This window comes from Mobula hypostoma, chromosome 18 (genome assembly GCF_963921235.1).
Source record: "Mobula hypostoma chromosome 18, sMobHyp1.1, whole genome shotgun sequence".
Classification (NCBI taxonomy): domain Eukaryota; kingdom Metazoa; phylum Chordata; class Chondrichthyes; order Myliobatiformes; family Myliobatidae; genus Mobula; species Mobula hypostoma.
The window spans coordinates 70,570,861-70,642,949 of record NC_086114.1 but is presented as its reverse complement, the minus strand read 5'-3'; the positions used below and the strand labels follow the sequence as shown (position 1 = coordinate 70,642,949).

Sequence of the window (72,089 nt, the reverse complement as noted above, 5' to 3'; positions counted from 1 at the left end):
TTTGTCTTACACTGCACAGGCATGAAACAACTTTCAGACATCTCAGAATCATGTGGGAAGTTAACCTAAGGTGTTTCCATTAGGTTTGCTGTAAGTACTTTGCTGTAAAATTGAAATGTATACTACTTGTATTGTCAAAGCATTGTATGCCCTGAGAAAACAACTTTTTTTCTTCCACTGTACAGGCATGAAACAACTTTCAGACATCTCAGAATCATGAGGGAAGTTAACCTAAGGTGTTTCCATTAGGTTTGCTGTAAGTACTATGCTGTAAAATTGAAATGTATACTACTTGTATTGTCAAAGCATTGTATGCCCTGAGAAAACAACTTTTTTGTCTTACACTGTACAGGCATGAAACAACTTTCAGACATCTCAGAATCATGTGGGAAGTTAACCTAAGGTGTTTCCATTAGGTTTGCGTTAAGTACTTTTGTGTAAAATTGAAATGTATACTATTTGTATTGTCAAAGTATTGGATGCCCTGAGAAAACAATTTTTTTGTCTTACACTGTACAGGCATGAAACAACTTACAGACTTCTCAGAATCATGTGGGAAGTTAACATAAGGTGTTTCCATTAGGTTTGCAGTAAGTACTTTGGTGTAAAATTGAAATGTATACTACTTGTATTGTCAAAGCATTGTATGCACTGAGAAAACAACTTTTTTGTCTTACACTGCACAGGCATGAAACAACTTTCAGACATCTCAGAATCATGTGGGAAGTTAACCTAAGGTGTTTCCATTAGGTTTGCAGTAAGTACTTTGCTGTAAAATTGAAATGTATACTACTTGTATTGTCAAAGCAGTGTGTGCACTGAGAAATCAACTTTTTTGTCTTACACTGCACAGGCATGAAACAACTTTCAGACATCTCAGAATCATAGGGGAAGTTAACCTAAGGTGTTTCCATTAGGTTTGCAGTCAGTACTTTGCTGTGAATTTGAAATGTATACTACTTGTATTGTCAAAGCATTGTATGCACTGAGAAATCAACTTTTTTGTCTTACACTGCACAGGCATGAAACAACTTTCAGACATCTCAGAATCATGTGGGAAGTTAACCTAAGGTGTTTCCATTAGGTTTGCTGTAAGTCCTTTGCTGTAAAATTGAAATGTATGCTACTTGTATTGTCAAAGCTTTCAATGCACTGAGAAAACAACTTTTTTGTCTTACACTGTACAGGCATGAAACAACTTTCAGACATCTCAGAATCATGTGGGAAGTTAACCAAAGGTGTTTCCATTAGCTTTGCAGTCAGTACTTTGCTGTGAAGTTGAAATGTATACTACTTGTATTGTCAAAGCAGTGTATGCACTGAGAAATCAACTTTTTTGCCTTACACTGCACAGGCATGAAACAACTTTCAGACATCTCAGAATCATGTGGGAAGTTAACCTAAGGTGTTTCCATTAGGTTTGCTGTAAGTACTTTGCTGTAAAATTGAAATGTATACTACTTGTATTGTCAAAGCATTGTATGCCCTGAGAAAACAACTTTTTTTCTTCCACTGTACAGGCATGAAACAACTTTCAGACATCTCAGAATCATGAGGGAAGTTAACCTAAGGTGTTTCCATTAGGTTTGCTGTAAGTACTATGCTGTAAAATTGAAATGTATACTACTTGTATTGTCAAAGCATTGTATGCCCTGAGAAAACAACTTTTTTGTCTTACACTGTACAGGCATGAAACAACTTTCAGACATCTCAGAATCATGTGGGAAGTTAACCTAAGGTGTTTCCATTAGGTTTGCAGTAAGTACTTTGCTGTAAAATTGAAATGTATACTACTTGTATTGTCAAAGCATTGTATGCACTGAGAAAACAACTTTTTTGTCTTACACTGCACAGGCATGAAACAGCTTTCAGACATCTCAGAATCATGTGGGAAGTTAACCTAAGGTGTGTCCATTAGGTTTGCTGCAAGTACTTTGGTGTAAAATTGAAATGTATAGTACTTGTATTGTCAAAGCATTGTATGCCCTGAGAAATCAACTTTTTTGTCTTACACTGTACAGGCATGAAACAACTTTCAGACATCTCAGAATCATGTGGGAAGTTAACCTAAGGTGTTTCCATTAGGTTTGCTGTAAGTACTTTGCTGTAAAATTGAAATGTATGCTACTTGTATTGTCAAAGCATTGTATGCCCTGAGAAAACAACTTTTTTGTCTTCCACTGTACAGGCATGAAACAACTTTCAGACATCTCAGAATCATGTGGGAAGTTAACCTAAGGTGTTTCCATTAGGTTTGCTGTAAGTACTTTGCTGTAAAATTGAAATGTATACTACTTGTATTGTCAAAGCATTGTATGCCCTGAGAAAACAACTTTTTTGTCTTACACTGTACAGGCATGAAACAACTTTCAGACATCTCAGAATCATGTGGGAAGTTAACCTAAGGTGTTTCCATTAGGTTTGCAGTAAGTACTTTGCTGTAAAATTGAAATGTATACTACTTGTATTGTCAAAGCATTGTATGCCCTGAGAAAACAACTTTTTTGTCTTACACTGTACAGGCATGAAACAACTTTCAGACATCTCAGAATCATGTGGGAAGTTAACCTAAGGTGTTTCCATTAGCTTTGCAGTAAGTACTTTGCTGTGAAATTGAAATGTATACTACTTGTATTGTCAAAGCATTGTATGCACTGAGAAATCAACTTTTTTGTCTTACACTGCACAGGCATGAAACAACTTTCAGACATCTCAGAATCATGTGGGAAGTTAACCTAAGGTGTTTCCATTAGGTTTGCAGTAAGTACTTTGCTGTAAAATTGAAATGTATACTACTTGTATTGTCAAAGCATTGTATGCACTGAGAAAACAACTTTTTTGTCTTACACTGCACAGGCATGAAACAACTTTCAGACATCTCAGAATCATGTGGGAAGTTAACCTAAGGTGTTTCCATTAGGTTTGCAGTAAGTCCTTTGCTGTAAAATTGAAATGTATACTACTTGTATTGTCAAAGCATTGTATGCACTGAGAAATCAACTTTTTTGTCTTACACTGCACAGGCATGAAACAGCTTTCAGACATCTCAGAATCATGTGGGAAGTTAACCTAAGGTGTTTCCATTAGGTTTGCAGTAAGTACTTTGCTGTAAAATTGAAATGTATACTACTTGTATTGTCAAAGCATTGTATGCACTGAGAAATCAACTTTTTTGTCTTACACTGCACAGGCATGAAACAACTTTCAGACATCTCAGAATCATGTGGGAAGTTAACCTAAGGTGTTTCCATTAGGTTTGCTGTAAGTACTTTGCTGTAAAATTGAAATGTATACTACTTGTATTGTCAAAGCATTGTATGCACTGAGAAAACAACTTTTTTGTCTTACACTGCACAGGCATGAAACAACTTTCAGACATCTCAGAATCATGTGGGAAGTTAACCTAAGGTGTTTCCATTAGGTTTGCTGTAAGTACTTTGCTGTGAAATTGAAATGTATACTACTTGTATTGTCAAAGCATTGTATGCCCTGAGAAAACAACTTTTTTGTCTTACACTGTACAGGCATGAAACAACTTTCAGACATCTCAGAATCATGTGGGAAGTTAACCTAAGGTGTTTCCATTAGGTTTGCTGTAAGTACTTTTGTGTAAAATTGAAATGTATACTACTTGTATTGTCAAAGCATTGGATGCCCTGAGAAATCAACTTTTTTGTCTTACACTGTACAGGCATGAAACAACTTTCAGACATCTCAGAATCATGTGGGAAGTTAACCTAAGGTGTTTCCATTAGGTTTGCAGTAAGTACTTTGCTGTAAAATTGAAATGTATACTACTTGTATTGTCAAAGCATTGCATGCACTGAGAAAACAACTTTTTTGTCTTACACTGCACAGGCATGAAACAACTTTCAGACATCTCAGAATCATGTGAGAAGTTAACCTAAGGTGTTTCCATCAGGTTTGCTGCAAGTACTATGCTGTAAAATTGAAATGTATACTACTTGTATTGTCAAAGCATTGTATGCCCTGAGAAGACAACTTTTTTGTCTTACACTGTACAGGCATGAAACAACTTTCAGACATCTCAGAATCATGTGGGAAGGTAACCTAAGGTGTTTCCATTAGCTTTGCAGTAGGTACTTTGCAGTGAAATTGAAATGTATACTACTTGTATTGTCAAAGCATTGTATGCACTGAGAAATCAACTTTTTTGTCTTACACTGCATTGGCATGAAACAACATTCAGACATCTCAGAATCATGTGGGAAGTTAACCTAATGTATTTCCATTAGCTTTGCAGTCAGTTCTTCCGTGCAAAATTGAAATGTATACCACTGTATTGTCAAAGCATAGTATGCACTGAGAAATCAACTTTTTTGTCTTACACTGCCGTGACATGAAACAACTTTCAGACATCTCAGAATCATGTGAGAAGTAAACCTAAGGTGTTTCTATTAGGTTTGCAGTAAGTCCTTTGCTGTAAAATTGAAATGTATACGACTTGTATTGTCAAAGCATTGGATGCACTGAGAAAACAACTTTTTTGTCTTACACTGCACAGGCATGAAACAACTTTCAGACATCTCAGAATCATGTGGGAAGTTAACCTAAGGTGTTTCCATTAGGTTTGCTGTAAGTACTTTGCTGTAAAATTGAAATGTATACTACTTGTATTGTCAAAGCATTGTATGCCCTGAGAAGACCACTTTTTTGTCTTACACTGTACAGGCATGAAACAACTTTCAGACATCTCAGAATCATGTGGGAAGTTAACCTAAGGTGTTTCCATTAGGTTTGCTGTAAGTACTTTGCTGTAAAATTGAAATGTATACTACTTGTATTGTCAAAGCATTGTATGCCCTGAGAAAACAACTTTTTTGTCTTACACTGTACAGGCATGAAACAACTTTCAGACATCTCAGAATCATGTGGGAAGTTAACCTAAGGTGTTTCCATTAGGTTTGCAGTAAGTACTTTGGTGTAAAATTGAAATGTATACTACTTGTATTGTCAAAGCATTGTATGCACTGAGAAAACAACTTTTTTGTCTTACACTGTACAGGCATGAAACAACTTTCAGACATCTCAGAATCATGTGGGAAGTTAACCTAAGGTGTTTCCATTAGCTTTGCAGTAAGTACTTTGCTGTAAAATTGAAATGTATACTACTTGTATTGTCAAAGCATTGTATGCACTGAGAAAACAACTTTTTTGTCTTACACTGTACAGGCATGAAACAACTTTCAGACATCTCAGAATCATGTGGGAAGTTAACCTAAGGTGTTTCCATTAGGTTTGCAGTAAGTACTTTGGTGTAAAATTGAAATGTATACTACTTGTATTGTCAAAGCATTGTATGCACTGAGAAAACAACTTTTTTGTCTTACACTGCACAGGCATGAAACAACTTTCTGACAACTCAGAATCATGTGGAGAGTAAACCTAAGGTGTTGCCATTAGCTTTGCAGTCAGCACTTTGCTGTGAAATTGAAATGTATACTACTTGTATTGTCAAAGCATTGTATGCACTGAGAAATCAACTTTTTTGTCTTACACTGCACAGGCATGAAACAACTTTCAGACATCTCAGAATCATGTGGGAAGTTAACCTAAGGTGTTTCCATTAGGTTTGCAGTAAGTACTTTGCTGTAAAATTGAAATGTATACTACTTGTATTGTCAAAGCATTGTATGCACTGAGAAAACAACTTTTTTGTCTTACACTGCACAGGCATGAAACAACTTTCAGACATCTCAGAATCATGTGGGAAGTTAACCTAAGGTGTTTCCATTAGGTTTGCAGTAAGTACTTTGGTGTAAAATTGAAATGTATACTACTTGTATTGTCAAAGCATTGTATGCACTGAGAAAAACAACTTTTTTGTCTTACACTGTACAGGCATGAAACAACTTTCAGACATCTCAGAATCATGTGGGAAGTTAACCTAAGGGGTTTCCTTTAGGTTTGCAGTCAGTACTTTGCTGTGAAATTGAAATGTATACTACTTGTATTGTCAAAGCATTGTATGCAGTGAGAAAACTACATTTTTGTCTTTCACTGCACAGGCATGAAACGACTTTCAGACATCTCAGAATCATGTGGGAAGTTAACCTAAGGTGTTTCCATTAGGTTTGCTGTAAGTACTTTGCTGTAAAATTGAAATGTATACTACTTGTATTGTCAAAGCATTGTATGCACTGAGAAAACAACTTTTTTGTCTTACACTGTACAGGCATGAAACAACTTTCAGACATCTCAGAATCATGTGGGAAGTTAACCTAAGGTGTTTCCATTAGGTTTGCTGTAAGTACTTTGCTGTAAAATTGAAATGTATACTACTTGTATTGTCAAAGCATTGTATGCCCTGAGAAAACAACTTTTTTGTCTTCCACTGTACAGGCATGAAACAACTTTCAGACATCTCAGAATCATGTGGGAAGTTAACCTAAGGTGTTTCCATTAGGTTTGCGTTAAGTACTTTTGTGTAAAATTGAAATGTATACTATTTGTATTGTCAAAGTATTGGATGCCCTGAGAAAACAATTTTTTTGTCTTACACTGTACAGGCATGAAACAACTTACAGACATCTCAGAATCATGTGGGAAGTTAACCTAAGGTGTTTCCATTAGGTTTGCAGTAAGTACTTTGGTGTAAAATTGAAATGTATACTACTTGTATTGTCAAAGCATTGTATGCACTGAGAAAACAACTGTTTTGTCTTACACTTCACAGGCATGAAACAACTTTCAGACATCTCAGAATCATGTGGGAAGTTAACCTAAGGTGTTTCCATTAGGTTTGCAGTCAGTACTTTGCTGTGAAATTGAAATGTATACTACTTGTATTGTCAAAGCAGAGTATGCACTGAGAAATCAACTTTTTTGCCTTACACTGCACAGGCATGAAACAACTTTCAGACATCTCAGAATCATGTGGGAAGTTAACCTAAGGTGTTTCCATTAGGTTTGCTGTAAGTACTTTGCTGTAAAATTGAAATGTATACTACTTGTATTGTCAAAGCATTGTATGCACTGAGAAAACAACTTTTTTGTCTTACACTGCACAGGCATGAAACAACTTTCAGACATCTCAGAATCATGTGGGAAGTTAACCTAAGGTGTTTCCATTAGGTTTGCAGTAAGTACTTTGGTGTAAAATTGAAATGTATACTACTTGTATTGTCAAAGCATTGTATGCACTGAGAAATCAACTTTTTTGTCTTACACTGTACAGGCATGAAACAACTTTCAGACATCTCAGAATCATGTGGGAAGTTAACCTAAGGTGTTTCCATTAGGTTTGCAGTCAGTACTTTGCTGTGAAATTGAAATGTATACTACTTGTATTGTCAAAGCATTGTATGCACTGAGAAATCAACTTTTTTGTCTTACACTGCACAGGCATGAAACAACTTTCAGACATCTCAGAATCATGTGGGAAGTTAACCTAAGGTGTTTCCATTAGGTTTGCTGTAAGTACTTTGCTGTAAAATTGAAATGTATACTACTTGTATTGTCAAAGCATTGTATGCACTGAGAAAACAACTTTTTTGTCTTACACTGCACAGGCATGAAACAACTTTCAGACATCTCAGAATCATGTGGGAAGTTAACCTAAGGTGTTTCCATTAGCTTTGCAGTCAGTACTTTGCTGTGAAATTGAAATGTATACTACTTGTATTGTCAAAGCAGTGTATGCACTGAGAAATCAACTTTTTTGCCTTACAATGCACAGGCATGAAACAACTTTCAGACATCTCAGAATCATGTGGGAAGTTAACCTAAGGTGTTTCCATTAGGTTTGCTGTAAGTACTTTGCTGTAAAATTGAAATGTATACTACTTGTATTGTCAAAGCATTGTATGCCCTGAGAAAACAACTTTTTTTCTTCCACTGTACAGGCATGAAACAACTTTCAGACATCTCAGAATCATGTGGGAAGTTAACCTAAGGTGTTTCCATTAGGTTCGCGTTAAGTACTTTTGTGTAAAATTGAAATGTATACTATTTGTATTGTCAAAGTATTGGATGCCCTGAGAAAACAATTTTTTTGTCTTACACTGTACAGGCATGAAACAACTTACAGACATCTCAGAATCATGTGGGAAGTTAACCTAAGGTGTTTCCATTAGGTTTGCAGTAAGTACTTTGGTGTAAAATTGAAATGTATACTACTTGTATTGTCAAAGCATTGTATGCACTGAGAAAACAACTTTTTTGTCTTACACTTCACAGGCATGAAACAACTTTCAGACATCTCAGAATCATGAGGGAAGTTAACCTAAGGTGTTTCCATTAGGTTTGCTGTAAGTACTATGCTGTAAAATTGAAATGTATACTACTTGTATTGTCAAAGCATTGTATGCCCTGAGAAAACAACTTTTTTGTCTTACACTGCACAGGCATGAAACGACTTTCAAACATCTCATAATCAAGTGGGAAGTTAAACTAAGGGGTTTCCATTCGGTTTGCTGTAAGTACTTTGGGGTAAAATTGAAATGTATACTATTTCTATTGGCAAAGCATTGTAAGCTCTGAGAAATCAACTTTTTTGTCTTACACTCCACAGGTATGAAACAACTTTCAGACATCTCAGAATCATGTGGGAAGTTACCCTAAGGTGTTTCCTTTAGGTTAGCCGTAAGTACTTTGGTGTAAAATTGAAATGTATACTACTTGTATTGTCAAAGCAGTGTATGCACTGAGAAATCAACTTTTTTGTCTTACACTGCACAGGCATGAAACAACTTTCAGACATCTCAGAATCATGTGGGAAGTTAACCTAAGGTGTTTCCATTAGGTTTGCTGTAAGTACTTTGCTGTAAAATTGAAATGTATACTCCTTGTATTGTCAAAGCATTGGATGCCCTGAGAAATCAACTTTTTTGTCTTACACTGTACAGGCATGAAACAACTTTCAGACATCTCAGAATCATGTGGGAAGTTAACCTAAGGTGTTTCTATTAGGTTTGCAGTAAGTCCTTTTGTGTAAAATTGAAATGTATACTACTTTTGTCAAAGCAGTGTCTGCACTGAGAAATCAACTTTTTTGTCTTACACTGCCGTGACATGAAACAACCTTCAGACATCTCAGAATCATGTGAGAAGTAAACCTAAGGTGTTTCTATTAGGTTTGCAGTAAGTCCTTTGCTGTAAAATTGAAATGTATACGACTTGTATTGTCAAAGCATTGGATGCACTGAGAAAACAACTTTTTTGTCTTACACTTCACAGGCATGAAACAACTTTCAGACATCTCAGAATCATGTGGGAAGTTAACCTAAGGTGTTTCCATTAGGTTTGCTGTAAGTACTTTGCTGTAAAATTGAAATGTATACTACTTGTATTGTCAAAGCATTGTATGCCCTGAGAAAGCAACTTTTTTGTCTTACACTGTACAGGCATGAAACAACTTTCAGGCATCTCAGAATCATGTGGGAAGTTAACCTAATGTGTTTCCATTAGGTTTGCAGTACGTACTATGCTGTAAAATTGAAATGTATACTACTTGTATTGTCAAAGCATTGTATGCCCTGAGAAAACAACTTTTTTGTCTTACACTGTACAGGCATGAAACAACTTTCAGACATCTCAGAATCATGTGGGAAGTTAACCTAAGGTGTTTCCATTAGGTTTGCGTTAAGTACTTTTGTGTAAAATTGAAATGTATACTATTTGTATTGTCAAAGCATTGGATGCCCTGAGAAATCAACTTTTTTGTCTTACACTGTACAGGCATGAAACAACTTTCAGACATCTCAGAATCATGTGGGAAGTTAACCTAAGGTGTTTCCATTAGGTTTGCAGTAAGTACTTTGGTGTAAAATTGAAATGTATACTACTTGTATTGTCAAAGCATTGTATGCACTGAGAAAACAACTTTTTTGTCTTACACTGTACAGGCATGAAACAACTTTCAGACATCTCAGAATCATGTGGGAAGTTAACCTAAGGTGTTTCCATTAGGTTTGCAGTAAGTACTTTGGTGTAAAATTGAAATGTATACTACTTGTATTGTCAAAGCATTGCATGCACTGAGAAAACAACTGTTTTGTCTTACACTTCACAGGCATGAAACAACTTTCAGACATCTCAGAATCATGTGGGAAGTTAACCTAAGGTGTTTCCATTAGGTTTGCAGTCAGTACTTTGCTGTGAATTTGAAATGTATACTACTTGTATTGTCAAAGCAGAGTATGCACTGAGAAATCAACTTTTTTGCCTTACAGTGCACAGGCATGAAACAACTTTCAGATATCTCAGAATCATGTGCGAAGTTAACCTAAGGTGTTTCCATTAGGTTTGCTGTAAGTACTTTGCTGTGAAATTGAAATGTATACTACTTGTATTGTCAAAGCATTGTATGCACTGAGAAAACTACTTTTTTGTCTTACACTGCACAGGCATGAAACAACTTTCAAACATCTCATAATCAAGTGGGAAGTTAAACTAAGGGGTTTCCATTCGGTTTGCCATAAGTACTTTGGTGTAAAATTGAAAAGTATACTACTTGTATTGTCAAAGCAGTGTGTGCACTGAGAAATCAACTTTTTTGTCTTACACTGTACAGGCATGAAACAACTTTCAGACATCTCAGAATCATGTGGGAAGTTAACCTAAGGTGTTTCCATTAGGTTTGCAGTCAGTACTTTGCTGTGAATTTGAAATGTATACTACTTGTATTGTCAAAGCAGAGTATGCACTGAGAAATCAACTTTTTTGCCTTACACTGCACAGGCATGAAACAACTTTCAGATATCTCAGAATCATGTGCGAAGTTAACCTAAGGTGTTTCCATTAGGTTTGCTGTAAGTACTTTGCTGTGAAATTGAAATGTATACTACTTGTATTGTCAAAGCATTGTATGCACTGAGAAAACTACTTTTTTGTCTTACACTTCACAGGCATGAAACAACTTTCAGACATCTCAGAATCATGTGGGAAGTTAACCTAAGGTGTTTCCATTAGGTTTGCAGTCAGTACTTTGCTGTGAAATTGAAATGTATACTACTTGTATTGTCAAAGCAGTGTATGCACTGAGAAATCAACTTTTTTGCCTTACAATGCACAGGCATGAAACAACTTTCAGAAATCTCAGAATCATCTGGGAAGTTAACCTAAGGTGTTTCCATTAGGTTTGCTGTAAGTACTTTGCTGTAAAATTGAAATGTATACTACTTGTATTGTCAAAGCATTGTATGCCCTGAGAAAACAACTTTTTTGTCTTCCACTGTACAGGCATGAAACAACTTTCAGACATCTCAGAATCATGTGGGAAGTTAACCTAAGGTGTTTCCATTAGGTTTGCGTTAAGTACTTTTGTGTAAAATTGAAATGTATACTATTTGTATTGTCAAAGTATTGGATGCCCTGAGAAAACAATTTTTTTGTCTTACACTGTACAGGCATGAAACAACTTACAGACTTCTCAGAATCATGTGGGAAGTTAACATAAGGTGTTTCCATTAGGTTTGCAGTAAGTACTTTGGTGTAAAATTGAAATGTATACTACTTGTATTGTCAAAGCATTGCATGCACTGAGAAAACAACTGTTTTGTCTTACACTTCACAGGCATGAAACAACTTTCAGACATCTCAGAATCATATGGGAAGTTAACCTAAGGTGTTTCCATTAGGTTTGCTGTAAGTACTATGCTGTAAAATTGAAATGTATACTACTTGTATTGTCAAAGCATTGTATGCACTGAGAAAACTACTTTTTTGTCTTACACTGCACAGGCATGAAACGACTTTCAAACATCTCATAATCAAGTGGGAAGTTAAACTAAGGGGTTTCCATTCGGTTTGCTGTAAGTACTTTGGGGTAAAATTGAAATGCATACTACTTGTATTGTCAAAGCAGTGTGTGTACTGAGAAATCAACTTTTTTGTCTTACACTCCACAGGTATGAAACAACTTTCAGACATCTCAGAATCATGTGGGAAGTTAACCTAAGGTGTTTCCTTTAGGTTAGCCGTAAGTACTTTGGTGTAAAATTGAAATGTATACTACTTGTATTGTGAAAGCAGTGTGTGCACTGAGAAATCAACTTTTTTGTCTTACACTGCACAGGCATGAAATAACTTTCAGACATCTCAGAATCATGTGGGAAGTTAACCTAAGGTGTCTCCTTTAGGTTTGCTGTAAGTACTTTGCTGTAAAATTGAAATGTATACTCCTTGTATTGTCAAAGCATTGGATGCCCTGAGAAATCAACTTTTTTGTCTTACACTGTACAGGCATGAACCAACTTTCAGACATCTCAGAATCATGTGGGAAGTTAACCTAAGGTGTTTCTATTAGGTTTGCAGTAAGTCCTTTTGTGTAAAATTGAAATGTATACTCCTTGTATTGTCAAAGCATTGGATGCCCTGAGAAATCAACTTTTTTGTCTTACACTGCCGTGATGTGAAACAACTTTCAGACATCTCAGAATCAAGTGAGAAGTAAACCTAAGGTGTTTCTATTAGGTTTGCAGTAAGTCCTTTGCTGTAAAATTGAAATGTATACGACTTGTATTGTCAAAGCATTGAATGCACTGAGAAGACAACTTTTCTGTCTTACACTTCACAGGCATGAAACAACTTTCAGACATCTCAGAATCATGTGGGAAGTTAACCTAAGGTGTTTCCATTAGTTTTGCTGTAAGTACTTTGCTGTAAAATTGAAATGTATACTACTTGTATTGTCAAAGCATTGTATGCCCTGAGAAAGCAACTTTTTTCTTCCACTGTACAGGCATTAAACAACTTTCAGGCATCTCAGAATCATGTGGGAAGTTAACCTAATGTGTTTCCATTAGGTTTGCAGTAAGTACTATGCTGTAAAATTGAAATGTATACTACTTGTATTGTCAAAGCATTGTATGCCCTGAGAAAACAATTTTTTGTCTTCCACTGTACAGGCATGAAACAACTTTCAGACATCTCAGAATCATGTGGGAAGTTAAGCTAAGGTGTTTCCATTAGGTTTGCATTAAGTACTTTTGTGTAAAATTGAAATGTATACTATTTGTATTGTCAAAGTATTGGATGCCCTGAGAAAACAATTTTTTTTTCTTACACTGTACAGGCATGAAACAACTTACAGACTTCTCAGAATCATGTCGGAAAATAACATAAGGTGTTTCCATTAGGTTTGCAGTAAGTACTTTGGTGTAAAATTGAAATGTATACTACTTGTATTGTCAAAGCATTGTATGCACTGAGAAAACAACTGTTTTGTCTTACACTTCACAGGCATGAAACAACTTTCAGACATCTCAGAATCATGTGGGAAGTTAACCTAAGGTGTTTCCATTAGGTTTGCTGCAAGTACTATGCTGTAAAATTGAAATGTATACTACTTGTATTGTCAAAGCATTGTATGCACTGAGAAAACAACTTTTTTTGCCTTACACTGCACAGGCATGAAACAACTTTCAGACATCTCAGAATCATGTGGGAAGTTAACCTAAGGTGTTTCCTTTAGGTTAGCCGTAAGTACTTTGGTGTAAAATTGAAATGTATACTACTTGTATTGTCAAAGCAGTGTGTGCACTGAGAAATCAACTTTTTTGTCTTACACTGCACAGGCATGAAATAACTTTCAGACATCTCAGAATCATGTGGGAAGTTAACCTAAGGTGTCTCCTTTAGGTTTGCTGTAAGTACTTTGCTGTAAAATTGAAATATATACTCCTTGTATTGTCAAAGCATTGGATGCCCTGAGAAATCAACTTTTTTGTCTTACACTGTACAGGCATGAAACAACTTTCAGACATCTCAGAATCATGTGGGAAGTTAACCTAAGGTGTTTCCATTAGGTTTGCGTTAAGTACTTTTGTGTAAAATTGAAATGTATACTATTTGTATTGTCAAAGTATTGGATGCCCTGAGAAAACAACTTTTTTGTCTTACACTGTACAGGCATGAAACAACTTTCAGACATCTCAGAATCATGTGGGAAGTTAACCTAAGGTGTTTCTATTAGGTTTGCAGTAAGTCCTTTTGTGTAAAATTGAAATGTATAGTATTTGTATTGTCAAAGTATTGGATGCGCTGAGAAAACAACTTTTTTGTCTTACACTGCCAAGGGATGAAACTACTTTCAGACATCTCAGAATCATGTGGGAAGTTAACCTAAGGTGTTTCCATTAGCTTTGCAGTAGGTACTTTGCAGTGAAATTGAAATGTATACTACTTGTATTGTCAAAGCATTGTATGCACTGAGAAATCAACTTTTTTGTCTTATACTGCATTGGCATGAAACAACATTCAGACATCCCAGAATCATGTGGGAAGTTAACCTAATGTATTTCGATTAGCTTTGCAGTCAGTTCTTCTGTGCAAAATTGAAATGTATACCACTGTATTGTCAAAGCATAGTATGCACTGAGAAATCAACTTTTTTGTCTTACACTGCCGTGACATGAAACAACTTTCAGACATCTCAGAATCAAGTGAGAAGTAAACCTAAGGTGTTTCTATTAGGTTTGCAGTAAGTCCTTTGCTGTAAAATTGAAATGTATATGACTTGTATTGTCAAAGCATTGAATGCACTGAGAAGACAACTTTTCTGTCTTACACTTCACATGCATGAAACAACTTTCAGACATCTCAGAATCATGTGGGAAGTTAACCTAAGGTGTTTCCATTAGTTTTGCTGTAAGTACTTTGCTGTAAAATTGAAATGTATACTACTTGTATTGTCATTCAGCTATTCAAGACAAAATATTTGATTTCTCTTTGCATACACTGCTTTGGCATTAAACGGACCTATTTCAATATTACTCTAAAGCACTGAATCCAAACTGATGGAAGCATCTTAACGTAACTCCCCACATGATCCTCAGATGTTTGACACCTGCTATATCACTTAGTTATTCAAGACAAAAAAGTTGATTTCTCAGTACATACACTGCTTTGGCATTATAAGTACATATTTCAATATTACTCTAAAGTACTGAATGAAAACCTGATGGAAACATCTTAACATAACTCCCCACATCATTCTGAGATGTTTGACACCATTTAAATCGCTCAAGCATACAAGATAAAAAAGTTGACTTCTCGGAGCATGCTGTACTTTGGCATTGAAAGAACTATACATTTCAATTTTACTCAAAATTACTGACTTGAAACGATGCAAACATCTTAACATAACACCCCACTTGATCCTGAGATGTTTGACACCTGATATATCATTTAGCTATTCAAGACAAAAAAGTTGATTTCTCAGGGCATACACTGCTTTGGCATTATAAGTATATATTTCAATATTATTCTAAAGTACTGAATGCAAACCTGATGGAAACATCTTAGTATAAATCCCCACATGATTCTGAGATGTTTGACACCTGTTATAGCAGTTAGATATTCAAGATAAAAAAGTTGATTTCTCTTGCCTACAGTGCATTGGCATTGAAAGAAGTATACATTTCAAATTTACTCAAAACTACTGACTGTAAAGCTAATGGAAACATCATATAACATAACTCCCCACATGATTCTGAGTCGTTTGACACCTGTTATATTACTTAGATTTTCAAGATAAAAAAGTTGATTTCTTAGTGCATAGAGTGCATTTGTATTGAAAGAAGTATACATTTCAATTTTACTTAATACTACTGACTGAAAACCTGCTGGAAACATCTTAACATAACTCCGCACATGATCCTGAAATGCTTGAAACCTCATATATCATTTAGCTATTCAAGACAAAAAATTTGATTTCTCAGTGCCGACAGTGCATTGGCATTGAAAGAAGTATACATTTCAATTTTACTCATAGGTACTGACTGCAAACCTCATGGAAACATCATAACATAGCTCCCCACATGATTCTGAGATGTTTGACACCAGTTATATCTCACAGGTATTCAAGATGAAAAATTCGATTTATCAGTGCATGCAGGGCATTGTCATTGAAAGAAGAATACATTTCAAGTTTACTCAATACTACTGACAGAAAACCTGATGGAAACATCTTAACATAACTCCGCACATGATCCTGAGATGCTTGACACCTGGTATATCATTCAGCTATTCAAGACAAAATATTTGATTTCTCTTTGCATACACAGCTTTGGCATTAAACGGATCTATTTCAATATTACTCTAAAGCACTGAATCCAAACTGATGGAAGCATCTTAACATAACTCCCCACATGATTCTGAGATGTTTGACACCTGTTATATCACTTAGATATTCAAGATAAAAAAGTAGATTTCTCCATGCTTACACTGACTTAGCATTGAAAGAAGAATACATTTCAATTTTACTCAATACCACTGACTGCAAACCTATTGGAACCATCTTAACAGAATACCCCACATGATCCTCAGACGTTTGATACCTGATATATCATTTAGCTATTCAAGACAAAAAAGTTGATTTCTCATTTCATACACTGCTTTGGCATTAAAATTATAGATTTGAATATTACTCTAAAGTACTGAATGCGAACCTGAGGGAAATATCATAAGATAACTCCCCACATGATTCTGAGATGTTTGACACCAGGTATATCACTCAGGCATTCAAGATAAAATAGTTAATTTCTCAGAGCATGCAGTGCTTTGGCATTGAAAGAAGTATACATTTCAATTTTACTCAAAACCACTGACTTGAAACTTGATGCAAACATCTTCACTTAACTCCCCACATGATTCTGAGTTGTTTGACACCTGTTATATCAGTTACATATTCAAGATAAAAACGTTGATTTCTCAGTGCATAGAGTGCATTGGCATTGAAAGAAGAATACATTTCAATTTTACTCAATACAACGGACTGCAAACCTAATGCAAACATCTTAACATAACTTCCCACATGATTCTGAGATGTTTGACACCTGTATATCACTCAGTCATTCAAGTTAAAATAGTTGATTTCTCAGAGCATGCAGTGCTTTAGCATTGAAAGAAGTATACATTTCAATTTTACTCATAGGTACTGACTGAAAACCTGATGGAAACATCAGAACATAGCTCCCCACATGATTCTGAGATGTTTGACACCAGTTGTATCACACAGGTATTCAAGATGAACAATTTGCTTTCTCAGTGCATGCAGTGCATTAGTATTGAAAGAAGAATACATTTCAATTTTACTCAATACCACTGACTGCAAACCTATTGGAACCATCTTAACAGAATACCCCACATGATCCTCAGACGTTTGATACCTGATATATCATTTAGCTATTTAAGACAAAAAAGTTGATTTCTCATTGCATACACTGCTTTTGCATTAAAAGTATATATTTGAATATTACTCTAAAGTTCTGAATACGAAACTGATGGAAATAGCATAACATAGCTCCCCACATGATCCTGAGATGTTTGACACCAGTTATATCATTCAGGCATTCAAGATAAAACAGTTGATTTCTCAGAGCATGCAGTGCTTTGGCATTGAAAGAAGTATACATTTCAATTTTACTCAAAACTGCTGACTGAACCCTAATGCAAACATCTTAACATAACTTCCCACATGATTCTGATATGTTTGACACCTGTTATATCACTTAGATATTCAAGATAAAAAAGTTGATTTCTCCGTGCTTACACTGACTTAGCATTGAAAGAAGAATACATTTCAATTTTACTCAATACTACTGACAGCAAACCTAATATAAACATCTTAACATATCTCCCCTGATGATCCTGAGATGTTTGTCACCTGATATATCGTTTAGCTATTCAAGACAAAAAAGTTGATTTCTCATTGCATACACTGCTTTGGCATTAAAAGTACATATTTCAATATTACTCTAAAGCACTGAATGCAAACCAGATGGAAACCTCATAACATAACTACCCACATGATTCTGAGATGTTTGACACCAGTTATATCACTCAGGCATTCAAGTTAAAATAGTTGATTTCTCAGAGCATGCAGAGCCTTAGCATTGAAAGAAGTATACATTTCAATTTTACTCAAAACTACTGACTTGAAACTTGATGAAAACATCTTAACATAACTCCCCTCATGATCCTGAGATGTTTGACACCTGTTATATCACTTAGGTATTCAAGATAAAAAAGCTGATTTCTTAGTGCATACAGTGCATTGGCATTGAAAGCAGTATACATTTCAATTTTACTCATAGGTACTGACTGAAAACCTGATGGAAACATCATAACATAGCTCCCCACATGATTCTCAGATGTTTGACACCAGTTGTATCACACAGGTATTCAAGATGAACAATTTGCTTTCTCAGTGCATGCAGTGCATTGGCATTGAAAGAAGAATACATTTCAATTTTACTCAATACCACTGACTGCAAACCTATTGGAACCATCTTAACAGAATACCCCACATGATCCTCAGACGTTTGATACCTGATATATCATTTAGCTATTCAAGACAAAAAAGTTGATTTCTCATTGCATACACAGCTTTTGCATTAAAAGTATATATTTGAGTATTACTCTAAACTACTGAATGCGAACCTGATGGAAACATCATAACATAGCTCCCCACATGATTCTGAGATGTTTGACACCAGTTATATCACTCAGGCGTTCAAGATAAAAAAGTTGATTTCTCGGAGCATGCAGTACTTTGGCATTGAAAGAACTATACATTTCAATTTTACTCAAACCTACTGACTTGAAACGATGCAAACATCTTAACTTAACTCCCACATGATTCTGAGTTGTTTGACACCTGTTATAGCAGTTAGATATTCAAGATAAAAAAGTTGATTTCTCTTGCCTACAGTGCATTGGCATTGAAAGAAGTATACATTTCAATTTTACTCATAGGTACTGACTGCAAACCTGATGGAAACATCATAACATAGCTCCCCACATGATTCTCAGATGTTTTACACCAGTTATATCACACAGGTATTCAAGATGAAAAATTTGATTTATCAGTGCATGCAGTGCTTTGGCATTGAAAGAAGAATACATTTCAATTTTACTCAATACTACGGACTGCAAACCTAATGGAAACATCTTAACATAACTAATCACATGATCCTGAGATGTTTGATACCTGATATATCATTTAGCTATTCAAGACAAAAAATTTGATTTTTCTTTGCATACACTGCTTTGGCATTAAACCGATCTATTTCAATATTACTTTAAAGCACTGAATCCAAACTGATGGAAGCATCTTAACATAACTCCCCACATGATCCTGAGATGTTTGACACCTGTTATATCAGTTACATATTCAAGATAAAAACGTTGATTTCTCAGTGCATTCAGTGCATTGGCATTGAAAGAAGAATACATTTCAATTTTACTCAATACTACTGACTGCAAGACTACTGGAAACATCTTAACATAACACCCCACATGATCCTGCGATGTTTGACACCTGACATATAATTTAGCTATTCAAGACAAAATTAAGTTGATTTCTCAGTGCATACACTGCTTTGTAATTATAAGTACATATTTCAAAATTACTCTGAAATACTGAATGCTAACCTGATGGAAACATCTTAGCATAAAACCCCACATGATTCTGAGATGCTTGACACCAGTTATATCAGTCAGGCGTTCATGATGAAAAATTTGATTTATCAGTGCATGCTGTGCATTGGCATTGAAAGAAGAATACATTTCAATTTTTCTGAATACTATGGACTGCAAACCTAATGGAAACATCTTAACATAACTCGTCACATGATCCTCAGATGTTTGACACCTGATATATCATTTAGCTATTCAAGACTAAAAAGTTGATTTCTCAGTGCATACAGTGCTTTGGCATTATAAGAACATATTTCAATATTACTCTAAAGTACTGAATGCGAACCTGATGGAAACATCATAACATAGCTCCCCACATGATTCTGAGATGTTTGAGACCAGTTATATCACTCAGGCGTTCAAGATAAAAAAGTTGATTTCTCAGAAATGCAGTGCTTTGGCATTGAAAGAAGTATACATTTCAATTTTTCTCAAAACTACTGACTTGAAATTTGATGCAAACATCTTAACATATCTCCCCTCATGATTCTGAGTTGTTTGACACCTGTTATATCAGTTACATATTCAAGACAAAAAAGTTGATTTCTCAGTGCATACACTGCTTTGGCATTATAAGTACATATTTCAATATTACTCTAAAGTACTGAATGCAAACCTGATGGAAACATCTTAGCATAACTCCCCACATGATTCTGAGATGTTTGACACCAGTTATATCAGTCAGGCGTTCAAGATAAAAAAGTTGATTTCTCAGAAATGCAGTGCTTTGGCATTGAAAGAAATATACATTTCAAATTTACTCAAAACTACTGACTGTAAAGCTGATGGAAACATCATATAACATAACTCCCCACATGATTCTGAGTTGTTTGACACCTGTTATATCACTTAGATTTTCAAGATAAAAAAGTTGATTTCTTAGTGCATACAGTGCATTTGTATTGAAAGAAGTATACATTTCAATTTTACTCAATACTACTGACTGAAAACCTGATGGAAACATCTTAACATAACTCTGCACATGATCCTGAAATGCTTGAAACCTCATATATCATTCAGCTATTCAAGACAAAAAATTTGATTTCTCAGTGCCTACAGTGCTTTGGCATTGAAAGAAGTAATCATTTCAATTTTACTCATAGGTACTGACTGCAAACCTCATGGAAACATCATAACATAGCTCCCCACATGATTCTGAGATGTTTGACACCAGTTATATCACACAGGTATTCAAGATGAAAAATTTGATTTATCAGTGCATGCAGTGCATTGGCATTGAAAGAAGAATACATTGCAATTTTACTCAATACTATGGACTGTAAACCTAATGGAAACATCTTAAGATAACTCCTCACATGAGCCTGAGATGTTTGACACCTGATATATCATTTAGCTATTCAAGACAGAAAATTTGATTTTTCTTTGCATATACTGCTTTGCCATTAAACGGAACTTTTTCAATATTACTCTAAAGCACTGAATCCAAACTGATGGAAGCATCTTAACATAATTCCCCACATGATCCAGAGATGTTTGACATCTGTTATATCAGCTAGATATTCAAGATAAAAACGTTCATTTCTCAGTGCATACAGTGCATCGGCATTGAAAGAAAAATACATTTCAATTTTATCAATACTACGGACTGCAAACCTAATGGAAACATCTTAACATAAACCCCACATGATCCTGAAATGTTTGATACCTGATATATAATTTAGCTATTTGAGACAAAAAAGTTGATTTCTCAGTGCCGACAGTGCATTGGCATTGAAAGAAGTATATTTCAATTTTACTCATAGGTACTGACTGCAAACTTGATGCAAACATCTTAACATAACTTCCCACATGATTCTGAGATGTTTGACACCTGCATATCTCTCAGCTATTCAAGACAAAAAATTTGATTTCTCAGTGCCTACAGTGCTTTGGCATTGAAAGAAGTGATCATTTCAATTTTACTCATAGGTACTGACTGCAAACCTGATGGAAACATCATAACATAGCTCCCCACATGATTCTCAGATGTTTGACACCAGTTATATCACACAGGTATTCAAGATGAAAAATTTGATTTATCAGTGCATGCAGTGCATTGGCATTGAAAGAAGAATACATTTCAATTTTACTCAATACTACGGACTGCAAACCTAATGGAAACATCTTAACATAACTCCTCACATGATCCTGAGATGTTTGACACCTGATATATCATTTAGCTATTCAAGACAAAAAATTTGATTTTTCTTTGCATACACTGCTTTGGCATTAAACCGATCTATTTCAATATTACTTTAAAGCACTGAATCCAAACTGATGGAAGCATCTCAACATAACTCCCCACATGATCCTGAGATGTTTGACACCTGTTATATCAGTTACATATTCAAGATAAAAACGTTGATTTCTCAGTGCATACAGTGCATTGGCATTGAAAGAAAAATACATTTCAATTTTATCAATACTACGGACTGCAAACCTAATGGAAACATCTTAACATAACCCCCCACATGATCCTGAGATGTTTGACACCTGATATATCATTTAGCTATTTAAGACAAAAAAGTTGATTTCTCAGTGCCTACAGTGCATTGGCATTGAAAGAAGTATATTTCAATTTTACTCATAGGTACTGACTGCAAACTTGATGCAAACATCTTAACATATCTTCCCACATGATTCTGAGATGTTTGACACCTGCATATCTCTCAGCTATTCAAGACAAAAAATTTGATTTCTCAGTGCCTACAGTGCTTTGGCATTGAAAGAAGTAATCATTTCAATTTTACTCATAGGTACTGACTGCAAACCTCATGGAAACATCATAACATAGCTCCCCACATGATTCTGAGATGTTTGACACCATTTATATCACACAGGTATTCAAGATGAAAAATTTGATTTATCAGTGCATGCAGTGCATTGGCATTGAAAGAAGAATACATTTCAATTTTACTCAATACTACTGACTGCAAACCTAATGGAAACATCTTAACATAACTCCTCACATGATCCTGAGATGTTTGACACCTGATATATCATTTAGCTATTCAAGACAAAAAATTTGATTTCTCTTTGCATACACTGCTTTGGCATTAAACGGATCTATTTCAATATTACTCTAAAGCACTGAATCCAAACTGATGGAAGCATCTTAACATAATTCCCCACATGATCCAGAGATGTTTGACATCTGTTATATCAGCTAGATATTCAAGATAAAAACGTTGATTTCTCAGTGCATACAGTGCATTGGCATTGAAAGAAGAATACATTTCAATTTTATCAATACTACGGACTGCAAACCTAATGGAAACATCTTAACATAACCCCCCACATGATCCTGAGATGTTTGACACCTGATATATCATTTAGCTATTTAAGACAAAAAAGTTGATTTCTCAGTGCCTACAGTGCATTGGCATTGAAAGAAGTATATTTCAATTTTACTCATAGGTACTGACTGCAAACTTGATGCAAACATCTTAACATAACTTCCCACATGATTCTGAGATGTTTGACACCTGTATATCTCTTAGCTATTCAAGATAAAAAAGGTTGATTTCTCAGTGCATGCAGTGCATTGGCATTGAAAGAAGAATACATTTCAATTTTACTCAATACTACTGACTGCAAAACTACTGGAAACATCTTAACATAACACCTCACATGATCCTGAGATGTTTGACACCTGATATATCATTTAGCTATTCAAGACAAAAAAGTTGATTTCTCAGTGCATACACTGCTTTGGCATTATAAGTACATATTTCAATATTACTCTAAAGTACTGAATGCAAACCTGATGGAAACATCTTAACATAACTCCCCACATTATTCTGAGATGTTTGACACCAGTTATATCAGTCAGGCGTTCAAGATAAAAAAGTTGATTTCTCAGAAATGCAGTGCCTTGGCATTGAAAGAAATGTACATTTCAAATTTACTCAAAACTACTGACAAAAAGCTGATGGAAACATCATATAACATAACTCCCCACATGATTCTGAGATGTTTGACACCTGTTATATCACTTAGCTATTCAAGATAAAAAAGTTGATTTCTCAGTGCATACACTGCATTTGTATTGAAAGAAGTATACATTTCAAGTTTACTCAATACTACTGACTGAAAACCAGATGGAAACATCTTAACATAATTCCCCACATGATTCTGAGATGTTTGACACCATTTATATCTCTCAAGCATACAAGATAAAAAAGTTGATTTCTCGGAGCATGCAGTACTTTGGCATTGAAAGAACTATACATTTCAATTTTACTCAAAACTACTGACTTGAAACGATGCAAACATCTTAACATAACTCCCCACATGATCCTGAGATGTTTGACACCTGTTATATCAGTTAGATATTCAAGATAAAAACGTTGATTTCTCAGTGCATACAGTGCATTGGCAATGAAAGAAAAATACATTTCAATTTTATCAACACTACGGACTGCAAACCTAATGGAAACATCTTAACATAACCCCCCACATGATCCTGAGATGTTTGACACCTGATATATCATTTAGCTATTTAAGACAAAAAAGTTGATTTCTCAGTGCCTACAGTGCATTGGCATTGAAAGAAGTATACATTTCAATTTTACTCATAGGTACTGACTGCAAACTTGATGCAAACATCTTAACATATCTTCCCACATGATTCTGAGATGTTTGACACCTGTATATCTCTTAGCTATTCAAGATAAAAAGGTTGATTTCTCAGTGCATACAGTGCATTGGCATTGAAAGAAGAATACATTTCAATTTTACTCAATACTACTGACTGCAAACCTAATGGAAACATCTTAACATAACTCCTCACATGATCCTGAGATGTTTGACACCTGATATATCATTTAGCTATTCAAGACAAAAAAGTTGATTTCTCAGTGCATACACTGCTTTGGCATTATAAGTACATATTTCAATATTACTCTAAAGTACTGAATGCAAACCTGATGGAAACATCTTAACATAACTCCCCACATGATTCTGAGATGTTTGACACCAGTTATATCAGTCAGGCGTTCAAGATAAAAAAAAGTTGATTTCTCAGAATTGCAGTGCTTTGGCATTGAAAGAAATATACATTTCAAATTTACTCAAAACTACTGACTGTAAAGCTGATGGAAACATCATATAACATAACTCCCCACATGATTCTGAGTTGTTTGACACCTGTTATATCACTTAGATTTTCAAGATAAAAAAAGTTGATTTCTTAGTGCATACAGTGCATTTGTATTGAAAGAAGTATACATTTCAAGTTTACTCAATACTACTGACTGAAAACCTGATGGAAACATCTTAACATAACTCCGCACATGATCCTGAGATGCTTGATACCTGATATATCATTCAGCTATTCAAGACAAAAAATTTGATTTCTCTTTGCATACACTGCTTTGGCATTAAACGGATCTATTTCAATATTACTCTAAAGCACTGAATCCAAACTGATGGAAGCATCTTAACATAACTCCCCACATGATTCTGTGATATTTGACACCTGTTATATCACTCAGCTATTCAAGATAAAAAAAAGTTGATTTCTCAGTGTATACAGTGCAATTGCGTTGAAAGAAGTATGCTTTTCAATTTTACATACAGGCACTGACTGCAAACCTGATGGAAACATCTTAACATAACTCCCCACATGATTCTGAGATGTTTGACACCAGTTATATCACACAGGTATTCAAGATGAAAAATTTGATTTATCAGTGCATGCTGTGCATTGGCATTGAAAGAAGAATACATTTCAATTTTACTCAATACTACGGACTGCAAACCTAATGGAAACATCTTAACATAACTCCTCAAATGATTCTGAGATGTTTGACACCTGATATATCAGTTAGCTATTCAAGACAAAAAAATTGATTTCTCTTTGCATACACTGCTTTGGCATTAAACGGATCTATATCAATAATACTCTAAAGCACTGAATGCAAACCTGATGGAAACATCTTAACATAACTCCCCACATGATTCTGAGATGTTTGACACCATTTATATCTCTCAAGCATACAAGATAAAAACGTTGATTTCTCGGAGCATGCAGTACTTTGGCATTGAAAGAACTATACATTTCAATTTTACTCAAAACTACTGACTTGAAACGATGCAAACATCTTAACTTAACTCCCGACAGGATTCTGAGTTATTTGACACCTGTCATATCACTTAGATATTCAAGATAAAAAAGTTGATTTCTCCGTGCTTACATTGACTTAGCATTGAAAGAAGAAGAATACATTTCAATTTTACTCAATACTACTGACAGCAAACCTAATATGAACATCTTAACATATTTCCCTGATGATCCTGAGATGTTTGTCACCTGATATATCGTTTAGCTATTCAAGACAAAAAAGTGGATTTCTCATTGCATACACTGCTTTGGCATTATAAGTACATATTTCAATATTACTCTAAAGTACTGAATGCAAACCTGATGGAAACATCTTAACATAACTCCCCACATGATTCTGAGATGTTTGACACCAGTTATATCACACAGGTATTCAAGATAAAAAAGTTGATTTCTCAGTGCATGCAGTGCATTGGCATTGAAAGAAGAATACATTTCAATTTTACTCAAAACTACTGACTGCAAACCTAATGGAAACATCTTAACATAACTCCCCACATGATCCTGAGATGTTTGACACCTGATATATCATTTAGCTATTCAAGACAAAAACGTTGATTTCTCATTGCATACACTGCTTTGGCATTAAACGGATCTATTTCAATATTACTCTAAAGCACTGAATGCAAACCTGATGGAAACATCTTAACATAACTCCCCACATGATCCTGAGATGTTTGACACCTGTTATATCACTTAGCTATTCAAGATAAAAAAGTTGATTTCTCAGTGCATACAGTGCATTGGCATTGAAAGAAGTATACTTTTCAATTTTACTCATAGGTACTGACTGCAAACCTGATGGAAACATCATAACATAACTTCCCACATGATTCTGAGATGTTTGACACCTGTATATCGCTTAGCTATTCAAGATAAAAAAGGTTGATTTCTCAGTGTTTGCAGTGCCTTGGCATTGAAAGAAGTATACATTTCAATTTTACTCAATACTGCTGACTGCAAACCTAATGGAAACATCTTAACATAACTCCCCACATGATCCTGAGATGTTTGACACCTGATATATCATTTAGCTATTCAAGACAAAAAAGTTGATTTCTCAGTGCATACAGTGCATTGGCATTGAAAGAAGTATACATTTCAATTTTACTCATAGGTACTGACTGCAAACCTGATGGAAACATCATAACATAGCTCCCCACATGATTCTGAGATGTTTGACACCAGTTATATCACACAGGTATTCAAGATGAAAAAATTGATTTCTCAGTGCATGCAGTGCATTGGCATTGAAAGAAGAATACATTTCAATTTTACTCAATACTACTGACTGCAAACCTACTGGAAACATCTTAACATAACACCCCACATGATCCTGAGATGTTTGACACCTGATATATCATTTAGCTATTCAAGACAAAAAAATTGATTTCTCTTTGCATACACTGCTTTGGCATTAAACGGATCTATTTCAATATTACTCTAAAGCACTGAATCCAAACTGATGGAAGCATCTTAACGTAACTCCCGACATGATTCTGAGTTGTTTGACACCTGTTATATCAGTTAGATATTCAAGATAAAAACGTTGATTTCTCAGTGCATACAGTGCATTGGCATTGAAAGAAGAATACATTTCAATTTTATCAATACTACGGACTGCAAACCTAACGGAAACATCTTAACATAACCCCCCACATGATCCTGAGATGTTTGACACCTGATATATCATTTAGCTATTTAAGACAAAAGAGTTGATTTCTCAGTGCCTGCAATGCATTGGCATTGAAAGAAATATACATTTCAATTTTACTCATACGTACTGACTGCAAACCTGATGGAAACATCATAACATAGCTCCCCACATGATTCTGAGATGTTTGACACCAGTTATATCACTCAGGCATTCAAGATAAAAAAGTTGATTTCTCAGTGCATGCAGTGCTTTGGCATTGAAAGAAGTATACATTTCAATTTTACTCAAAACTACTGACTTGAAACTTGATGCAAACATCTTAACTTAACTCCCCACATGATTCTGAGTTGTTTGACACCTGTTATATCAGTTACATATTCAAGATAAAAACGTTGATTTCTCAGTGCATAGAGTGCATTGGCATTGAAAGAAGAATACATTTCAATTTTACTCAATACTACTGACTGCAAAACTACTGGAAACAGCAAAACATAGCTCCCCACATGATACTGAGATGTTTGAGACCAGTTATATCACTCAGGCGTTCAAGATAAAAAAGTTGATTTCTCAGAAATGCAGTGCTTTGGCATTGAAAGAAGTATACATTTCAATTTTACTCAAAACTACTGACTTGAAATTTGATGCAAACATCTTAACATATCTCCCCACATGATTCTGAGTTGTTTGACACCTGTTATATCAGTTACATATTCAAGATAAAAAAGTTGATTTCTCTTGCATACAGTGCATTGGCATTGAAAGAAGTATACATTTCAAATTTACTCAATACTACTGACTGAAAACCTGATGGAAACATCTTAACATAACTCAGCACATGATCCTGAGATGCTTGACACCTGATATATCATTCAGGTATTCAAGACAAAAAAATTGATTTCTCTTTGCATACACTGCTTTGGCATTAAAAGTATATATTTCAATATTACTCTAAAGAACTGAATCCAAACCTGATGGAAACATCTTAACATAACTCCCCACATGATTCTGAGATGTTTGACACCTGTTATATCACTTAGCTATTCAAGATAAAAAAGTTGATTTCTCAGTGCATACAGTGCATTGGCATTGAAAGAAGTATACATTTCAATTTTACTCATAGGTACTGACTGCAAACCTGATGGAAACATCATAACATAACTCCCCACATGATTCTGAGATGTTTGACACCTGTTATATCACTTAGCTATTCAAGATAAAAAAGTTGATTTCTCAGTGTTTGCAGTGCCTTGGCATTGAAAGAAGTATACATTTCAATTTTACTCAATACTACTGACTGAAAACCTGATGAAAACATCTTAACATAACTCCACACATGATCCTGAAATGCTGGAAACCTGATATATCATTTAGCTATTCAAGACAAAAAATTTGATTTCTCAGCGCCTACAGTGCTTTGGCATTGAAAGAAGTAATCATTTCAATTTTACTCATAGGTACTGACTGCAAACCTGATGGAAACATCATAACATAGCTCCCCACATGATTCTGAGATGTTTGACACCAGTTATATCACACAGGTATTCAAGATGAAAAATTTGATTTCTCAGTGCATGCAGTGCATTGGCATTGAAAGAAGAATACATTTCAATTTTACTCAATACTACTGACTGCAAACCTAATGGAAACATCTTAACATAACTCCCCACATGATCCTGAGATGTTTGACACCTGATATATCATTTAGCTATTCAAGACAAAAAAAATGATTTCTCTTTGCATACACTGCTTTGGCATTAAACGGATCTATTTCAATATTACTCTAAAGCACTGAATCCAAACTGATGGAAGCATCTTAACATAACTCCCCACATGATTCTGAGATGTTTGACACCTGTTATATCACTTAGATATTCAAGATAAAAAAGTTGATTTCTCAGTGCATACAGTGCATTAGCATTGAAAGAAGAATACATTTCAATTTTACTCAATACTACTGACTGCAAACCTAATGGAAACATCTTAACATAACCCTCACATGATCCTGAGATGTTTAACACCTGATTTATCATTTAGCTATTTAAAACAAAAGAGTTGATTTCTCAGTGCCTACAATGCATTGCTATTGAAAGAAATATACATTTCAATTTTACTCATACGTACTGACTCAGACCTGATGGAAACATCATAACATAGCTCCCCACATGATTCTGAGATGTTTGACACCAGTTATATCACTCAGGCATTCAAGATAAAATAGTTGATTTCTCAGAGCATGCAGTGCTTTGGCATTGAAAGAAGTATACATTTCAATTTTACTCAAAACTACTGACTTGAAACTTGATGCAAACATCTTAACATAACTCCCCACATGATTCTGAGTTGTTTGACACCTGTTATATCAGTTACATATTCAAGATAAAAACGTTGATTTCTCAGTGCATAGAGTGCATTGGCATTGAAAGAAGAATACATTTCAATTTTACTCAAAACTACTGACTGCAAACCTAATGCAAACATCTTAACATAACTCCCCACATGATTCTGAGATGTTTGACACCTGTTATATCACTTAGCTATTCAAGATAAAAAAGTTGATTTCTCAGTGCATGCAGTGCATTGGCATTGAAAGAAGAATACATTTCAATTTTACTCAATACTACTGACTGCAAACCTACTGGAAACATCTTAACATAACACCCCACATGATCCTGAGATGTTTGACACCTGATATATCATTTAGCTATTCAAGACAAAAAAGTTGATTTCTCATTGCATACACTGCTTTGGCATTAAAAGTATATATTTCAATATTACTCTAAAGTACTGAATGCAAACCTGATGGAAACATCTTAACATAACTCCCCACATGATTCTGAGATGTTTGACACCAGTTATATCACTCAGGAGTTCAAGATAAAAAAGTTGATTTCTCAGTGCCTACAGTGCTTTGGCATTGAAAGAAGTATACATTTCAATTTTACTCAAAACTACTGACTTGAAACTTGATGCAAACATCTTAACTTAACTCCCCACATGATTCTGAGTTGTTTGACACCTGTTATATCAGTTAGATATTCAAGATAAAAACGTTGATTTCTCAGTGCATACAGTGCATTGGCATTGAAAGAAGAATACATTTCAATTTTACTCAATACTACTGACTGCAAACCTAATGGAAACATCTTAACATAACTCCCCACATGATTCTGAGATGTTTGACACCTGTTATATCACTTAGCTATTCAAGATAAAAAAGTTGATTTCTCAGTGCATACAGTGCATTGGCATTGAAAGAAGTATACATTTCAATTTTACTAAATACTACTGACTGAAAACCTGATGTAAACATCTTAACATAATTCTGCACATGATCCTTAGATGCTTGACACCTGAATTATCATTCAGGTATTCAAGACAAAAAAATTGATTTCTCTTTGCATACACTGCTTTGGCATTAAACGGATCTATTTCAATATTACTCTAAAGCACTGAATCCAAACTGATGGAAGCATCTTAACATAACTCCCCACATGATTCTGAGATATTTGACACCTGTTATATCACTTAGCTATTCAAGATAAAAAAGTTGATTTCTCAGTGCATACAGTGCATTGGCATTGAAAGAAGTATACTTTTCAATTTTACACATAGGCACTGACTGCAAACCTGATGGAAACATCATAACATAACTTCCCACATGATTCTGAGATGTTTGACACCTGTATATCGCTTAGCTATTCAAGATAAAAAAGGTTGATTTCTCAGTGTTTGCAGTGCCTTGGCATTGAAAGAAGTATACATTTCAATTTTACTCAATACTACTGACTGAAAACCTGATGAAAACATCTTAACATAACTCCCCACATGATCCTGAGATGTTTGACACCTGATATATCATTTAGCTATTCAAGACAAAAAAGTTGATTTCTCAGTGCCTACAGTGCATTGGCATTGAAAGAAGTATACATTTCAATTTTACTCATAGGTACTGACTGCAAACCTGATGGAAACATCATAACATAACTCCCCACATGATTCTGAGATGTTTGACACCAGTTATATCACACAGGTATTCAAGATAAAAAAGTTGATTTCTCAGTGCATGCAGTGCATTGGCATTGAAAGAAGAATACATTTCAATTTTACTCAATACTACTGACTGCAAACCTAATGGAAACATCTTAACATGACTCCCCACATGATCCTGAGATGTTTGACACCTGTTATATCATTTAGCTATTCAAGACAAAAAAGTTGATTTCTCATTGCATACACTGCTTTGGCATTAAAAGTATATATTTCAATATTACTCTAAAGTACTGAATGCAAACCTGATGGAAACATCATAACATAACTCCCCACATGATTCTGAGATGTTTGACACCAGTTATATCACTCAGGCATTCAAGATAAAAAAGTTGATTTCTCAGAAATGCAGTGCTTTGGCATTGAAAGAAGAATACATTTCAATTTTACTCAAAACTACTGACTTGAAATTTGATGCAAACATCTTAACATAACTCCCCACATGATTCTGAGATGTTTGACACCTGTTATATCACTTAGCTATTCAAGACAAAAAAGTTGATTTCTCAGTGCATACACTGCTTTGGCATTAAACGGATCTATTTCAATATTACTCTAAAGCACTGAATCCAAACTGATGGAAGCATCTTAACATAACTCCCCACATGATCCTGAGATGTTTGACACCTGCTATATCACTTAGCTATTCAAGACAAAAAAGTTGATTTCTCAGTGCATACACTGCTTTGGCATTATAAGTACATATTTCAATATTACTCTAAAGTACTGAATGCAAACCTGATGGAAACATCTTAACATAACTCCCCACATGATTCTGAGATGTTTGACACCAGTTATATCAGTCAGGCGTTCAAGATAAAAAAAGTTGATTTCTCAGAAATGCAGTGCTTTGGCATTAAAAGAAATATACATTTCAAATTTACTCAAAACTACTGACTGTAAAGCTAATGGAAACATCATATAACATAACTCCCCACATGATTCTGAGTCATTTGACACCTGTTATATTACTTAGATTTTCAAGATAAAAACGTTGATTTCTCATTGCATACAGTGCATTACATTGAAAGAAGAATACATTTCAATTTTACTCAATACTACTGACTGCAAACCTAATGGAAACATCTTAACATGACTCAACACATGATCCTGAGATGTTTGAAACCTGTTATATCATTTAGCTATTCAAGACAAAAAAGTTGATTTCTCAGTGCATACAGTGCATTGGCATTGAAAGAAGTATACATTTCAATTTTACTCATAGGTACTGACTGCAAACCTGATGGAAACATCATAACATAACTCCCCACATGATTCTGAGATGTTTGACACCAGTTATATCACACAGGTATTCAAGATAAAAAAGTTGATTTCTCAGTGCATGCAGTGCATTGGCATTGAAAGAAGAATACATTTCAATTTTACTCAATACTACTGACTGCAAACCTAATGGAAACATCTTAACATGACTCCTCACATGATCCTGAGATGTTTGACACCTGTTATATCATTTAGCTATTCAAGACAAAAAAGTTGATTTCTCAGTGCATACAGTGCATTGACATTGAAAGAAGTATACATTTCAATTTTACTCATAGGTACTGACTGCAAACCTAATGCAAACATCTTAACATAACTCCCCACATGATTCTGAGATGTTTGACACCTGCTATATCACTTAGCTATTCAAGATAAAAAAGTTGATTTCTCAGTGCATGCAGTGCATTGGCATTGAAAGAAGAATACATTTCAATTTTACTCAATACTACTGACTGCAAAACCTACTGGAAACATCTTAACATAACACCCCACATGATCCTGAGATGTTTGACACCTGATATATCATTTAGCTATTCAAGACAAAAAAGTTGATTTCTCAGTGCATACACTGCTTTGGCATTATAAGTACATATTTCAATATTACTCTAAAGTACTGAATGCAAACCTGATGGAAACATCTTAACATAACTCCCCACATGATTCTGAGATGTTTGACACCAGTTATATCACTCAGGCATTCAAGATAAAAAAGTTGATTTCTCAGAAATGCAGTGCTTTGGCATTGAAAGAAGTATACATTTCAAGTTTACTCAATACTACTGACTGAAAACCTGCTGCAAACATCTTAACATAACTCCCCACATGATTCTGAGATGTTTGACACCTGCTATATCACTTAGCTATTCAAGATAAAAAAGTTGATTTCTCAGTGCATACAGTGCATTGGCATTGAAAGAAGTATACATTTCAATTTTACTCATAGGTACTGACTGCAAACCTGATGGAAACATCATAACATAACTCCCCACATGATCCTGAGATGTTTGACACCTGTTATATCACTCAGGTATTCAAGACAAAAAATTTGATTTCTCTTTGCATATACTGCTTTGGCATTAAACGGATACATTTCAATTTTACTCAATACTACTAACTGCAAACCTAATGGAAACATCTTAACATAACTCCCCACATGATTCTGAGATGTTTGACTCCAGTTATATCACTCAGGCATTCAAGATAAAAAAGTTGATTTCTCAGTGCATACACTGCTTTGGCATTGAAAGAAGTATATATTTCAATATTACTCTAAAGTACTGAATGCAAACCTGATGGAAACATCTTAACATAACTCCCCACATGATTCTGAGATGTTTGACACCAGTTATATCACTCAGGCATTCAAGATAAAAAAGTTGATTTCTCAGTGCATGCAGTGCATTGGCATTGAAAGAAGAATACATTTCAATTTTACTCAAAACTACTGACTGCAAACCTAATGGAAACATCTTAACATAACTCCCCACATGATTCTGAGATGTTTGACACCTGTTATATCACTTAGATATTCAAGACAAAAAAGTTGATTTCTCATTGCAAACACTGCTTTGGCATTACAAGTATATATTTCAATATTACTCTAAAGTACTGAATGAAAACCTGATGGAAACATCATAACATAAATTCTCACATGATTCTGAGATGTTTGTCACCAGTTATATCACACAGGAATTCAAGATAAAAAAGTTGATTTCTCAGTGCAAGCAGTGCATTGGCATTGAAAGAAGAATACATTTCAATTTTACTCAAAACTACTGACTGCAAACCTAATGGAAACATCTTAACATAACTCCCCACATGATTCTGAGATGTTTGACACCAGTTATATCACTCAGGCATTCAAGATAAAAAAGTTGATTTCTCAGAGCATGCAGTGCTTTGGCATTGAAAGAAGTATACATTTCAATTTTACTCAAAACTACTGACTTGAAACTTGATGCAAACATCTTAACATAACTCCCCACATGATTCTGAGATGTTTGACACCTGTTATATCACTTAGCTATTCAAGATAAAAAAGTTGATTTCTCAGTGCATACAGTGCATTTGCATTGAAAGAAGTATACATTTCAATTTTACTCAATACTACTGACTGCAAACCTGATGGAAACATCATAACATAACTCCCCACATGATCCTGAGATGTTTGACACCTGTTATATCATTTAGCTATTCAAGACAAAAAAGTTGATTTCTCATTGCATACACTGCTTTGGCATTAAAAGTATATATTTCAATATTACTCTAAAGTACTGAATGCAAACCTGATGGAAACATCTTAACATAACTCCCCACATGATTCTGAGATGTTTGACACCTGTTATATCACTTAGCTATTCAAGATAAAAAAGTTGATTTCTCAGTGCATGCAGTGCATTGGCATTGAAAGAAGTATACATTTCAATTTTACTCAAAACTACTGACTGCAAACCTAATGGAAACATCTTAACATAACTCCCCACATGATCCTGAGATGTTTGACACCTGTTATATCACTTAGCTATTCAAGACAAAAAAGTTGATTTCTCAGTGCATACAGTGCATTGGCATTGAAAGAAGTATACTTTTCAATTTTACTCATAGGTACTGACTGCAAACCTGATGGAAACATCATAACATAACTCCCCACATGACTCTGAGATGTTTGACAACAGTTATATCACTCAGGTATTCAAGATAAAAAAGTTGATTTCTCAGAGCATGCAGTGCTTTGGCATTGAAAGAAGTATACATTTCAATATTACTCAAAACTACTGACTGCAAACCTGATGGAAACATCTTAACATAACTCCCCACATGATTCTGAGATGTTTGACACCAGTTATATCACACAGGTATTCAAGATAAAAAAGTTGATTTCTCAGTGCATGCAGTGCTTTGGCATTGAAAGAAGAATACATTTCAATTTTACTCAAAACTACTGACTGCAAACCTAATGGAAACATCTTAACATAACTCCCCACATGATTCTGAGATGTTTGACACCTGTTATATCATTTAGCTATTCAAGACAAAAAAGTTGATTTCTCATTGCATGCAGTGTTTTGTTATTGAAAGAAGTATATATTTCAATTTTAATCAAAACTACTGACTTGAAACTTGATGCAAACATCTCAACGTAACTCCCCACATGATTCTGAGATGTTTGACACCTGCTATATCACTTAGCTATTCAAGACAAAAAAGTTGATTTCTCAGTGCATACACTGCTTTGGCATTATAAGTACATATTTCAATATTACTCTAAAGTACTGAATGCAAACCTGATGGAAACATCTTAACATAACTCCCCACATGATTCTGAGATGTTTGACACCATTTATATCACTCAAGCATACAAGATAAAAAAGTTGATTTCTCGGAGCATGCAGTACTTTGGCATTGAAAGAACTATACATTTCAATTTTACTCAAAACTACTGACTTGAAACTTGATGCAAACATCTTAACATAACTCCCCACATGATTCTGAGATGTTTGACACCAGTTATATCACTCAGGCATTCAAGATAAAAAAGTTGATTTCTCAGTGCATGCAGTGCTTTGGCATTGAAAGAAGAATACATTTCAATTTTACTCAAAACTACTGACTTGAAACCTAATGGAAACATCTTAACATAACTCCCCACATGATTCTGAGATGTTTGACACCTGTTATATCACTTAGATATTCAAGACAAAAAAAGTTGATTTCTCAGTGCATACAGTGCTTTGGCATTGAAAGAAGAATACATTTCAATTTTACTCAAAACTACTGACTGCAAACCTAATGGAAACATCTTAACATAACTCCCCACATGATTCTGAGATGTTTGACACCAGTTATATCACTCAGCTATTCAAGATAAAAAAGTTGATTTCTCAGTGCATGCAGTGTTTTGGCATTGAAACAAGAATAAATTTCAATTTTACTCAAAAGTACTGACTGCAAACCTAATGCAAACATCTTAACATAACTCCCCACATGATTCTGAGATGTTTGACACCTGCTATATCACTTAGCTATTCAAGATAAAAAAGTTGATTTCTCAGTGCATGCAGTGCATTGGCATTGAAATTTTACTCAATACTACTGACTGCAAAACAACTGGAAACATCTTAACATAACACCCCACATGATCTTGAGATGTTTGACACGTGATATATCATTTAGCTATTCAAGACAAAAAAGTTGATTTCTCTTTGCATACACTGCTTTGGCATTAAACATATATATTTCAATATTACTCTAAAGCACTGAATCCAAACCTGATGCAAACATCTTAACATAACTCCCCACATGATTCTGAGATGTTTGACACCTGCTATATCACTTAGCTATTCAAGATAAAAAAGTTGATTTCTCAGTGCATACAGTGCACTGGCATTGAAAGAAGTATACATTTCAATTTTACTCATAGGTACTGACTGCAAACCTAATGGAAACATCATAACATAACTCCCCACATGATCCTGAGATGTTTGACACCTGTTATATCACTTAGATATTCAAGACAAAAAAGTTGATTTCTCATTGCATACACTGCTTTGGCATTAAAAGTATATATTTCAATATTACTCTAAAGTACTGAATGCAAACCTGATGGAAACATCTTAACATAACTCCCCACATGATTCTGAGATGTTTGACACCATTTATATCTCTCAAGCATACAAGATAAAAAAGTTGATTTCTCGGAGCATGCAGTACTTTGGCATTGAAAGAACTACACATTTCAATTTTACTCTAAACTACTGACTTGAAACGATGCAAACAACTTAACTTAACTCCCCACATGATTTTGAGTTGTTTGACACCTGTTATATCAGTTAGATATTCAAGATAAAAACGTTGATTTCTCAGTGCATGCAGTGCTTTGGCATTGAAAGAAGAATACATTTCAATTTTACTCAAAACTACTGACTGCAAACCTAATGCAAACATCTTAACATAACTCCCCACATGATTCTGAGATGTTTGACACCTGCTATATCACTCAGATAATCAAGACAAAAAAGTTGATTTCTCATTGCATGCAGTGCTTTGTTATTGAAAGAAGTATATATTTCAATATTACTCTAAAGCACTGAATGCAAACCTGATGGAAACATCTTAACATAACTCCCCACATGACCCTGAGATGTTTGACACCTGTTATATCACTTAGCTATTCAAGACAAAAAAGTTGATTTCTCAGTGCATGCACTGCTTTGGCATTGAAACAAGAATATATTTCAATATTACTCTAAAGTACTGAATGCAAACCTGATGGAAACATCTTAACATAACTCCCCACATGATTCTGAGATGTTTGACACCAGTTATATCACTCAGGCATTCAAGATAAAAAAGTTGATTTCTCAGTGCATGCAGTGCTTTGGCATTGAAAGAAGAATACATTTCAATTTTACTCAAAACTACTGACTGCAAACTTAATGCAAACATCTTAACATAACTCCCCACATGATTCTGAGATGTTTGACACCTGCTATATCACTTAGCTATTCAAGATAAAAAAGTTGATTTCTCAGTGCATACAGTGCACTGGCATTGAAAGAAGTATACATTTCAATTTTACTCATAGGTACTGACTGCAAACCTGATGCAAAGATCATAACATAACTCCCCACATGATTCTGAGATGTTTGACACCTGTTATATCACTTAGCTATTCAAGATAAAAAAGTTGATTTCTCAGTGCATGCAGTGCATTGGCATTGAAAGAAGAATACATTTCAATTTTACTCAATACTACTGACTGCAAACCTATGGAAACATCTTAACATAACTCCCACATGATCCTGAGATGTTTGACACCTGTTATATCACTCAGATATTCAAGACAAAAAAGTTGATTTCTCATTGCATACACTGCTTTGGCATTAAAAGTATATATTTCAATATTACTCTAAAGTACTGAATGCAAACCTGATGGAAATATCTTACATAACTCCGCACATGATTCTGAGATGTTTGACACCAGTTATATCACTCAGGCATTCAAGATAAAAAAGTTGATTTCTCAGAGCATGCAGTGCTTTGGCATTGAAAGAAGTATACATTTCAATTTTACTCAAAACTACTGACTGCAAACCTAATGGAAACATCTTAACATAACTCCCCACATGATTCTGAGATGTTTGACACCAGTTATATCACTTAGCTATTCAAGACAAAAAAGTTGATTTCTCAGTGCATGCAGTGCATTGGCATTGAAAGAAGAATACATTTCAATTTTACTCAAAACTACTGACTGCAAACCTAATGCAAACATCTTAACATAACTCCCCACATGATTCTGAGATGTTTGGCACCTGTTATATCACTTAGATATCACTTATGTATTCAAGACAAAAAAGTTGATTTCTCATTGCAAACACTGCTTTGGCATTAAACAATATATATTTCAATATTACTCTAAACTACTGAATGCAAACCTGATGGAAACATCTTAACATAACTCCCCCACATGATTCTGAGATGCTTGACACCAGTTATATCACTCAGGCATTCAAGATAAAAAAGTTGATTTCTCAGTGCATGCAGTGCTTTGGCATTGAAACAAGAATACATTTCAATTTTACTCAAAACTACTGACTGCAAACCTAATGCAAACATCTTAACATAACTCCCCACATGATCCTGAGATGTTTGACACCAGTTATATCACTTAGCTATTCAAGATAAAAAAGTTGATTTCTCAGTGCATGCAGTGCATTGGCATTGAAACAAGAATACTTTTCAATTTTACTCAAAACTACTGACTTGAAACTTGATGCAAACATCTTAACATAATTTTCCACATGATACTGAGATGTTTGACACCTGTTATAACACTTAGCTATTCAAGATAAAAAAAAGTTGATTTCTCCGAGAATGCACTGCTTTGGCATTGAAAGAAGTATACATATCAATTTATTCAAAACTACTGACTTGATACTTGATGCAAACATCTTAACATAACTCCCCACATGATTCTGAGATGTTTGACACCTGTTATATCACTTAGCTATTCAAGATAAAAAAGTTGATTTCTCAGTGCATACAGTGCATTGGCATTGAAAGAAGTATACATTTCAATTTTACTCATAGGTACTGACTGCAAACCTGATGGAAACATCATAACATAACTCCCCACGTGATTCTGAGATGTTTGGCACCTGTTATATCACTTAGATATCACTTATGTATTCAAGACAAAAAAGTTGATTTCTCATTGCAAACACTGCTTTGGCATTACAAGTATATATTTCAATATTACTCTAAAGTACTGAATGAAAACCTGATGGAAACATCATAACATAAATTCTCACATGATTCTGAGATGTTTGTCACCAGTTATATCACACAGGAATTCAAGATAAAAAAGTTGATTTCTCAGTGCAAGCAGTGCTTTGGCATTGAAACAAGAATACATTTCTATTTTACTCAAAACTACTGACTGTAAACCTAATGCAAACATCTTAACATAACTCCCCCACATGATTCTGTGATGTTTGACACCAGTTATATTACTCAGGCATTCAAGATAAAAAGTTGATTTCTCTGAGCATGCTGTGTTTTGGCATTGAAAGAAGTATATATTTCAATTTTACTCAAAACTACTGACTTGAAACTTGATGCAAACATCTTAACTTAACTCCACATATGATTCTGAGATGTTTGACACCTGTTATATCACCTATCTATTCAAGATAAAAAAGTTGATTTCTCAGTGCCTACAGTGCACAGGCATTGAAAGAGGTATAAATTTGAATTTTACTCATAGGTACTGACTGCAAACCTGACAGAAACATCTTAACATAACTGCCACATGATTCTGAGATGTTTGACACCTGTTATATCACTCAGATATTCAAGACAAAATAGTTGATTTCTCATTGCATACACTGCTTTGGCATTAAAAGTATATATTTCAATATTACTCTGAAGTACTGAATGCAAACCTGATGCAAATATCTTAACATAACTCCCCACATGATTCTGAGATGTTTGACACCAGATATATCACTCAGGCATTCAAGATAAAAAAGTTAATTTCTCATTGCATACACTGCTTTGGCATTAAAAGTATATATTTCAATATTACTCTGAAGTACTGAATGCAAACCTGATGGAAACATCTTAACATAACTCCCCACATGATTCTGAGATGTTTGACACCAGTTATATCACTCAGGCATTCAAGATAAAAAAGTTGATTTCTCAGTGCATGCAGTGCATTGGCATTGAAAGAAGAATACATTTCAATTTTACTCAAAACTACTGACTGCAAACCTAATGCAAACATCTTAACATAACTCCCCACGTGATTCTGAGATGTTTGGCACCTGTTATATCACTTAGATATCACTTATGTATTCAAGACAAAAAAGTTGATTTCTCATTGCAAACACTGCTTTGGCATTACAAGTATATATTTCAATTTTACTCAAAACTACTGACTGCAAACCTAATGGAAACATCTTAACATAACTCCCCACATGATTCTGAGATGTTTGACACCTGTTATATCACTCAGGCATTCAAGATAAAAAAGTTGATTTCTCAGTGCATACAGTGCATTGGCATTGAAAGAAGAATACATTTGAATTTTACTCAAAACTACTGACTGCAAACCTAATGCAAACATCTTAACATAACTCCCCACATGATTCTGAGATGTTTGACACCTGCTATATCACTCAGATAATCAAGACAAAAAAGTTGATTTCTCATTGCATGCAGTGCTTTGTTATTGAAAGAAGTATATATTTCAATATTACTCTAAAGTACTGAATGCAAACCTGATGGAAACATCTTAACATAACTCCCCACATGATTCTGAGATGTTTGACACCTGTTATATCACTTAGATATTCAAGATAAAAAAGTTGATTTCTCATTGCATACAGAGCATTGGCATTGAAAGAAGAATACTTTTCAATCTTACTCATAGGTACTGAATGCAAACCTGATGGAAACATCATAACATAACTTCCCACATGATCCTGAGATGTTTGACACCTGTTATATCACTTAGCTCTTCAAGATAAAAAAGTTGATTTCTCATTGCATACACTGCTTTGGCATTAAAAGTATATATTTCAATATTACTCTAAAGTACTGAATGCAAACCTGATGGAAACATCTTAACATAACTCCCCACATGATTCTGAGATGTTTGACACCAGTTATATCACTCAGGCATTCAAGATAAAAAAAGTTGATTTCTCAGAGCATGCAGTGTTTTGGCATTGAAAGAAGTATATATTTCAATTTTACTCAAAACTACTGACTTGAAACTTGATGCAAACATCTTAACATAACTCCCCACATGATTCTGAGATGTTTGACACCAGATATATCACACAGGTATTCAAGATAAAAAAAGTTGATTTCTCTGAGCATGCAGTGTTTTGGCATTGAAAGAAGTATATATTTCAATTTTACTCAAAACTACTGACTTGAAACTTGATGCAAACATCTTAACATAACTCCACATATGATTCTGAGATGTTTGACACCTGTTATATCACTTAGCTATTCAAGATAAAAAAAAGTTGATTTCTCAGTGCCTACAGTGCACAGGCATTGAAAGAAGTATAAATTTGAATTTTACTCATAGGTACTGACTGCAAACCTGACAGAAACATCTTAACATAACTGCCACATGATTCTGAGATGTTTGACACCTGTTATATCACTCAGATATTCAAGACAAAAAAGTTGATTTCTCATTGCATACACTGCTTTGGCATTAAAAGTATATATTTCAATATTACTCTGAAGTACTGAATGCAAACCTGATGCAAATATCTTAACATAACCCCCCACATGTTTCTGAGATGTTTGACACCAGATATATCACTCAGGCATTCATGATAAAAAAAGTGAGAAAAGAAAGTTTTTTATCTTGCAGAGCTCAGTGATACAACGGCTCTCAAGCAACTCAGAATCATATGCGGAGTTATGTTAAGATGTTTTCATCAGGTATTTAGTCAGTACTTTTGAGTAAAACTGAAAAGTATACTTCTTTTAATGTCAATATACTGTATGTCCTGAGAAAACAAATTTTTTATCTTGATGAGTTCAGTGACAAAACAGGTCTCAAACAACTCAGAATCATATGGGGAGTTAAGTTCAGAGGTATTCATCAGGTTTGCAGTCAGTACTTTTGAGTAAAATTGAAATGTATACTTCTTTTAATGTCAGTGCACTGAAGAGACTGACAAAACAACCTTTTCATCTTGAGGAATCAGTGATAAAACAGGTCTCAAACAAGTCAGAATCACATGGATAGTTAAGTTAAGATGTAGAAATCAGGTTTGCAGTTAGTACTATTGAGTAAAATTGAAATGTATACTTTTAATGTCAAAGCATTGCATGCAGTGAGAAAACAACTTTTTTTATCTTGAAGAGCTCAGTGATAAGACAGGCTTCAAACAACTCAGAATCATATGGGGAGTTTATTTCAGATGTTTCCATCAGGTTTGCAGTCAGTACTATTGAGTAAAATTGAAATGTATACTTTTAATATCAAAGCACTGTATGCAGTCAGAAAACAACTGTTTTTATCTTGAAGAGCTCAGTTTTAAAACAGGTCTCAAACAACTGAGATCATAGCTGGAGTTATGTTGAAATGTTTCCATTGGTTTGCAGTCAGTACTTTTGAGTAAAATTGAAATGTAGACTTCTTTTAATGTCAATGTACTGAATGCACTGAGAAAACTACTTTTTTTATATTGAAGAGCTCAGTAATAAAACAGGGTTCAACCAACTCAGAATCATATGGGGAGTTAAGTTCAGATGTTTCCATCATGTTTGCAGTCAGTAGTTTTGAGTAAAATTGAAAGGTATACTTCTTTTCATGTCAGTGCACTGAATACACTGAGAACACAACTGTTTTATCTTGAAGAACTCAGTGATAAAACAGGTCTCAAACAAGTCTGAATCATATGGTGGGTTAAGTTAAGATGTATCAATCAGGTTTGCATTCAGTACTATTGAGTAAAATTGAAATGTATACTTTTAATGTCAAGGGACTGAATGCACTGAGAAAACAACTTTTTTTTTATCCTGAAGAGCTCAGTGATAAGACAGGTCTCAAGAAACCGAAAGGGGTCCAATATCCTAGCGAGCAGGTTTAATAAAGCTGTTAGAGAGGGTTTAAACTATTTTGGCAGGGAGATGGAAACCAAAGTGATGGGGCTGAGGAAGGGGGAAACATAAATAAATCAAAGACAGCGTGCAACAGAGATGATAAAAAGGACAGGCAGGAGATGAAGAATAATCACAGCCACTGGGATGATTTACAGTGCATTAGAGGCGTGGTGCAGGTAAAACAGAAAGCAACAAATACTGGACTGAGAGTGTTATATTTGGATACATGCAGCATAAGAAATAAAAAGGACGATCTTGAAATTCAGCTACAGATTGGCAAGTATGACGTTGTGGCCATTTCTGAAACTTGGCTAAAGGATGGTGGCCATTGTGAGCTGAACGTCCAAGGGTATATGGTGCATCGGAAAGATAAGTTAATAGGCAGACAGGGTGGTGTGACCCTCTGTTTAAGAAATAATATTAAATCATTAGAAAGGGATGACATAGGATCGGAAGGTATAGAGACTCTATGGGTTGATTTAAGAAATGGCAAGAGTAAAAGGACCCTAATGGCAGTTGTATACAGGCCTCCAGATAACAGCCGGGATGTGGATTACAAATTACAGCAGGAGATAGAAAAGGCATGTCAGAAGGGCAATGTCACAATAATCATTGGGGATTTTAATATGAAAGTGGATTGAGAAAACCAGGCCAGTACTAGCCCTCAAGAGAGAGAAATTGTATACTGTCTAAGGGATGGATTTTTAGAACATCCTGTTGTTGAGCCCACTGGGGGATCGTCTGTGTGCTGGATTGGGTGTTGTGCGATGATCCGGAGGTGATGAGAGAGCTTAAGGTTAAGGAACCCTTAGGGACCAATGATCACAATATGATCAAGTTCACTTTGAAAGATGAGAAGGAGAAACTAAATTCCAATGTGTTGGTATTTCAGTGGAATGAAGGAAATTACAATGGCATGAGAGGGGAACTGGTCACGGTTGACTGGAAAGAGACACTAGCAGGAAGGACAGCAGAGCAGCAATGGCTGGAATTTCTGCGATAAATGAGGGAAGTGCAAAGCAGATATATTCCAAAGAAGAAGAAATTTTTGAATGGAAGAAGGATACTACCATGGCTGACAAGTAAAGTCAGAGCCAAAGTAAAAGCAAAAGAGAGGGCATACAAGGAAGCCAAAGCTAGTGGGAAGATAAAGGATTGGAAACGTTTAAAAACTTGCAGAAGGAAACTAAGAAGGTCATGAAGATGAATTATGAAAGGAAGCTGACGACTAATATCAAAGAAGATACTAAAAGCTTTTTTAAGTATATAAAGGGTAGTAGAGGGTAGATATAGGGCCAATAGAAAATGATGCTGGAGATATTGCAATGAGAAATGCAGAGATGACAGAGGTACTGAATACGTATTTTGCGTCAGTCTCCACAGTGGAAGACATCTGCAGTATACCGGACATTCAAGAGTGTCAGGAAAGTGAAGTATGTCCAGTGAAAATTACAACTAAGAAGGTGCTCAGAAAGCTTAATGATCTGAAGATGGATAAATCTCCAGGACCTGATGGAATGCACCCTCGGGTTCTGAAGGAAGTAGTTGGAGAGATTGCAAAGGCATTTACAATGGTCTTTCAAGAATCAATAGATTCTGGCATTGTACCAGATGACTGGAAAACTAAAAATGTTACTTCATTATTTAAGAAGGGTGGGAGGCAGCAGAAACAAAACTATAGGCCTGACATCAGTGGTTGGGAAGTTCTTAGAATCTATTGTTAGGGATGAGATTACGGAGTACCTGCAGGCACATGACAAGATAGACCAAAGCCAGCATGGTTTCCTGAAAGGAAAATCCTGCCTGACCAACCTACTGCAATTTTTTGAGGAAATTACAAGCAGGGTAGACAAAGGTGTACTTGGCTTTTCAGGAGGCCTTTGACAAGGTGCCACACATGAGGCTGCTTAGGAAGGTAAGAGCCCATGGAATTACAGGGAAGTTACTAGTATGGGTGGAGCTTTGGCTGATTGGCAGAAAACAGACAGGAGGAAAAAGGGATCCTATTCTGGTTAGCAGTGGAGTTCCACAGGGGTCGATGTTGGGACTGCTGCTTTTTACAATGTATGTCAATGATCTGGGCTATGGGACTAATGGATTTGTGGGTAAATTTGCTGATGATACAAAGATAGGTGGAGGAGCAGGTACTGTTGAGAAAACAGAGAGCCTGCAGAGAGATAGTTTAGGGGAATGGGCAAGGAAGTGGCAAATTAAATACAATGTTGGAAAGTGTATGGTCATGCACCTTGGTGGAATTAAAAAATGGGAAGACTATTATTTAGATGGGGAGAGAATTCAAATTTCAGAGATGCAAAGGGATTGGGAGTCCTTGTGCAGGATACCCTAAAGGTTAACCTCCGGTTTAGTCGGTGGTGAAGAAGGTGAATGCAATATTGGCGTTCATTTCTAGAGGCATAGAATATAAGTGCAGGGATGTGATGTTGAGGCTCTATAAAGCACATGAGACCACACGGAGTATTGCATGCAGTTTTGGGCTCCTTATTTTAGAAAGGATATACTGAAATTGGAGCGGGTTCAGAGAAGATTCACAAGAATGATTCCAGGAATGAAAGGGTACCGTATGAGGAACATCTGGCAGCTCTTGAGCTGTATTCCTTGAGTTCAGGAGAATAAAGGGGGGATCTCATGGAACATTCTGAATGTTACAAGGCCTGCACAGGTAGATTAGGTATGGCAAAGTTATTCCCATGGTAAGGGAGTCTCGGACAAGAGGGCACGACTTCAGGATTGAAAGACATCCATTTAGAACAGAGACGCAGAGAAATTACTTTAGTCAGAGGGTGGTAAATCTGTGGAATTTATTGCCACGAATGGCTGTGGAGGCCAAGTCATTGGGTGCATTTAAGACAGAGATAGATAGCTTCTTGATTAGCCAGGGCATCAAAGGGTAGGGGGAGAAGGCAGGGGAGTGGGGATGACTGGAAGAATTGGATCAGCCCATGATTGAGTGGTGGAGCAGACACGATGGGCTGAATGGCCTGCTTCTGCTCCCATATCTTATGGTCTTACAGTCTCCAGTCCTGTTTTCACTACAATTTAGAAGAATGAGTGGGGACTTCTACTCCCTGAGTATAGGCAGAGACTGAAGACTGCAGCACCAGCAATGAGGACCAACAAGGTTCGGACAAGGGAAGCACAGGAGCGCCTACAGGGTTGCTTTGAATCAGTGGAATGGACTGTATTCAGAGATTCATCTTCGAACCTGGATGATTATGCTGCAGTTGTTACCGACTTCATGAAAACCTGCGTGGATGAGTGTGTGCCTTCAAACACTTACTGTACATTCCCAAACCAAAACCCATGAATGAACAAGGAGATAGTCATCTGCTGAAGGCTAGATCTGTGGCATTTAAGTCTGCGGACCCAGGCCTGTACCAGAAAACCAGGTATGATTTGTGGAGGGCTATTTCAAGAGCGAAGAGACAATTTCAAACGAAGTTGGAGGCAAGATTGGATGCACGGCAATTCTGGCAGGGTCTGCAAGACATTACTTCCTACAAAGCGAAACCCAATAGCATGAATGGCAGCGATACTTCACTACCAGATGAACTCAACACCTTCTATGCACACTTTGAAAGGGAGAACACAACTACAGCTGTGAAGATCCCTGCTGCACCTGATGACCCTGTGATCTCCGTCTCAGAGGCCAATGTTAGGCTGTCTTTAAAGAGAGTGAACCCTCGCAAGGCGGAAGGTCTCGATAGAGTACCTGGTGAGGCTCTGAAAACTTACACCAACCAACTAGCGGGAGTATTCAAGGACATTTTCAACCTCTCACTGCTACAGGCGGAAGCTCCCACTTGCTTCAATTATACCAGTGCCTAAGAAGAATAATGTGGGCTGCCTTAATGACTATCACCCAGTAGCACTCACATCAACAGTGATGAAATGCTTTGAGAGGTTGGTCATGACTAGACTGAACTCCTGCCTCAGCAAGGACCTGGACACATTGCAACTTGCCTATCACCACAATAGGTCAATGGCAAATGCAATCTCATTGGCTCTTCATACGGCTTTGGACCACCTGGACAACACAAACACCTACGTCAGGATGCTGTTCATCGACTATAGCTCAGCATTTAATACCATCGTTCCCACAATCCTGATTGAGATGTTGCAGAACCTGGACCTCTGTACCTCCCTCTGCAATTGGATCCTCGACTTCCTAACCAGAAGACCACAGTCTGTGCAGATTGGTGATAACATATCCTCCTCACTGACGATCAACACTGGTGCACCTCAGAGGTGCTTAGCCCACTGCCCTACTCTCTATATACACATGACTGTGTGGCTCAAATACCAGCTATAAATTTGCTGATGATACAACCATTGATGGTAGAATCTCAGGTGGTGACGAGAGGGCATAAAGGAGTGAGATATGCCAACTAGTGGAGTGGTGCCGCAGCAACAACTTGGCACTCAATGTCAGTGGGACAAAAGAGCTGATTGTGGACTTCAGGAAGGGTAAGATGAAGGAACACACACCAATCCTCATAGCGGGATCCAAAGTGGAGAGAGTGAGCAGCGTCAAGTTCCTGGGTGTCAAGATTTCTGAGGATCTAACCTGGTCCCAACATATCGATGTAGTTATAAAGAAGACAAGGGAGTGGCTATACTTCATTAGGAGTTTGAAAAGATTTGGTATATCAACTGTTACGAGAATACACATAAAATTAAGATGTTTGCTGGCCTGGGCTAGCATCAGTGGCATCAGCAGTTGGTCTGCCACCTGCCCTCAGGGGAAGGAGAGATAAGGAACAATGGAGCAGCGTCTGGAGATGTGTAATGAAGGGATGTGGGAGAGAGAGCTGTCTGGAGCGGCTCCCCCCCTTTGAACCCTGAACTGTTTGAAGTGATGGACAGGCGATACCCCAGCAGGGGGATAAAAAGGGACAGGTTCGCTAAGACGGTCACACACGCCACCCGAGGTAACGAGACCCTGGAAGCGGTGCGCCTCTCACGAGTGGGTGAGAAGTGCCAGACAACGACAAGGGTGGAAAGGTACGATCAGCGGGAACCCGGTGTGTGTCCGCCCTTGCCTGGGTGCCGGGTTCACTGCAGAGGATCGACCGCATCTGGAGGAGGGGTCACAGTCGGTGACCTCAGGTGACATCACCAAGGACCCGCCCAAAAGTTGCTTGTGAGCCATCCCGCTGGTCTGTGAGCCATCTCGCCGGTCTGTGAGTGAAGCCGTGTTCTGAATGATCAGTTGTTCCTATTCTATGTCTCTCTTCCCCTACCTTGTCCATCGCCATGGCAACGATTACTGCGAACTGAACTACTAACTGGACTGAACTTTGAGTCATTTTGAAATTGGTCATTTACCCCTAGACAACGATAGAGCTTGATTGATGCTGTTATCTTACTTCTGTGCACATGTGTGTTTATCATCACTGAACTGTTGCATTTATTATCCTTTCGATTACTGTGTGGCTTGTTTCTTTAATAAAACTTTCTTAGTTCTAGTACTCCAGACTCCAACCGAGTGATCCATTTCTGCTGGTTTGGCAACCCAGTTACGGGGTACGTAACACAACAAATACACTCAAAAGTTTCTATAGTTGTACCATGGAGAGCATTCTGACAGGCTGCATCACTGTCTGGTATGGAAGGGCTACTGCACAAGACCGAAAAAAGCTGAAGAAGGTTGTAAATCTAGTCAGTTCCATCTTGGGTACTAGCCTACAAAGTACCCAGGACATCTTCAGGGAGCGATGTCTCAGAAAGGCCGCGTCCATTATTAAGGACCTCCAGCACCCAGGGCATGCCCTTTTCTCACTGCTACCATCAGGTAGAAGGTACAGAAGCCTGAAGGCACACACTCAGTAATTCAGGAACAGCTTCGTCCCCTCTGCCATCTGATTCCTAAATGGACATTGATTCTTTGGACACTATCTCACTATTTTTTTTAATATCCAGTACGTATTTCAGTTTTTGCATGTTTTTAAATCTATTCGATATATGTATACTATAACTGATTTAGTTGTTTATTTATTATTTATTTTATTTATTGTTTTTTCTCTCTCTGCTAGATTATGTGTTGTATTGAACAGCTGCTGCTAAGTTCACAAATTTCATGTCACATGCCAGTGATAATAAACCTGATTCTGATTCTGATTCTGGGTCTCACTGAAATCTTTTGAATGTTGAAAGCCTGTAGAGAGTGGATGTGGTGAGGATGTTTCCTATGGTGGGAAAGTCTATGGCTAGAGGGCACAACTTCAGGATGTCCATTTAGAACAGAGATGAGGAGGAATTTCTTCAGGCGAAGGACGGTGAATCTGTGGAACTTGTTGCTACAGGTAGCTGTGAAGGCCAGGTCACTGGGTGTATTTATGGCAAAGGTTGATAGGTTATTGATTAGTCAGGGTGCTAAAGGCTGCAGAGAGATGTTGGAAAAATGTGCTGACAGGGAAATGGATCATCCGTGATGAAATGGCAAAGCAGACATGATGGGCTGAATGGCATAAGTCTACATCTATGTCTTATGGTCTTATGTTCACACCAGGGAGAAACCATTCACTCCATGTGAGGGAAAGGATATACCTGAGTATATCATACAGCCTGAAGAAACATCAGTGAGTTCATACAGCACAGCGACCATTCACCAGCTCCGTCTCTGGGATGGGATGTAGGAAGGGCTGAACTACTGAAACAACAGCTAGAGAAGCAGCCGTTTACCTGCCCTGAGTGTGGGAAGGGATTTGTTCAATTAACCTCCCTTATAAGACTCCAGCAAGAAGTAGAGGCCACACTTCCGTCCTGAGTGAGCAAAGAGATTTATTCAATCATCCCATTGCTGAAACACCAGCAAATTCATATCAGGGAGATAGTTCAAATAAGCTCTACTCTCAATTTTTAACTATCACGGTGACTGAATCCAGTTGCATGTTCACAAGGGATGTTGATGTCAGATTCTGCAGCTGCTCATCACATCCAAGACTGGACCTTTGATACTCAGCCATGTAAGGATTTGTTCTGCTAATGTTAGTCTTAAACTCAGCTGGTGTTTGATATTGTAGATCTGTTGTGACAAATAAATCTGTTCTATTTCAAATGCTGTGTCTTAGGTGCTTTCTGACTCTGCCACACACACACACGTAGAGTAGATAGGCCACTCATCCTAACTAGTCTCTGCCTGTCTTTCTGTACCACATCAGTGTTTTTAAATCGATCCCTGCTGTTCACCTCTCACTCTCCATTTGATGGCAGGTTGCAACTGGTCACCAGTCTGTGGATGAAGAAGTTCGCCTTGAATTTCCTCTATGACATTTTGCAGGCTGCAGAAGACAAGCTCACTGGGGATTTGTCCCAAATCCTACTCATTCTGCAGGGATCTGGAGCAAGGAAGAACGTCATGGGTGTTTAAACTCTTCCTTCCCTGCCCTTTTCAACATTTGGGGTCATTTTCACTGATTTCAAGGGCTGTGCATCACACAGCTGAGTTGTTGCCATACAACACTCTTCTCTAAATTACGAAAGCAGAATGGGCATCCATTCGTGGAGTAGGGTCGGAAACCAAAGAGGGGCCAGCACTGGGAAGGGATTTGGGGCTCCAGAAAGTGGCATGGGGATGAGTTGATGAGAAGGAAGAGAAGGAAGGACCAGAAGGATGTGGCTATGAATGAAAGATCAGCCACATTTGGAAAGCACTTGGCTGAAAAATGAGTGTTTAATTTCTGCAGGCCATGCAGCATCTGGTGACTGGTGAGAGGGTTTTGTTCAGTCTGAAAATGCAATCGTTCATTTATCGGCAGAGATTCTCATGACCTGCTAAGAATTTTTCAGCAATTTACTTGTGTGTTGCTCTATATTTCAAGCATCTGCAGAATCTCTTCTGTTTTTGATTTATATCAGCGTTTGCAAATGTGTTTTGCTTTCACCTTTGACACACAGAATGCCTTTTGATACTGAGGACATTGTTAGTGGAAGCTTACTGTGTTACCGTAGTTGTGGAGTTCTCCACATGAAAAATATTGTCTGGTTTTGAGGAATGTGGTAAATGAGAACCAGTGCTTGTAGACACTATAAATCTTATGTATCTATATTTATTGTGTTATTTTATTATTGCGTTATTTATCTTGTTGTGCTGTGTCAGATCTGGAATAACAATGATTTCATTCTCCTCAAAACGAGAGATGCTGGAAATCCAAGCAACACACACAAAATGCTGGAGGAACCCAGTAGGCCAGGCAGCATGTATGGGAAAGAATACAGTCAACATTTCGGGCTGAAGCCCTCCATCAGGGCTGGATAAAAAGATGAAGAGTCAGAGTGAGAAAGTGGGGGAGAGGAAGAAGAACCACAAGGTGATAGGTGAAACCAGGAGGAGGAGAGGGGCAAAGTAAAGAACTGGGAAGTTGATTAGCAAAAGGGATACAGGGCTGGAGAAGGGGAATCTGATAGGAGTGGACAGAAGGCCATGGAAAAAAGAAAAGGGGGAGGAGCACCAGGGGTGATAGGCAGATAAGGAGGTAAGGTAACAGAGGAAAATGGGAATGGAAAATGGTGAAATGGGGGTGGAACTTTACTGGAAGTTTGAGAAATTGGTGATTATGCCATCAGGTTGGAAGCTACTCAGATGGAATATAAGGTGTTACTCCTCCAACCTGAGAGCTCAGTGAATCAGTCTCCCAATCTGTGTCGGGTCTCACCAATATACAGGAGGCCACACCGGGAGTACTGGATACAGTAGTTGACTCCACAGGTGAAGTGTCCCCTCACCTGGAAGGACTTTTTGGGGCCCTGAACGGTAGTGAAGGAGGAGGTGTAGGGGCAGGTGTAGCACTTATTCCACTTGCAAGGATAAGTGCCAGGAGGGAGATTAATGGAGAGGGACGAATGGACAAGGGAGTCGTGTAGGGAGCAATCCCTGCAGATAGCAGCAAGTGGGGATGAGGGAAAGATGCTTTATGGTAGGATCCCACTGGAGATGGCGAAAGATATGAATCAACTTCACCCTTCTCCCATCCCAGTTTCACCTATCACCTTGAAACTCTACTCTTCATCTTTTTTTTCCCAGTCTTGATGAAGGATCTCGTCCCAAAATGTTGCATGTACCCTGTTCATAGATGCTGACTGCTTGCTGAGTTCCTCCAGCACTTTGAGTGTGTTTCATTCTCCTTTACACTTGTGTGCTATTAAACTATCTTGAATGTGCTGTGTGCGACTAGATGGCTTTTGCACCTCGGCAACAGAAGGATGACGTTTCGTGCAGCTATATACATGTGCTTGGTTGAATGACTATAAACTTGAATATCAATGGCACTGTACTTACCCAGAAATCATCGCGCTTCAGAATTTGCTGTCGAACCCCACCGATCAAGTGCGCAGACGCCAAGGATCGCAGATAGCGCATGCGCAGAGTGGACAAAGGGCTCCGGCGGATCCGCAGCAGGTAGGAGCGGGGAGTTGGGTGGTGCTTTCATCAGTATTGGGATCCGCACCGTAACTCAGGACAATTGGCGAGAGCTCCGGACACATTGTGGTCCGGCACCCGAGACTTTCCCAGTCGCTTCCCTCTCTCTCAGCTCCAAGATCCGTACTCGGGCCCCAGGGAGATTTCCGTTGAGGAGCGAGGGTGCTGGCGGCATTTCGATAGCGCATGCGCATCGCTGGCTGTGACACCAGAGCCATAGAACACAACGGCACAGAAACAGGCCGCTAGGCCCATCTAGTCCGTGCCGAAACACTAATCTGTTTAGTCCCATCGATTTGCACTCGGACCAGAGCCCTTCATAGTATTTCCATTGGTGTACTGTCAAAATTTCTCTTAAATGCTGAAATCGACCCTGCGTACGCTGGCAGCTCGTTTCACGCTCTCACCGTCCTCTGAGTGAAGAAGTTCCCCCTCATGTTCCCTTAAACATTTCACCTTAACCACTCTAGTTCGAGTCTCACCCAACCTCAGTGGAAAAATCCTGCTTGCATTTACCCCTCACAAATTGGTGTACCTCGATCAAATCTCCCCTCACTCTTCTAGGGAATAAAATCCAAACCTATTTAACCTTTTCCTGTAACTCATGTCCCCAAGTCCTAGCAACATGCTGTAAATTTTCTCTGCACTCTCAATCTTATTTACATCTTTAAGTAGGTGACCAAAAAAAATCTGGACATTATAGTCCATATTAGGTCTCACTGATAGGTCATGCCATTTCAACATAACACCTGAATTCATGTACTCACTGTATTGATTTATGAAGGCCAATGTGCCAGAAACATTCTTTACAACCTTGTCTGCCTGTTACACTACATTTAAGCTATTGTGGATCTGTATTCCTGGATCCCTCTGTTCCACCACATTCCTTAGTGCCCTACCACTCACAGCGTAGGACCTACACTGGTCGGTACTCCCAAAGTGCAACACCTCTTGTGTGCATCAATTTTTTTCCAGCTGGTCCAGATCCTGCTGAAAGTTTTAATAGTCTTCCACTATATCCACTACACGCCCAATCTTGGTGTCATCTTTAAATTTGCTGATCCAGTTAACCACATTATCATTCAGATCATGATATAGATGACAAACAACAATGGAATACAGCACTGATCCCTGTGGCACAAGCCTCCAGTCAGCAAGGCAACCTTCTACAATCATTCTCTGCCTTCTTTTGCGAAACCAATGTCTCATGCAATTTACTACCTTATCTTGAATGCATGTGACTGAACCTTCCTGATCAACCAAACGTGGAGCCTTGTCAAAGGCCTTGCCAAAATCTATGTAGACAACATCCACTGCCTTGCCTTTATAACGTTTCCTCGAAAAACTCTATAAGATTGGTTAGACATGACGTACCACGCGCAAAGCTTACAAATCAGGCCCTGTCTATCCAAATGTTTATATATCTGGTCACTTAGAATACCTTCCAATAATTCATTGCTGATGTTAGGCTCACAGGCCTATAATTTCCCGGTTTATTCATAGAGCCTTTCTTGAACAACATAAGCTATCTAATCTTCCGATTCTCAGCCATAGCTAAGGATGTTTTAAATATCTCTGCCAGGGCCCCTGCAGTTTCTGCACTTGCCTTCCCACAGAGTCCAAAGGTACACCATGTCAGGCCCTATTTTGCCTTATTTGCCTCAAGATAGAAAACACTTTCTCCTCTATAATAAGTACAGAGTCCGTGACCTCGCTGCTGTGTTTCCTCACAAATGCAAAAAATGTATTTAAGATTCCCCTCCCCCATCTCTTTCAGCTCCACGCAGAGATTACCATAGATCTTAAAGAGGACCAATTTTGTCCCTTGCTATTCTTTTGCTTTTAATAGGCTGTACAAGCCCTTTGGATTCTCCTTCACCTTGCTTGTTAGAGCCTGAAACGTCGACTGCACCTCTTCCTACAGATGCTGCCTGGCCTGCTGCGTTCACCAGCAACTTTGATGTGTGTTGCTTGAATTTCCAGCATCTGCAGAATTCCTGTTGTTCTTTTAACCCTCCTGATTTCCTTTAGTGTTCTCTTGCATTTCTTATACTCTTCAAGTACTTCGTTTGTTCCTGCCTGCCTATACCTCCTTTTTCTAAACCAGGCCTCAACCTCTCAAAAAACAAAGTTCCCAAAACCTGTTATCCTTGCCTTTTATTCCAACAGCAACATACAAACTCTGTATTCTGAAAATTTCACCTTTGAAGACCTCACGCTTACCAAGTACACCTTTGCCAGGAAACAACTTGTCCCCATCCAGATCCAGATCCTTTCTGATACCATCAAAATTGGCCTTTCTCCGAGTTAGACTCTTAATCTGGGGACAAAACCTGTCATTTTCTTAATTACTTTGAAACTAATGGCATTATGATCACTCAATATATAGTGTTCCGCTACACAAACTTCTTGTCACTATGTTCGGATATGGCCCAAGTGTGGAGAGACAGACACACTAAAGCACGTCAATAGTTCACAAGGCTTTAATACAAACAGGGTTTTAAAGGAAAAGAAAACAATAAATGCTATAACAAACAGGGCCGTTAACTAAAACTCTCAAATGGAAAACTAGAAGGCAACACTGTGGCTGAAAGGGAAAGTATAAATATAAAACGAATACCGCCAGTCTTCAGCGTCAGTCACTTTCTCAGTCAAGGCCGAATGCAAGCAGGCAGCGTAACGTTGCTGTGCTTTGCTCAAGTCTCAACAACACTAAAAACGAAAAGAAGGGAATTAAATACCATGATGAAATAATAATTAGCTGACATGCATATTCATGAGCGCAATTGCAGAATCTACTGTGCAGCCGAGTCTGTGGTTAAGACAATAGACAATAGGTGCAGAAGTAGGCCATTCAGCCCTTCGAGCCAGCACCACCATTCACTGTGATCATGGCTGATCATCCACAATCAGTATCCAGTTCCTGCCTTATCGCTATAACCTTTGATTCCGCTATCTTTAAGAGCTCTATCCATCTCTTTTTTGAAAGCATCCAGAGACTTGGCCTCCACAGCCTTCTGGGGCAAAGCATTCCATAATATCCACCACTCTCTGGGTGAAAAAGTTTTCCCTCAACTCCACTCTAAATGGCCTACCCCTAATTCTTAAACTGTGGCCTCTGGTTCTGGACTCACCCATTAGCGGGAACATGCTTCCTGCTTCCAGCGTGTCCAATCCCTTAATAATCTTATATGTTTCAATAAGATCCCCTCTCAGCCTTCTAAATTCCAGAGTATACAAGCCCAGTCGCTCCAATCTTTCGACATATGACAGTCCCACCATCCCGGGAATTAACCTTGTGAATCTGTGCTGCACTCCCTTAATAGCAAGAATGTCCTTCCTCAAATTTGGAGACCAAAACTGCACACAGTACTCCAGGTGTGGTCTCACCAGGGCCCTGTACAGCTGCAGAAGGACCTCTTTGCTCTTATACTCAATTCCCCTTGTTATGAAGGCCAGCATGCCATTAGCTTTCTTCACTGCCTGCTGTACTTGCATGCTTGCTTTCAGTGACTGATGTACAAGAACACCTAGATCTCGTTGTGCTTCCTCCTCTCCGAATTAGACTCCATTTAGATAATAATCTGCCTTCCCGTTCTTACCACCAAAGTGGATAGCCTCACATTTATCCACATTAAACTGCATCTGCCCACTCACCCAGCCTGTCCAAGTCACCCTGCATTCTCATAACATCCTCCTCACATTTCACACTGCCACCCAGCTTTGTGTCATCGGCAAATTTGCTAATGTTACTTTTAATTCCCTCATCTAAATCATTAATATATATTGTAAACAGCTGCGGTCCCAGCACTGAACCCTGCAGTACCCCACTGGTCACTGCCTGCCATTCCAAAAGGGACCCGTTAATCGCTACTCTTTGTTTTCTGTCAGCCAGCTAATTTTCAATCCATGTCAGTACTCTGCCCCCAATACCATGTGCCCTAATTTTGCCCACTAATCTCCTATGTGGGACTTTATCAAAGGCTTTCTTAAAGTCCAGGTACACTACATCCACTGGCTCTCCCTTGTCCATTTTCATAGTTACATCCTCAAAAAATTCCAGAAGATTAGCCAAGCACGATTTCCTCTTCGTAAATCCATGCTGACTCGGACCAATCCTGTTACTACTATCCAGATGTGTCGTAATTTCATCTTTTATAATTGACTGCAGCATCTTTCCCACCACCGACGTCAGGCTAACCGGTCTATAATTCCCTGTTTTCTCTCTTCCTCCCTTCTTGAAGAGAGGGACAACATTAGCCACCGTCCGATCCACAGGAACTGATCCTGAATCTATAGAACATTGGAAAATGATTACCAATGCGTCCACGATTTCTAAAGCCACCTCCTTTTAGTACCCTGGGATGCAGACCATCAGGTCCTGGGGACTTATCAGCCTTCAGACCCAACAGCCTATCCAACACCATTTCCTGCCTAATATAAATTTCCTTCAATTCATCCATTACCCTAGGTCCTTTGGCCACTATTACATCTGGGAGATTGTTTGTGTCTTCCCTAGTGAAGACAGATCCAAAGTACCTGTTCAACTTGTCTGCCATTTCCTCGTTCCCCATAATAAATTCACCCGCTTCTGTCTTCCAGGGCCCAATTTTGGTCTTAACTATTTTTTTCCTTTTCACATACCTAAAGAAGCTTTTATTATCCACCTTTATATTCTTGGCTAGTTTACCTTCGTACCTCATTTTTTCTCTGCGTATTGCCTTTTTAGTTACCTTCTGTCGCTCTTTAAAAGTTTCCCAATCCTCCAGCTTCCCACTCGTCTTTGCTATGTTATACTTCTTCTCTTTTATTTTTATACTGTCCATTACTTCCCTTGTCAGCCATGGCCTCCCCTTACTCCCCTTAGGATCTTTCTTCCTCTTTGGAACGAACTGATCCTGCACCTTCCGCATTATTCCCAGAAACGCTTGCCATTGCTGTTCCACTGTCATCCCTGCTAGGGTATTGTTCCATTGAACTTTGGCCAGCTTCTCCCTCATAGCACCAGTTGTTCAACTGTAATACTGACACTTCCGAGATTCCCTTCTCCCTCTCAAATTGTAGATTAAAACTTATCATATTATGGTCACTACCTCCTAATGGCTCCTTTACCTCGAGGTCCCTGATCAAATCCGGTTCATTGCACAACACTAAATCTAGAATTGCGTTCTCTCTGGTAGGCTCCAGTACAAGCTAAGAATCCATCTCAGAGGGACTCCACAAACTCCCTTTCTTGGGGTCCAGTACCAACCTGATTCCTCCAGTCTACCTGCACGTTGAAGTCCCCCATAACAACTGTAGCATTACCTTTGCGACATGCCAATTTTAACTCTTGATTCAACTCACACCCTACATCCAGACTACTGTTTGGGGGCCTGTAGATAACTCCCATTAGGGTCTTTCTACCCTTAGAATTTCTCAGTTCTATCCATACTGACTCTATGTCTCCTGATTCTATGTCCCCCCTCGCAAGGGACTGAATATCATTCCTCACCAACACAGCCACCCCACCCCCTCTGCCCATCAGTCTATCCTTTCGATAGGACGTATACCCTTGAATATTCATTTCCCAGGCCCTGTCCACTTGAAGCCATGTCTCTGTTATTCCCACAACATCATACTTACCAATTTCCAACTGTGCCTCAAGCCCATCCACTTTATTTCTCATACTCCGTGCATTCATATACAATACTTTTAATTCATTACTCTCCTCACCTCCCATATCAATTCCTATATCACTTGGCCATACTGTACGATCCCTTCTTGAGCTTTCTGCTCTGTTGATTCTGCTGTCTTTCTTAACTTTTCTTATTCTCACTTTCCCTTTATCTCCATCCTTATGTTTCCAGTTCGTCCCCTCTCCCCCCACTACTTAGTTTAAACACACCCGTGTTGCAGAGGCAAACCTGCCTGCCAGAATGCTGGTGCCCCGCTTATTAAGGTGCAACCCGTCCCTTTTGTACAATTCATCCTTACCCCGAAACATACCCCAGTGGTCCAAGAATGTAAATCCTTGCTTCCTGCACCAGTTCCTCAGCTACACATTCAGATATATTATCTCCCTGTTCTTGACCACTCCAGCACAGGGAACTGGAAGCAAACCAGAGATAACCACCCTGGAAGTCCTACTTTTCAGCCTTCTTCCGAGTTCTCTGAAGTCACGCTGTAGTATGTCTTTCCTCTTCTTCCCCACATCATTTGTGCCGACATGCACCACCACTTCCGGATGTTCACCTTCACTCTTAAGGATTCCCTGCAATCGGTCCGTGACATCCTGGATCCCCTTGTGACAGGGTTCCCCTTCCTAGGTGCAGGTCCTGAGGCGCCACAGTCCTGTGCCCACTAGAAGTCCCGGATGAGTGACTTGTCCAAGATGCCTTTCGACGGGATCCCAAGAACATTCATCAGGACCATACCCTTACTAATCCACAAGTACTGGACCTTACCACGTATCTGGCAAGATGCCAAGAGGTGCTGAACCGTACAGACTAGGGAACCATCTACTGAGCGGGAGGAGGGGGAGGTGGGCTGATTGGGGCCAGGGGAGAGGTAGTAACTGGCTTATGCTGGGAAACATAGAATACTGGGTGGATCTTCAGTGATGCTGGTAGACACAATCTATACAACACCTTGTTGATAACCTTTTCCACTACAAATGATCCCACATACCGCAGAGCCAATTTGCATCTCTCGACTTTTAGGGGATGATTCCCTGATGCAAACCAGATCTCTCCTGGCTTGAAAGGTCTCACCTCGCTGGAGCCAATCAACCTGCTGGGCATGTTGTTGCTGGGCGTACAGCAGAGAAACCCTGGCTCGCTCCAGGTGCACTTGTAGTCAACAGCAAGAACTCCTGGTCAGGAAAGGGCTGGGACTGGAATTGCTTCTGGCATTCATAGGGGGACATACCCATGGAGGACAGCTGGAGGGCATTGTGGGCAATCTCTGCCCAAACCAATTGGGAGCTCCAGGACGTGGGATTGGAAGAGGCAAGGCAGTGCAGAGTTGTTTCCAACTCTTCATTCACTTTCTCAGTCTGGTCATTGGATGGGGCTCCTACAAGAGCGCAGAATGCCTTCCAAAAGCAGGAAGTGAACTGTGGTCCACGATCAGACACCATGTCTTAAGGGAAGCCATGGAGCCTGAACACATGTTGAACCTTGAGTGTAGCAATCTCACAAGCCAATGGGAGCTTAAGGGGGGCAATTAAGTGGGCAGCCTTGGCAAATCGCTCCACAACAACCAAAGTGGTAATGTTTCCATTAGACAAGGGCAGCCCAGTGATGAAATCAACTGAAAGGTGGAACCAGGAGTGATGGGGCACAGGCAGTGGACATAGCTGACCCACAGGATGCTAGTGTGATGTCTTGTTCTGAGTGCAGCTGGGACAGGTAGAAACGAAGTTGTGGACAACCTGGGAAGTAGAAGGCTACCAAAATCTCTTTATAAAACTCCTGGGTCCATTGGATTCCCAGATGTCCAGCCAGAAGGGAGGAGTGACCCAATTCCAACACTTTGGAGCACCCCCAACTGGGCCTGGTTCCAACTATTGGGCAGCCCTCACCTCCTCCTCTACTCCCCGGATCGCTGGAGCAGCAATACACGAGCGAGGAAGAATGGGCTTGGGATAGGCATTGTCCTCAGATCCATCGAACTGCCGGGAGAGAGCGTCGACCTTGGTATTAAACTGAGTGAAGAAGAGGCCACTGGACTTTACAAGAGTTCAGCCTCTTTGCATCCTGAATATAAGAGAGATTCTTGTGCACTGTCCAAACCGAGAAAGGATGCTCTGTCCCCTTCAGCCAGTGTTGCCATTCTTCCAGGGCATCCTTGACAGTCAGAAGTTCCCGGTTCCCAACATCGTAGTTCCTGTCAGCCAGAGACAGGCAATGGGAAAGAAAGGCACAAGGGTGCAGCTGACTATCTGCAAGTGAGTGCTGAAAGAGGACAGCTCCAATGCCAATATCAGGTGCATCCACCTCGACAATGAATGGCTGTGATAGTTCTGGGTGTTGCAGCACTGAGACAGTGGTGAAATGTCACTTCAATTCGGAAAATGCTTGGTTGACATCATCTGCCCAATGGAATCCTGCCAAGATCTTCCTGGTGAGTGCATTTATGGGTGCCACGATAAAGCTGAAATACCAGATGAATCAGCGATAAAAGTTCACAAACCCCACGAAGCCCTGTAACTGATTGTAGATTGTTTGGGTCACTCTGTAACTGTCAGAACTTTACTAGGGTCCATTTGAACACTGGATGGGGTAAGTATATAGCCCAAAAATAACACCTGATTTTTATGGAACTTGCATTTCTCAGGCTTGGCGTATAGGTTATTTTCAAGGAGCCATCTGAGAGCCCTCCAGACATGCTGGACATGTTCCTGGTGAGAGTTGGAATGGATCAGGAAGTCATCTAAATACACAAAAACCAACAGGTTCAACATGTCCCTGGGCACGTTGTTAACTGAGGCCTGGAAAACAGCGGGGGTGTTGGCTAGACATCACAAGGTACTCATAGTGGCCATTAAAGATGATGAAAGCTGCCTTCCACTCAACTCCTCTCATACGAGCCAAATTATAAACATTGTGCAGATCAATCTTGGAAAATATAGTTGCTGTCTGGAGTTGTTCGAATGCAGACGCCAGCAGGGGAAGAGGGTAGTGGTTCTTCACGGTGATGTTGTTCAGGGACCGATAATCGATGCAGAGACAGAGCTTGCCATCTTTCTTGCTCACAAAAAAGAAGGCTGCTCCCGCTGGTGGGGTTGGCAGATAGATAAGCCCCATGGCCAATGCCTCCTTAATATATTCCTCCATGGCCACCATTTCAGGGCAAGAGAGAAAAGAGCCAGCCCCGGAGAGGACTAGTGCCAGGTAGGAGGTCTTTGGCACAGTTTTATGACTGGGTGGGAGCAGGGAGGTGGCATTCCTTTTACTGAGGACCTCTAGAAGATCCGCATATTCAGCCAGTATCCCAGACATGTCCATATCCTTAGTTGACACACGAGGGGATTCATGGAACAGAGCTTGAGCTGGACCCAGACAGGTAGATAGGAAAGCTGGTCCCCACTCTTGGAGTCGTTTAAGAGTCCAATCAATCTGTGGGCTAAGTTGGGATAACCAGGGGAGACCAAGCACCTGCGGCAGTTCAGGCAAATCAACCAGATAGAAGGACAATTCTTTACTATGGTTACCTTCAAGCACGTTTGGCGGGTTCATTGGAAAGGTGGATCTGGCTGGTGCCCAGAGGTCGACTGTCAGGGCCTTGACGTTGATCTTTTCTTTTAATTCCTGTGTCAGAACCCCCCATCTTTAAGTTAAAGCAATATTCATGAGATTCCCAGCTGCACCAGGGTCAATAAATCTTTTAAGTTCATGGTTTTGAGACCCCCATGACAAGGAAGCTTCCCAATCCTATGATACAAAGATTGGAGGTGTAGTAGACAGTGAGGAAGGTTTTCAGAGCCTGCAGAGGGATTTGGACCAGCTGGAGAAATGGGCTGAAAAATGGCAGATGGAGTTTAATACAGACAAGTGTGAGGTATTGCACTTTGGAAGGATAAACCAAGGTAGAACATACAGGGTAAATGTTAAGGCACTGCGGAGTGCAGTAGAACAGAGGGATCTGGGAATTCAGATACAAAATTCCCTAAAAGTGGCGTCACAGGTAGATAGGGTCGTAAAGAGAGCTTTTGGTACATTGGCCTTTATTAATCAAAGTATTGAGTATAAGAGCTGAAATGTTATGATGAGGTTGTATAAGGCATTGGTGAGGCCAAATTTGGAGTATTGTGTTCAGTTTTGGTCACCAGATTACAGGAAGGATATTAATAAGGTTGAAAGAGTGCAGAGAAGGTTTACAAGGATGTTGCCGGGACTTGAGAAACTCAGTTACAGAGAAAGATTGAATAGGTTAGGACTTTATTCCCTGGAGCGTAGAAGAACGAGGGGAGATTTGATAGAGGTATATAAAATTATGATGGGTATAGATAGAGTGAATGCAAGCAGGCTTTTTCCACTGAGGCAAGGGGAGAAAAAAACCAGAGGACATGGGTTTAGGGTGAGGGGGGAAAAGTTTAAAGGGAACATTAGTGGGGGGCTTCTTCACACAGAGAGTGGTGGGAGTATGGAATGAGCTGCCAGACGAGGTGGTAAATGCGGGTTCTTTTTTAACATTTAAGAATAAATTGGACAGATACATGGATGGGAGGTGTATGGAGGGATATGGTCCGTGTGCAGGTCAGTGGGACTAGGCAGAAAATGGTTCCGCACAGCCAAGAAGGGCCAAAAGGCCTGTTTCTGTGCTGTAGTTTTTCTGTGGTTTCTATGCCTTACCACTATTTTTTGCGTTGTACATTACCTTTGACTTCCCTTGTCAGCCACAGTTGCCATTTGATTATTTCTTTTGTTTTTGGAATATCTCTTTCCTGCATCTTCCTCATTTTTCCCAGAAACTCACACCATTGCTGCTCTGCTGTCATCCCTACCAGCAGCTCCTTCCAATTTACTTTGGCCAACTCCTCTCTCGTACCACTGTAATTTCATTTAACCCACTGAAATACTGCTACGTCAGACTTTACTTTCTTTCTATCAAATTTCAAGTTGAACAATCATATTGTGATCACTGCTTTCTAAGGGTTCTTTTACCTTAAGTTCCCTAATTGCCTCTGGTTCATTACATAGCACCCAATCCAGTATAGCTGATCCCCTAGTAGGCTCAATGACAAACTGCTCTAAAAAGCCATCTGGTAGGCATTCAACAAACTCACTCTCCTGAGATCCGTTACCAACCTGAATTTCCCAATTGACCTGCATGTTGAAATTTCTCATGACTATCATAACATTGCACTTTTGACATGCCTTTTCTATTTCCCATTGTAATCTGTGGTCCACCTTCCAGCCACTGTTGGGAGGCCTGTATACTGTATAACTGCCATCAGGCCTTTTACCCTTGCAGTTTCTTAACTCAATCCACAAGGATTCAACATCTTCTGATCCTATGTCACATCTTTCTAATGATTTGATGCCATTCTATGCCAGTAGAGCCACACCCCGCCCCCCCCCCCGCCTATCTTCCTATCCCTCCAGTAAAACATGTACCCTTGGACATTCAGCTCCCAACTACAACCATCATTCAGCCACAATTCAGTGATGTCCACAACACCATACCTGACATTTTATAATAGTGCAACAAGGTCATCCACCTTATTTCTTATACTCTGCGCATTCAGATATCACACTTTGAGTACTGTATTTGTTACCCTCTTTGATTCTGCATCCCTAATGCACTGGTACTCATCCTGCTGGCTGCAACTTTGTCATATATTCTGCCTGCCCTTCCTGACAGTCTGACTGCATGCTATCTTGGCTTTGTTACCATCCATCCGATCTTCAGTCCCTTCACTCCAGTTCTCATCCTCTGCCAAATTAGTTTAAACCCTCCCCAACAGCTCTAACAAACCTGCCCAAGAAAATATTGGTTCCCCTCAGATTCGGGTGCAACCCATCACTTTTGAACAGGTCATACCTCCCCCAGAAGAGAGCCCAATGATCCAAGAACCTGAACCAACTTCTTTGCCATGTATTAATCTGTCAATTTATCCCGTTTCTATCCTCACTGGTGTGTGACACTGGCAGCAATCCAGAGATTACTACCCTGGAGGTCCTGCTTTTCAGCTTTCTATCTAGCTCTGTAAATTCTCTTTTCAGGACCTCTTTGCTTTTCTTTCCTATGTCATTGGCTGCTCTCCCACCCTCTCCAAAATGCTGTGGATGCGATCCAAGACAATCCTGACTCTGGCACCAAGGAGGCAACAAGCCACTTGGGTGTCCCGTTCACATCCACAGAATCCCCTGTCTGTTTCCCTGACTATTGAGTTCCCTATCACTATTGCTCCTTCTTTCCCTTCTATACCATGGACCTATGCTCAGTGCCAGTAACCCAGTCTCTGTGGCATTCCCCTGGGAGGTCATCCCCCCTCAACAGAATCCAAAGCAATGTACTTATTATTCCGAGGAATGGCTGCAGGGTGCTCCGAGCTAACTGCCAATTGACATTTCCATTTCTCCTGACAGTTACCCAGCTACTCACCTCCCGCAACTTCAGGGTGACTACTTCCCTGTAACTCTGATTGATGATCTCTTCACTCCTGTACAAGCTGAAGGTCATCCAGCTGCTGCTCCAGATCTCTAACATGGTCTTCAAGGAGCTGCAGCCGGATGCACTTCAAGCAGATGTAGTTCGCTGGGAGACTCTGGGTCTCCCAGGATTCCAATATCTAGCATGAAGAACACACAACAGCTATTTACTACACTAGTAATCATTTTGTATGTGATATTCTGTTCTACATCTTCGGTCCTGGATCTTTCTACCCATGAGGACATGTTTTGTCCCAATTTCTCAGGGAACATAATGATATCAGGCACCTTTGCCCACCATAACAATTGACCTTTTGCATTCACATCACAAAATTATGCACATTACTGAACTCCATCGAGAAAGTCTAATCACTTTCCCTTTGCATTTATTGGCATTGCCACCAGTGAGTTCACCACCATCAATCATCTGATGGGGGGTCAGAGGCATTAGAAAGTCTACAAGATCAGCCATGTAATTATCAAGTGTTCTTTGTAGCTCTGTGGGACATGATCAGAACTTGTAATAATACTAATGGAGAGAGAGAACTGAGTGAGGTCACAAGCAGAAGTGATGGGCAGAAATGGTCCTTTCTGATGCAGACAGTAAAACGGAAAATTTGATGGTCGGTCTGAATGCTTGCACCAAGCCCAGTTAGAAGATGAGTTGTTATTCCAATGTGTTGAAACTTGATATAATGTCAGAGCTCACCATTGAGACTAAAATGATCTCATCTGAAATGCTGTCCTTCACCCATTGATATATTTTGTTATTCTTTTTATAGGTTAGAAACAGCAAAGAATTTGTGTGCAGGAACCTCAAAACACAACACACCAATTATACAGTGTCTGTCAGTTCACCAGCACTTGAATACCAGTGATCCTTGAAAGTGGAGGAGGAGATTTTTGAGGAGAGAACACACCAATCATAGCAAGGGAAACCCGCCTACGTGGTTAGCATAGTGATGAGATTTGGATGTAGCCTCCTGGAGGTAAACCTTGTATACTTGAACTTGTCTTCAAGTTATTGAAGAAGTGTCCAGATATTTCCTTTATTTACCAATATACTGTATCTATTACTGATCCTTGGAAATGAAGAAGTATATCATCCCGGTTAGAAATGCCCTTTGTGTCTGACATGAAGTTTTCTGTTCTAATGCAGTAAAGTCCACTGGAACCAGTGTGCTGATTTCACAGCAGCATTTGTTCACTTGGGATCAGTTCTTCAACTGTATTGACTCTGTAAGAGGTTCACTAAGCTTGACATCTGACTTGATGAATTGCCGGAGAATTGATAGCAAGGAGATAGCATTCTCCTTCTCTCAGTGTGGGAAATGATTCACTCACTCATCCAGCCTGCAGATGCACCAGTGAGGTCACCGTGGGGAGACTGTACACCTGTTGTGTGTGTGGGAGGGGATCTACTCAGTTATCCAGCCTGAAGATACATCAAGTTGTGTCTGTGGGAAATGATTAATTCTATCATTCAAGCTAAAGAAACATAAGAAATTTGACACCAGGGAGAGGCCATTCACCTGTTCAGTGTGTGGGAAAAGATTCACTCAGTCATCTGAACTGCTGACACATGAGTGAGTTCGCACTGGGGAGAGACCATGTCAGTTCACAATGGGGAGATGCCATTCATCTGCTCAGACTGTGGGAAGGGATTCACTCAGACATCTCACTTACTGGCACATCAGAGTGTTCACACTGGGGAGAGGTCATTCACCTGCTCAGACATCGGGAAGGGTTTCACTCAGTCATCTCAACTGAAGGAACTTCAGCGAGTTCACACTGTGGTAAGGCCATTCACCTGCTCTGAATGTGGGAAGAGATTCACTCAGTCATCTGATCTGCTGACACATGAGCGAGTTCACACCGGAGAGAGGCCATTCACCTGCTCAGACTGTGGAAAACGATTCACTCGGTCATTCCACCTGCAGACACACCAACGAGTTCACACTGGGGAGAGGCCATTCACCTGCTCAGACTGTGGGAAGGGATTCACTCAGTCATCTCAACTGAAGGTACATCAGCGAATTCACACAGGGGAAAGGCCGTTCATCTGCTCTGAATGTGGGAAGGGATTCACTCGGTCATCTCACCTACTGGCACACCAGTCAATTCACACTGGGGAGATGCCATTCATCTGCTCAGATTGTGGGAAAGGATTTCCTCGGTCATTTCAACTGAAGGTACATCAGCGAGTTCACACTGGAGAGAAGCCTTTCATCTGCTCAGACTGTGGGAAGGGATTCACTCAGTCATCTCAACTGAAAGTACATCAGCGAGTTCACACTGGGGAGAGGCCGTTCATCTGCTCAGAATGTGGGAAGGGATTCACTCGGTCATCTCACCTGCAGACACATCAGCGAGTTCACACTGAGGAGAGGCCATTCATCTGCTCAGATTGTGGGAAGGGATTCACTCGGTCATCTAACCCAATAGAACATCCATCATTTCACAGTGGGGAGAGGCCATTCACCTGCTCAGACTGTGGAACGGCATTCACTCAGTCATCCCACCTACAGAGACACCAGTGAGTTTGCACTGAGAGTGACCACTCATTTGTTCCAGACTGTGGGAAGAGATTCACGCAGTCACCTCAACTGAAAGTACATCAGCGAGTTCACACTGAGGAGAGGCCATTCATCTGCTCAGATTGTGGGAAGGGATTCACTCGGTCATCTAACCCAATAGAACATCCATCATTTCACAGTGGGGAGAGGCCATTCACCTGCTCAGACTGAGAAAAGGGATTCACTCAGTCATCTCACCTACTGACACACCAGTCAGTTCACACTGGGGAGATGCCATTCATCTGCTCAGACTGTGGGAAAGGATTTCCTCGGTCATTTCAACTGAAAGTATATCAGCGAGTTCACACTGGAGAGAAGCCTTTCATCTGTTCAGACTGTGGGAAGGGATTCACTCGGTCATCTCAGCTGCTGGCACACCAGTCAGTACACATTGGAGAGAGAGTATTCATCTGCTGGAGAGTGGAAAGGGATTCAAATGGTCATCTCAACTTAAGTTACTTCAGTGAGTTAACACTGGAGAGAGAGAGATTCACTCGGACATCTGAACTTGTGACACACTACTGAGTTCACAGTGGGGGGAAAAGTTTAAATAAGTTGTGTGCTGGATATCTAATCTTCACAGTTGCTGTATCCACAGGCAAGTTCAAAAATGACTTGGAGTTAGACTGCATTATTGCTGCTGCTCATCACACCCAGTTCTGCACTCTGATCACTGGTGCTGTTTCTTCTGCTGATGTTCACCTTTAATGCGACTGGAGTTTAATATTCTGGGTCTGTAACAAATAAATTCTGTTTTAAACTCCGTCTCAGGTGCTTAGTGAATTTACAACACACCCATTGAACAGCAGGGAGTCAACTCACCCCTTCTGGTCCCTGCCAGTATTTCTGTTCCATCCCTGCTGTTCACCACTCACTCCTGTGGTGATGGGTTCCAAGCAGTTCCAAGTGAAGAAGTTTCCCTTGAATTTCCTGCATGACTTTCTGTAGACTGAAGAAGAGCTTACTGTAACTATGTTTGACATGTTCTTTGTCCCTCATATCTCTTAAGCTGAGGAAGAATAACATTGGTATTTAACCTCCATATTACCTGTTTTTTCAACATTATGGATCATTTTCACTGCTTCTAAAGAGCTGCACCTCGCACACCTGGGTTGTTAGAATCCACCATTGTCCTCTAAAGCAGAATATGGAACCATTAGTTGGATGTTCAATGGATGAGGGACAGAAGGAAGATGGAACAGCACAGGGCAGAGTGTGGGGCTCTAGACAATGGTAATGGTAAAAGCATACAAGGAGCTAGGTGATTGGGTGTCCATCATTAAGCACCCCATCACACAGGATATCCCATCTTCTCTTTGTTTCCTGAAGTTAGGAGCCTGAAAACACACTCAATGTTTCAGGAACAGCTTCTTCCCCTCCACCATCAGATTTTTGAATGGACAGTGAACTGATAAACACTACCTCATTACTTTTTCCACTACTAATTTAACTTTTGTTTTATTTATACTAAGCATAATTTAGATTTTTTTTCTTATGGCAGTATACAGCTGCCACAAAACAACAAATTTCATGAAATGCCAGTGATATTAAACCTGATTAATATCAGGTTAAACCTAAATCAGAGCAGGAGGGCATGACAACAAATGACAGAGTAGCAATGTTTGGAAGCTGATTGACAGAGAAGAAAATTTTAGTTGACTTTGTTGACACACACAATAAGACTATAAGACTGGGAGCAGAATTAGGCATTCAGCCATTGGGTCTGCTAGACCATTCCATCATGTCTGATCCCAGATCCTACTCAACCCCATACACCTGCCTTCTCACCATAACCTTTCATGCCCTGACCAATCAGGAAACTATTAATTTTCTCTTTAAGTACACCCACGGTCTGGTCCTCCACAGTTGTCGGCGGCAGAGCATTCCACAGATTGACTACTCTAGCCAAAAAAAAAGCTCCTTACCTCTTGAGGGTCATCCCTCAATTTTGGGAATGAATGGGTTAACATCTGAGGAGCGTTTGGCAGCTTTGGGCCTGTACTCACAGGAATTTAGAAGAATGTGGGGGTATTTTATTGAAACTACCGAATGTTGAAAGGAATAGATAGGGTGGATGTGGAAAAGATGTTTTCTATGGTGGGTGTACCCAGAACTAGAGGGAGAGAGAAACACAAGGTGATAGGTGAAACCTGAAGGGGGAGGAATGAAGTAAAGAGCTGGTAAGTTGATTGGTGAAAGAGATACTGGGCAGGTAAAGGGGGAGAAGGAGGTGATGGGCGGATAAAGAGATGACAGAGGGGGATGGGGAAGGGTGAAGGAGATGTGGGGGGGGGGGCATTAGCAGAGGTTCGAGGAATCGATGTTCGTGCCATCAGGTTGAAGGCTACCCAGACAGAATATAAGGCTTGTTCCTACAGGCCTAAGTGTGGCCTCATCACGACAGTGGAGGAGGCCATGGATAAACATTGGAATGGGAAGTGGAATTAAACTGGGTGCCCACTGGGAGATCCTGATTTTTGGAGCATAGGTGCTCAGCAAAGCAGTCTCCCAATCTATGTCAGGTCTCAGCAATATACAGGAGGCCATAACAGAGTCAAAGGTGAAGTGTTGCCTTACCTGGAAGGACTGTTTGGGGCCCTGAATGGTAGTGAGGGAGGAGGTATAGTGGCTACATGTTCCAAGCGTACACAGGTGACTGTCATGCACTTTTCCTGCACTATATAGATGACTGCATGGGTGCTGATTCCTGCACCCATGCTGAACTCATCAATTTCATCCACTTTGCCTCCAACTTCCACCCTGCTCTCAACTTTACCTGGTCCATTTCGGACACCTCCCTCCCCTTTCTCAATCTGTCTGCCTCTATCTCTGGAGACAGCTTATCTATAGCAAACCCACAGACTTAACAGCTACGTGGACTATACCTTCTCCCACCCTGTTACTTGTAAAAACGCCATCCCTTCTCTCAATTCCTCTGTCTCCACTGCATCTGCCCTCAGGATAAAGCTTTTCTTTCCAGAACAAAGGAGATGTCCTCCTCCTTCAAAGAAAGGAGCTTCCCTTCCTCCACCATCAACACTGCCCTCAACTACATCTCTTCCATTTCACACACATCTGCTCTCACCCCATCCTCCCACCACCCTACCAGGTATAGGGGTCTTCTTGTCCTCACCAGCCTCCGCATCCAGTGCATAATTCTCTGCAACTTCCACCACCAAGCATATCTTTCCCTCCCCCAACTTTCCGCTACCCACCTCCTTTGTCCATTCGCCCTTCCCCACTGATCTCCCTCCTGACATTTATCCTTGCAAGCGGAACAAGTGTTACACCTGCCCCTACACCTCCGCACTACCATTCAGGGTCCCAAACAGTCCTTGCAGGTGAGATAACACGTCACCTGTGAGTCTGTTGTGGTCATATACTGTGTTCGCTCCTCCCGTTATGGCTTCCAATATATCAGTGAGACCCTGTGTAGATTGGGAGACAACTTCACCAAGCACCTATGCTCCATCCACCAGAAAAGGCGGGATTTCCCAGTGGCCACCTATTTTAATTCCACTTCCCATTCTCATTCCAATTTGTCTATCCATGGCCTCCTCCACTGATGTGATGAGGCCACAGTTAGGTTGGAGGAACAAGACCTTATATTCCATCTCGGTAGCCTTCAACCTGATGGCATGAACATCAATTTCTTAAACTTCTGGTAATGTCGCCCCCCATTCCCATTCATTTTCCCTCCCTCATCTTATCTCCCTGTCCCTCTAATTGCCCCCACTGGTGCTCCTCTCTCTTCTTTTTGCATGGGCTTCTGTCCTCTTCTATCACTCTAGACCTGTATCTCACCAATCAACTTCCCAGCTCTTTACTTCACCGCCCCCCCCCCGTTTTACCTATCATCTCCCCTCCCCCCCCCCAGCTTTTAAATCTACTGTTCCAGTCCAGCCGAAGGGTCTCAGCCCAAAACGTCGACTGTACTTATTTCCATAGTTGCTACCTGGGCTGCTGAGTTCTCCGGCATTTTATGCGTGTTGTTTGGATTTCCAACATCCGCAGTTTTTCTCTTTGTTAGTTCCCACTCGCTGCCTCCTGCGAGTAAACCAGCGAGTTGTTTGTTACCTCTCCCGCTCGTTGGAAAATTGCGTCACCTCTTTCTCCCTTATTAAGAGAGAGAGAGAGCCAGCTGCATGCCGAATTATTGGGTGACCAATGTAGTCTTTGGGGTAACTGCAAGTCTGTGTCTTTGCTATTGCTTCGCTCACGCTTGAGTGCTGATAGCAGG

At 38.9% G+C, this 72,089-nt stretch overlaps 1 protein-coding gene across 3 annotated transcripts; it reads left to right on the top strand.

Annotated features, from left to right (window-relative positions):
- Positions 1 to 53,085: 53,085 nt before the first annotated feature.
- Positions 53,086 to 68,799, top strand: LOC134358633 (gastrula zinc finger protein XlCGF7.1-like). Of its 3 annotated transcripts, XM_063071104.1 has the most exons (3): positions 53,086 to 53,112; positions 66,056 to 66,262; positions 66,433 to 68,799. In XM_063071104.1, the coding sequence occupies exon 3, from the start codon at positions 66,884 to 66,886 to the stop codon at positions 67,811 to 67,813; it is 930 nt and encodes a 309-aa protein (XP_062927174.1). In that variant the 5' UTR covers positions 53,086 to 53,112; positions 66,056 to 66,262; positions 66,433 to 66,883; the 3' UTR covers positions 67,814 to 68,799. The 3 variants fall into 3 exon arrangements, with proteins under 3 accessions (XP_062927174.1, XP_062927173.1, XP_062927172.1); XM_063071103.1 differs by lacking the exon at positions 53,086 to 53,112 and adding an exon at positions 55,258 to 61,239 and having other exon boundaries at positions 66,056 to 68,799; XM_063071102.1 differs by lacking the exon at positions 53,086 to 53,112 and adding an exon at positions 61,527 to 61,643 and having other exon boundaries at positions 66,056 to 68,799.
- The last annotated feature ends 3,290 nt before the right edge of the window (positions 68,800 to 72,089 follow it).

Excerpts from the sequence above, each read along its gene's own strand:
- LOC134358633 (XM_063071104.1), top strand. The coding sequence starts at position 66,884 with ATGTCAGTTCACAATGGGGAGATGCCATTCATCTGCTCAGACTGTGGG.